Source organism: Hetaerina americana, unplaced genomic scaffold (genome assembly GCF_022747635.1).
Source record: "Hetaerina americana unplaced genomic scaffold, ioHetAmer1.1.p SCAF_3, whole genome shotgun sequence".
In the NCBI taxonomy this organism is placed as follows: Eukaryota; Metazoa; Arthropoda; class Insecta; order Odonata; family Calopterygidae; genus Hetaerina; species Hetaerina americana.
The window spans coordinates 102,757,564-102,829,652 of NW_027286874.1; the positions used below are offsets into that span (position 1 = coordinate 102,757,564).

General features: G+C 37.6%; 1 protein-coding gene across 2 annotated transcripts; it reads right to left on the reverse strand.

Annotated features, from left to right (window-relative positions):
- Nucleotides 1-2,713: 2,713 nt before the first annotated feature.
- Nucleotides 2,714-40,655, reverse strand: Usp15-31 (Ubiquitin specific protease 15/31). Of its 2 annotated transcripts, none has more exons than XM_071587134.1 (12): nt 39,689-40,655; nt 30,210-30,452; nt 28,968-29,106; nt 27,669-27,813; nt 26,684-26,804; nt 24,057-24,274; nt 22,030-22,135; nt 20,711-20,851; nt 18,889-19,210; nt 16,421-16,750; nt 10,984-11,138; nt 2,714-5,893 (listed from the first exon to the last, which is right to left on the reverse strand). In XM_071587134.1, exons 1-12 carry the CDS (start codon nt 40,559-40,561, stop codon nt 5,753-5,755), a joined length of 2,934 nt encoding a protein of 977 aa, XP_071443235.1. In that variant the 5' UTR covers nt 40,562-40,655; the 3' UTR covers nt 2,714-5,752. The 2 variants fall into 2 exon arrangements, with proteins under 2 accessions (XP_071443235.1, XP_071443234.1); XM_071587133.1 differs by having other exon boundaries at nt 16,349-16,750.
- Nucleotides 40,656-72,089: the final 31,434 nt, after the last annotated feature.

Below are 72,089 nucleotides of genomic sequence, written 5' to 3' on the forward strand. Positions count from 1 at the left end.
GTAAGGAGAAGAATTGCACATGGGAAAGAGAATTTGGAAACCCTAGTCATTTGGATAGGAATTAAAATGAGCATTAATTCTAAGAAGATTTAGGTAATTAGATTAAAAAAAAGAATGCCTAAGACAAACATTAAAAGCATGGGATATAAATTAAAACATTAATCCTTAGGCTTCCACGACGTCTATTTGATGAATTCATGCTGCTTCCAGGAATAACGGTCGCGTAGGTGTCTTACCTACATGACGGTAATTCCCAGAAGCAGCATGAATTCATAAACTAGAACAGTTAGTTCCTCAGTTCATGAAGTGTTTTGGATGAGCGGGCAGAGTATTTTGGACATTAATAGGAGAATTGCATTATCTAAAGAAAATTAAAGCTGGGGCATAGCCTTTTAAGACTCAGAAACATGAGGTAACGTAAGGGAAAAGGATAGGCATAAAATTGAAGCTTCCAAGTATTGGATGTGGAGAAGAACGGAAAAATTATACGGGCAGAAAGAAAAACCACGGGATGAAATACTACGAATGGTAGGGGGAGAGAGACAACTATCGGGAGATATCAGAGAAGGCTGGACCAGTGAATGCAGTAGATGCTGAGAGAAAATCAGATGCAGTTACATCTTAAAATCATCATGCGGTTTAACTTGTTCAAATGAATAGGAAACATGATCCTTTACTGATAATCACACTTATAACCCAATTGAAGAGATAATTTTTAAGTACACTATAATTCGGAGAATTAACAGTCATGGAGAATACTTTGTGATTGTTTTTAATCACAACTGTTGAGGAACTAAGTTATTCTGGATGCATTGATTGAACTACGGCTTTGAAAACATATCAAATGAATAAGGTGACATTTTCTTGGACCAGAACAAAGTTAACAGATACAGAAGTTGCAAATAATAGTTGGTAGGTAAGTTTACGACACTGCAGGAAATGACAAAATTATGCTTTGGATTTTGAATCCGGGACATGCTGTTTTTGTTTTAAATTTACTAAAAATAAAACATTTTTTGTCTTTCAGGGACATGGCTTCAGATTTATCATCTGAATGTTACATTTATTTGATAAGGGCAGTTAAATCTTTTCCAATCACCATTTGAACAGGGATATGAGACCCAAGATACACTTGAACAATAAAGAGGAACCTCCCATAGTGAGCATCTCACAGAATCAGTAAATTGCAAAACGAACAAAAGATTTTTAAAAAACTACCCGCTTGGTGAGCGGCGTGAAGTAGTGTCATGAGGAATTCCCAGAATTTTTTCATGCCTGAGATTCAATTTGTGTTTAACAATTGTTTCACTAGCATCTTAATGTCATCAGTGATCACATATTTTTCCAAACATGTGTTCAGACATATAATTTGTAATTCTTTGTGCAAAATTCAATAACATTGTGCTTAGTTTAGTTTTAAAAATGTGACTGGGAAAAAAATCAAAACCTTAAATAAAAGGAGTGAAATCATTGAAAAGATAGAATGAAACATGAGCGTGGCTGGATTTGGCATGCACAAACCAACAGTTGACATCAACAATTTGCACTATACTCAAGAATAAGGGTAAAATTAAGGAGATAGATGCTTCAAAGAAAGTGACAAGAATATCTATGCAACGTTTACGTATTCTCAATGATGTTGTAAGGTTGCTTCTCATATGGATGAACGAAAAGCAATGGCAAGGTGATACTATTAACAAGGTCATTATCTGTGAGGAGGCCCAAGTGATTTTTGCTGCCTTCATTAAGAATACACCAGGATCATCAATGGCCTAAGAGGAAATATTTGAGGGAAGCAGCACCTGGTTCACGAGGTTTAAGAGAATAACCGGCAACCACAGCATTGTGAAAAAGCGGGCTCAGGCTCTAAGGCAGCGTGGAGAACTTCACCGGTGACTTCAAGAATTACTGCTAATTATTTTCAGTCTCCTAAAATTCAAATTCACATTTAAGGCTGGTTCATTCTTTAATAGAAGATGAAGAAGATTCCTTTGCTATTGAATGGTAAATTGAGAAGTAAGCTCCCTCATAAGGCAGTGGCTAAACACACTAAATATTTCTTTAATAATAATGCTGTGCCGTATCTTAACAAAATTTTGAAGCATCTGAAAAATTAAATGTCTTGAGACATCTTTCTAGTAAAAGAGAGTGAGTAATGATTAATAAATAATATACTAATCATTTCAATTCTTTTTTTGTTCTCTACAAATCAAATTTGCATTCCAGGTTGGTCCATGTAACGATGGAGGAAAGATGAAGATGATTCACATCCCTACACAATGTACCTACAATTTTCTTCGAAAAAACCTAAAGTGTTATTTATTTTTTTGCCATGGAATGCACAATCTTATTTTGCATTGGTTTGTATCGGAAAATTTGTTTTGCTTTATGAGAAAGAATCTGGAACGAATTATACTTGTTATGTGAGGTTCGACTGCACTCAAAAGTCCTACATATTAAACCAATTTCAAATCTGCCACTCATGTGATTAGACAACATCGGCATGCCAGTCAATAATGAAAAATATATAAGATTGTTAAACAGCTCTTCTTGTTGAAATTCCACCTCAGATTTTCCCATGCTGAAAAGAGTTACCTTCACCTTGCTGTCTCCTTGCATTCAGGGGCTGGAATGGGAAAATTCTCCCTTTGTCAGGAGGTAGAATCACTGGCCACCTTCTCCCAATGACATTCCAATTAAACTCAATGCACACTTTTGTTTGTAACAATATATATTTAATGTCTCAATACAGTAGTACTGCAGGTGTAAATAATGAAAGTACAAGAACATCTTTATATATTCATCAGCCAACAATTGAGCTGACAAAGGTATGTACACCTTCCTAAAATTTGAAAACTGCAACAAGATTTTTATCACACCTCCTCCACTTAATTCCTCTGTAAAAACACGCACATTCACACACAAACATGCTGCCTCATTTACTGTGTCCCTGACTAAAAGAAAACATCAAATATAGAGCAAATCAAGTCATTATATAACTGATGCAGCCCACTTGAAGAATAAAGACTATGGACGATCAAATTAACAGAATTGAAATGGGTACACATTCATGAACTAATAAATGATTGCTAAAATAATATAACTGAGCAAATAAACTTTCACCTACTATTAAGAGGACAGCAAGACCTCAAAGATTGTTTCACATGGGAATTTCCATGGATTCACTGACACAAAATAATTCCCCAAGTTCAGTCACACTGGAAATGTTTCCATCCATCCATCCACCCACCCGAGTCTTATGCATTGTGAACAATAACCATCAACTGACACGAGAATGAATTTCCAATTTTCTTAACAATATACAAGTTTCCTTTACAGGTGGAATGAAGGATGATGAGTCAACAGAAATTGGCTTGGCTTATGGAAGAGAGGTGCTGGTCACCATGACAGATTCACGGGGATGCCTCATTCAACCATTGAGATGGACATCAGCTGTTTGCCTCTCTGTATGGCAGCCTACAACATACATCGCTCACTTCCCCACCAAAGAGGATGGAAAGACAGCCAACATACATGCCCCCTCTACCCCCCCCCCCCACAAATGAGCAGCCTCAACTCATACACACAGGCATGTACTCCCTTCTTGCTCACATCTAGCCTCCCACAAGAAGTGTCAAACACTGAAGCTTCAAAACTTTCATTCCCAACCGCAGACAACATTTCAAAGAGGCAAAGGCCACAAAGCTTTGCATGTTTGCTCATCCAAAAATTAGAAACATACATTTCTTGGAATAAATAAGGACACACAATAAAATACTCAATCACACAAAAGATGTTCTCAACAACAGTTAACAGAAGAAAGAAGTAAATTTCATTAAAATAAAATATTTGGCCATGAAATAATGGTAAATAAATTTGATAGTACATATACATACGTCAGGAGACTCCTGAACAAAGAATTTATCTCACTGAATATATTAGAAAACTGTACCTAATGCTGAAGTGACTTAATAAACAATTTCAAACAACAAATACCTTAAGTAACAATGACCACAAATGTTAGAGTAATCACCAAATCACAAGAATTCATTTGACAGGAAATGATAGGTCTTGTGTAAGCTGGCAAAAAAGAAAACCTTTAACATTGTTCTAGACAACATGAAAAGATGTGTATAAAAGTCTTTTTAAGGTGACAGAAAAATCACCTATTTTTATTGCTACATGTAACTGTCGTACACGTAAATAAAAAAAGGAGCTGTGGGCCACAGTCATTTTTCCAGAAACAATAGGACTGATCATTCAGAACAAACAAACAACTGTCCCCTTTCATTACACCAAATTTACAAACATGTAAAATTTTTGTAAGAGCAAAGATTCCTTCCTAATTATATTTCTTTTATCTTCAACCTTAGAAAATCTCCATTGCATTGGAATAAGTAAAAAAATATCCAACGCACAATTCACTAGATCATACTATTTCCTATGGACAACCCTATTAACAGTTTATATGAAAAAATTCTCAAGTAAATATTCATTAAAAACGGGGCCCCGACAGCCCCAGACTAGGATGCTTCAAATTACCTCAGTAAATATTTCATATCTTTTGAAAAGGTCTTTTCATAAAAGTTGCACTGATTGAATGTTGGATAGTTAACAGCATAAAAAGAGAATAAAATGGAAATACTCATGGTAATGTTACGAATAATATAAAATACAACATAAGGCAAACTCAAAAGGATTTGAACCCCAATCAACACCGTGTGCACACAGCCAATGTTAACATATGTAACAATGCTTACCCGAAAGGAGTGCAAAGGAGGCTCCATTTGGACTTTGTCAGAAAAAGAACATTCCCTAACCAAGATAACCCTCATGGTGAAAACCGACTGATTTCATAAAAAACACCCCACCTCATCATGCTGGATGGATGTGCTCCACGTTGAAAGGGCCTTCTCCAATCAAGTGACCAACCAACCATGGGGAGATGAGGGGGTGAATGGAGAAGCATGTTAAAACACACACACACACACCCTCCCTCCCCCTGTGAGAAATGACTGCATTGATGGGTAGCAATCCCACTTCTCCTCCACCACAAAGTTCCACCCCATCCCAATAAAATTTCAGAAAAATTCTTCGACACATGATGTACAGACACACACACACACACTCACGACTTCACTATCAGTCTTTTTACCTCAATGAGAAGATGAGTACACACCTGTACAGTACTCAACTCTACAGAAAGGCATTGCCCTCAAAAAAATATAAAGTTTTCCTTGAAAAAAATTTGATCATATAATCCAGTGCCGGGAAAGATCCACAAAAATCGAGATTACAATAAAAATGAAAAATGACAAAACAACTTGGAGCAGCAAAAACAACAGCAACAGCTGTGGCAATTAAGGCATCTTTGGAGGTCATCTCACTATTCAAACATTAGGGGTTGGCGAGAGAGAGAGAGAGAGAGGGCGGGGGCAGGGGGTTCCTTACTTCCTGGAATGCTGCTGGAGCCTCCAGTGTAGACACACAATGTGTTCCGGGCGGCTGCACTTCAATTGCCACAGGGGAATGACATTTTCATATCACAAGCCACTCTGATAAAAGGGCCAGTAAGATTGCTTTGGAATAGAGGAATTACAAGATATTTTACACACACACACACACATGTTGAACACTGGCCATGGATGTCTTCACCTATGAACACTTGCATCAATTTACAAAAGTGGTTGCACTAGCATTTACTGAGCAACTTACTCAAGGGTAAAATCTTTCCTTCTTCCGCCTGTCCCCACTATACACTCGACTCTGCAATCACGCCGGAAGATTCTTCATCCTCATCAGCTGCCCCCTCCCCCTGCCCCCTCTCGGGTGTGTCCCCCCCTGCCGCCCCTGCTGCTATGAGGGGGCTGGAGGCTGCCGACTGGAGGGCAGGCTGTCATTCAAAGACACAAAAACATCATGACATTTGTTTCCTATGAGTTGTCACTCATGGTTTGCAAATAAGTCAGTTTAGGGGAGGCACTGGAGAAGATGTGTGAACTTTGCTTAGAATGGAAAATTAAGACAAGATGGCGAAGGAGATCTGACAGGATCAACAATCTCCTTTCACCCCAACATCTACACAACCATTACACAAACAAGAACTTCAAGTAAGATTCTTGGAGATGTAACAACATTAGTTTAGAAATAATTACAGAAATAATATTAGTATGCTTTATCAATTCAAATCTTGCTATTTTGATCTCTCATGGTCAGAATTCAACACATTAAATTCTTCAAATAGTATCTTGCTATAAGCATACAATTTAGTTTATTTTTTAGTATGCAATAGTTGAAATACATATGTAAAATAAAATCCTAAGCCATGATGTGGGCCTATGACCCAAACACATACAGTGGAACCCCATTATCTGTCCCGTGATATTTCTCGCAAAGCGAAACACTCGTTCGGTGAAACATCTTTTTGCACATAAGTTAATGCGCAACATGATAATGTGAAAAAATAAATTGTGTACAAGGTTTATTCAAAGAATATTATTAGCATACCTTGTTAAGGATTGTGGTTCATGTTCACCTTTTCTTCTATTGTGGAATGAAGCAACCGGGAATGCGAACTCGATTTGTAAAAGCAAAAACCGATCGAAATAAATTGTTAATTACTTATGATAAGTGCTTAAATCCCTTTCACAAGAAAGCTGTCTCAAGACGTTTGTTTTGCTAATGCTTCAAAATTTGGTGAAATGCAACTCAGAATGATGATAAAATAATTTATGGCGAGGATTGGCACTGCATTATTAGGGCGATGCCTTGTACACGTGGTACCATGCAAAAGTTTTCTGTGACCTCCACATCACATTTAGGAAGCTGTTTTGGACTTAACACTTCTTGAAGGCTCGTGAAGTTTTGGAACGGTAAACTAACAGGGTTTTGATTTTAAAATCACCACTTGTATTCGTGTAAAATAGCAGCGTGAGATTGCCTTGTGGTCAGGCAATTCCTTCTATTCTACTGCGATGCGCAAAATATGGGTTTGCTTCGGAATCTTCTTCCTGAAGAAAACTGTCTCATCACAATTGAAAAATGTTTTGCCTGGTAATCCTCAGAATCCATGAGCTTCTTGAAGTTCCCTGCAGCCTTTGACTCAGAGCTAGCTGATTCACAATGCCGTGGATGACAGTTCTTCTTGTTAATTTCTCTAACCACGCATGGCTTCCTTTAAATGCAGGCTGGATCAGAACGAACTCCATGATTTGACAGGTGATTTCTAAAAAAAAATCAACCAAGATAATTAAAATGGTTTTCATTTCTGAAAACTACATCCAATGCCATTTTTAAAAATTATGTTTTGAAAATGTTTCATCCAGGTGATGACCTTGGTGAGCCATGCAAAAGTTGAGTTGTTCAAAAAAGTTTTCGAAAACTCTTCTCGGTATATCTGGCGTTATTCCAGCGATGACATCTGTAATTGTCTCCTTAAGAGCATCCAAAAGGTCCTTGGTCGAACTTTGTAAACCTCAGCTTAGAGATATCCCCAAAGAAAAAAATCACATGGGCTCAAATCTGGGGAGCGAGGGGACATGGAACATCCCCTCGTAAGGAGATCAGGCGGCCACGAAATTTTTCTTGCAGGATTTAGCATGAATGACAGGACGTATGAGTCGTGGCCCTCTCCTGTTGAAACCAAAAGGCTTCTGTGTCATATTTCTCACCATACTCTTCCATTTTGGGGAATAAAAAGTTCTCCTGCATCTCACAATGGCGCACAGAGTTCACAGTAACAGTTGAACCTCGAGATTCAATAAAGTAAGGCCCAATAATGCCTATGGAGAGCGCAGTGCACCAAACTGCCACTGTGGGGCTATGAACAGGTCTTGGGTGAGGTTCATGAGCGGTCAGTCCCTTAGTAACGAAAGTTTTGCTTATTTACTGAATTGGAGAGGCGAAAATGTGCTCCATCGCTAGACCACAATGCCCTCCACGTCACCACCACAATATTATTGTTGAGCATTTCTACGACAAAGCCTCGATGCTCACCAGACTGGTGCATGGTGACCAGACCACTAAAAATGGCATTGTTTCCCCACCAGCTAATGCCACTACTCCCACTCTGCTATTTTACCTGCACGCTCTTCAGTGATTTATTAAAACTAAGGAGTCAATACTGCCAAACCCTGTACTTACTCTGCCATTGATGAACCTGATATTTTATTAACAAGGTCAGCAAAAATCACTTTCCCCATCTCAAATATTATATATCCGTTAATGGTGTCGGATTGCAATTGCTTTTCATTTATGCATATGAGAAGCAACCTTTCAAAATCGTTGAGAATATGTAACTGTTGCAAAGACACTCTTTGTCACTCTATTTAAAGCACTTGTCTCCTTAGTTTCGTCGGTGTTCTTGATGTGGACCCATTGTTGATGTGTGTACTACGAGGGTCATCCGGAAAGTAGTACCCGTTAGTGCCGCATGAAGTGCTGACGACGCGAGTAGCCGCTGGACGAGGTCAGATAGCTTCAGTGGCTTGTCTGCCTTCTCTGAGCCAAGTTGCGTGACGCTAGCATTGCCTGTGTTGTTTCTGTGATTGCTTACAATGTTGAAAAAAATTGAGAACGCCGCCAGTTGTGAAGTGAGGGCAGTGATTAAATTCCTCAATGCAAGAAACGTTCGCCCATGTGATATTCATCGCCAATTAAAGGAGGTGTATGGAGCCAATGTAATGGACGAGTCGTCTGTTCGGCGGTGGTGTCGCAACTTCAACATGGGGAGGGGGAACACACACGACGATGAGCGTTCGGGGAGACCGTCTGTCATTACAGACCAACTGGTGAGCTCAGTTGACGAATTCGTGAGGAACGATCGGCGCGTCACAATTGATGACATCTGTGAGCATTTTCCCAATGTTTCTCGAACAATTGTTCATGAAATTGTTAAACACCATCTGCATTATGCAAAAATTTGTGCAAGATGGGTCCCTCGCGTATCTCAATGAGCTGGCGGCGAAGGACTATGCAGCAGGAATACAGAAACTTGTCACACGTTATGACAAATGCCTTAATTTGCTTGGAGATTATGTTGAGAAGTAGTTTAAAGTATCCTCTTTCAAATAAAATTTTTTATGTTTGTTAATATTTACTTTTGTGTCTTTATTTCACGAACGGGTACTACTTTCCGGATGACCCTCGTAGATCAGCCACGCTCACACCTTGTTCCTGATTTTCAATGATTTTACTTTCCATTTCGACTGTTGTTTTTAATTTTTATTGTCATCTTGGCTTTCTTTTTAAGGATTTCTCTTTGGTTTCAATTTTAAAACTGTGAACAAATTATTATTAAATTTTGTAAAAAAAATCACTAATAATAAGTATGAATGCAAGTTTTGAAAAATGTGTAATCATAAGCGATGCTATAATGTTATCGGAACGAGTGCTAGAGGCAAACTGCAGTAGCAGTTGTCCAATGTATCCCGGAATTACCCTCTCCTCATTACTCGCCATGCGAATTGCTTGCTGTGCTAGGTGCTCGTTAAGCAAGGTTCCACTGTAGTTTACTTAAGAGAGCTGACTACATATATAGTTAAATTAATGAGAAATATGAAGGTGATAAACTATGAGCAATGAGAAATTAGCAAATGTTATTACTACAAAGGCCATCCTTTACCAAGCATTATGTTATACATGTATTGTTAACAGAATTAATTTCTTTATGAAGTAAATGTTAAATTACTTCAATAAAACATTTCTTTTATCTCCATTGAATAGGGTGAAATGTAAAAAAAGTAAGTATCCAGCAATAAAATTGATCCACCATGAAATATCAAATGAACAACTTATTTCTGATTGCCCACAATCATTTAACATATTTTCAAGAATGATGTAAGTAGACCTCATTTCTTTATTCTACATTTTCCTGAAGCCTAGCAGATTTCTTTCTTCTGACATGCCCCTATGTTTCTAATTTTCTCCGTATGGCTTTGCCTGTGCCGACTTAATTTCCTCAAAGCCCTTTTCACAGCTTTTTGCTATACATTCCCAACCTCATCCAACAGTTTAACATTTGTAGCCCTCTTGTTTTTCACAATTAAACTATTATCAAATTTGAGTTCTTTGCCAAAAATCTCTAAACTCATCCCTAATTTTTCCATGCCCTTCAAAGTCTTATCAAGGATTCTTTTTTCAACTTCCCTTTGCTTCTATATAATTTTCACTGCCTCTCTGTCGTTCTGTGGTAACTACTCATGTTATCTGGCAGTGGGTCTTACTGATGTGTTAGCTTTTATCACAAGTTTGGTTGGTATTCTACATGCCTACAGGCATCCAATTGATTGCAGAATGCATACACTTATTGAATCAATAATTTACAGTCACACATACACATCATTATCAAGGTAATGACACTATTTGTTGACAGTAATGTATTAGAATTAGTTTTGGATGAAGTTCTCTCAGATTCCATCCAGCTCAGGGAATCAGCAGCCAATGTTTCGATGACTAATTCTGCCATAGAAATGTTGGCCGCTAATTGCCTGACCTGGATGGAAGCTCAAGAGAACGTCATCCATACCATTCACTGGGAAATCACCAATTTTTTAGAATTAGTTTGGTGAGTGGTGCTAACGTGGGACATATTGGACCTCATCTATCCTTAACTTAAAATAGTAATAATACAAATATCAATAAATCTTAATCGCCTGTAGATTGTTCGGTAACATATTATTAGATTGGACAGCATGTTTTAGAAATGATAAAATATGATTCAGGCTATCAGAATCATCACTTACTGATTCTGTGTCAGAGAGAAATGCTACAACCACCTTGATAATGAGGCAACATATCACAACCAAATGTGATGAAGTTGAAAACACAGTGTGAAACTTCAGAAACTTCTTTGTTCTACTATCATGGATACAAGAAACGTTAACACAGTGATGCATGATGATGTAGTCGTAAATTATAATCAGTAACTAACATTACAATGGCGCAGAAATCCTGATTAAGGAGAATACAACTAAAGGGACAAACCTTGGGTGAGTTGTGGGCCATTAAAGGCACTTCGTCATCCGAGTGGTGCTCTGTCTGGTAGCCCTCCTTGGCCTTCCTTTCATCGTGACGGCTGCCCGGCTGCAGAGTGGAATACCCAAGGCCATGGCGCTTGAATGGCTGCTGCAGTGCTTTCACTAGAGATACAAAAATGAATTATCATGAACAAACTCCAGTTTGGAAGCCTTTCATGAGCATGAGCATACAGAACATATTCTGAAACCTGAAAGGAGCAGCACTGTATCCACTAGAGTCAAGTCAAAAAATAAAATGGCCAGCAGCAATCAATGCATATTTAAAATGAATAGACTAAGGGTGCCCAAGTTGGCCACTCACATGTCTCCCTCCTTTTACCAATCCATAATTTCCGCAATGCAAACATCTTTGCCCAAGTGAAAATTTCAAAGACTGAGTGATTTACCACATAAATTGAGGCATGTGAGGCAGTTCAATTACAAAAATTTACAGTCCAAAATTCAATGGCTCTAAAATCCTTGTTTACTTCGATTCGAAGTTCAAGACAAGAAAATTAGCAAAGAAGAGTAAAATTTCATACTTCACTATGCGTTTCAAGAAGTTCTCTCGGGTTTCCCACCGGGTCAGGTTGCAGTACACTGACGTTTCGAAGGCTGACTCTGCCATCGTCTTCAGGGTGAAGTCATCGACTTCAGGGTGAAGTCGATGACTTCACCCTGAAGACGATGGCAGAGTCAGCCTTCGAAACGTCAGTGTACTGCAACCTGACCCGGTGGGAAACCCGAGAGAACTTCACTATGCGTGTAATCAATCAAATGGCATGGAAATTGAAGGAACAACTGATTCAAGAAAATAATCTAAAAGCTATGAGAATCAATTATCATTATTCGTGAGATGTACACAAAACTGACATTAACCAATTTGAATTGTAAATTATATCATTTAATTTCTTTCTGCTATCATTCACATCTCTCTGCCAATTTAATACATGCACATTGATTGATTTAAGTACAATTTAGCACACTATTGGCACTGCTCACTGGCACATTAAAACAAACACTGCTGCCACTGGAGAGTGGTCATTTTTCAAGAGTAGTTTAAGGAAGAACATATTAGCATGCAGTGTTTCACAACTTCACAAATAAGTAATTCATGCTCTTAAGTGCATGGGAGGGGTTAATATCACATTAACATATAGAGTTACATACATGAACTTTTTGTTCATTTGTAGAAAATTAGGCCTAAAATAATCTATGGATTCAGGCTTCACTTCATGGAAAAGTTTGATATCCATATTAAAAGATGTTGTGCTTTCCCAAAGACATTACTTTAAGATACAACGCATTTCACCAACTTGCGGCAGCATCAAGTATGAATTTCATTTACATGCAGCACTTAAATATGTACCCTTTGGACAAAGGAGAGGGGTGTGGCTACGGTTGGGGGGGATGAATAAGGGTGGGATATTGAAGTGGGGTTGGTGTCATTTGGGTATAATAATTTTTCAATGATGAAAGACATCATACAGAAGCAGTTGTGCCATGGCTATGACGTGGCATGGGAAGGGTGGGGGTGACGATCAGGGTTGGTTTTGTTTTTCCCTCAATATCGTCTCTTGGAACGGAGTGGGTAGGGCTAAGGGTTAGGGTACTCATTTTGAGGTCTGCCAAGGGTCTTTTTATCTCAATTTGCTGGAGATCATCCATTTTAAGGGGGCTTAGGCAGTATTCCAGGGAAATAATTGCTTTTGTGTTTGAATTCTATGAGGTGTTAGCAGTTAGTATCATGGACAGATTTCTTGCCATATCCAAAGAGACCATGCAGTTCCAAGATACCCAAAGCTAAAGGAGAAGATTGAACCCAAGAAAGTTTTCCAGTGGATAATTTTTTTCCGATTTATAAAAAAATGAATCTTTACAACTTTTTCCAATGGAATTTTTGAGAGTTGCAGTCTTCTAGGCCTCAGAATTTAAAATGACTTCATGTAATGAAAATTGAAAACTTCCCTCTTTGAATTTGACCTGGAGTTTTGGTTCAAAAATCTTTCTCTTTAAATAATTTACACTTGAAGGGGACATGATAGTCCATTGGGTGGTGTGCTGGGCTGATGACTTCAGGGCCCAGGTCAAATTCCCAGGGCCACCCACTTTTGGACACCCTCAGCTTCATCCAAGCTGTGTGATTTTCGCACACTGTTGGGCTAGGCTACTAGGCGAAGCTCTACCTTTACCTATCTAACAGATCTTTGGGCTTAAAATTGTGGCTTGGTTCTATATGTGAATGAAGGACAAATTGTTAGCACATGTAAAATACCCTCATTAACATCTCGTCAGATTCTGTGAAACAAAGAAACATCCTAATTGTATTAAATACTCATGACCTCTTTACAGCTATGGTGTCATGCATTCCTTCTTCCCTTCCTGAAACCAAATTGATCATCCCAGATGCATTCATTTGCCCTAATCTCCATCTTTGTATTGATGATCCCGAGAACCACTTTTGCTCCATGCGAAATCAAACTTATTCTTCTGTAGTCCTCACATACAGCTGCTTTCCCTTTTTTTGGGATAGGAACTAAAACTGATCTAATGAAGTAAGATATGGTGTTTTCCCGGTGTATTTGTTTGATGAAGTTTTCTCGGGTCTTCCACCGAGTCAGGGGTTCCATGTTGGCCGACGTTTCGATGCTTGGCTCGTGTATCATCCTCAGGGTTTATCCCCTTCATCAAACATAAACTTCATCAAACAAATACACCGGGAAAACACCATATCTTACTTCATTAGATCAGTTTTAGTTCCTATCCCAAAAAAAGGGAAAGCAGCTGTATGTGAGGACTACAGAAGAATAAGTTTGATTTCGCATGGAGCAAAAGTGGTTCTCGGGATCATCAATACAAAGATGGAGATTAGGGCAAATGAATGCGTCTGGGATGATCAATTTGGTTTCAGGAAGGGAAGAAGGAATGCATGACACCATAGCTGTAAAGAGGTCATGAGTATTTAATACAATTAGGATGTTTCTTTGTTTCACAGAATCTGACGAGATGTTAATGAGGGTATTTTACATGTGCTAACAATTTGTCCTTCATTCACATATAGAACCAAGCCACAATTTTAAGCCCAAAGATCTGTTAGATAGGTAAAGGTAAAACTGGATCTAATGAAACCTTCTGGCCAATTTACTTCCTCATAAATTCCATGAATTAGTCCAAAAAAACCCTTCTTCCCACTGTCTCCTTAACCTTTAAATAGTTTCATGGGAACAATGTTGAACCCCACGGCCCTATTCGATTTTAATTCCCTAAATACCATTTCTATCTCACCATTGAGTAAGCCTGGACCTAAGGTATCCTCATCTACATCACATTTTCTTTCAATGTCTAACCTTGCTAGCCTAATGCCTTCATCACAGTTCTTCTATATTCTCCGACCATCTCTCTTGGATCTTTCCTGACTCATCCAATATTTTTACAGCCGTATCTTTTGATTGCCACAGATTTTTTTCCTTCTTGCTTCCTGACAGTGTTTAAACCTTCTTGTATAGCGCACCAATTTCACTTTCATCTGTAAACTGTCCATATCCTAGCACTGCAACTTTCACTGTGCTTCTTTTGCTATATTTGTTACCCATCACAATTTATTATTTAACTCTTTGTACCTTCTTCTACCTAATTCTTCCATTTCCTCATCTTATCTATCTTTCTAATCATCTCATCCGTATTCCATGGTTTCCTTGTCCTTTACCCATTAATGGTTCCTATAGTTTCTTTTGTGGCTTTCGATATCCATTGTTTGATTTTATTTCATTTTTCCTCAACAGCACTCAGCTGTTCTCTCTCGCTCATAATTTTCCCCACAGCCTGCTGATACTCCTTCCTTGTTAACCCAGTATACTGCATAAGGCCCAACAGATTCTGGCAATATTCATAATTTTAGTTGGAAACTATTTACAAAGCTTCATCTTTTTTAGATCTGACTGAAATGCTCTACAGAAAATGAAATGTCCTATAATGAGGCACAAAAAATTACAAATGGGCAGGCTGAAACTTAGGGCAAAATGTCCACTAGGCCACAGGATGTGGATGTAACCTTAAAATTTCTATTTTCAACGTTGATTTTGAATCATAATATTCAGGGCACTAATGTGGTTGCAATGTGTTCACTTCAAAACTCCTGATCCATTTAATTGGAAAAACATACCGCAAAACACTGAGCATATGAAATTATTTTCTCTAATGAGCCTATGGAGACAGATATGCTGCTCCTGTTATATCTAGTCCTCACTGCATGCAACACATTTTGCCACTAAGAAAAGTATGAGACTATTAAAGATGTCCTAGTGAACTTTATAACAGAAACTAACACAGTTGGTAATGACCGACATGATTAAATTATATCATCAATGTACTACAGTTCTTCTCCACATCTATAAGCATTTATCTATGGTGGAAAACTATGACTACTCCCCAAAAGTCATGATGGAATTATAATGTGCTAGGCATCATGCATTAATAAATTACTTGGGTGTAAAAACATCAAGATGAGAAACGAAACATACTGATTAATTGTACTTTCACATAATTACAACAGCACCCTTATGTCACATATCACGCCATTTCCCTGCTCATAGGACCATAGAATCGACTTGCTTTAATGAGTGATTTTGCTTGTAGAAGAGCTCATTTAATTACATCTTCAGGTTGCAGGAGTGTGTTGAACAAAGCCCAGATATGCCTGCACCACACAGATTTTGTCAAACAATTCAGACCACTAAATTCATTATTCCCAGAGTCTCCATAAGAACTACATCCTCTTTCCTTCACTGACAATGAAATGCCTTTTCACATTCTTCATGTGCTCTTGCAGCAACAATGGCACTCTCAATAATGTCAAACCATGCAAGAAAATCCCCTGGCATGGGGAGAGTGTACCAACACACCTAAAGACAACAATATGTAACTCATTCATCTAGGTTTGCTATCAATTGTGTTTTTCATGCCAACTAATGCTATTACCATTCAAATTCTTCCTGGAAAGAACAGGACCTCATGTGCCTCAAATGATTAAAATTCTGCAATACCAAAATAGTGCTAAAGTGAGTGGAGTATTGAAGCAGTCACTGGACAAGAAGGGGGAAAAACACCTACGGTCACCCTTTGAATGCATCACAAGTGCAGCCACAGGAGTCATGCTGGTTGGCTCTCCATCAACTCCTTCTCTATGAAGTGCAATCCCGTGAAGCTTCCACAAAACCTACCATCTAACTATGCTACAAACGGCAAGGAGGAAGAGAGAAGAAGAAACATGCCTTTTTCCATGCAAAGGACCCTCCCTTCACCACCACGCATTGTCATTGCATGGCGTGCCATACCCTCATCAAGGAGAAGGAGACTGGGCTCGTGTGGTGGACCATGGCTCCCCAGCACCTCCTGGGACTTGCTACCTTTGGCCGAGGCAGGGCAGAATTCAAACGCCGGCATCCGGTACACCCAGTGATCTGTGGTGCCAGATGACGTTGACGCCGATGACTGCGAAGAGTGCTGGCTGCTGTTGCTGTTATTGTTGTTGTTATTGCTGACGGGAGTAGTGGGTCCCCCTCCCACTGAGTTGCCAGATGAGGAGGTCGTTGAGCTGCTGCTGCCGCCAGCAAGGCTGCGGTGCTGGTAGAAGAGGATGTAGGCCGAGGGAGTGACGAGCGATGCCTCGCTGATCCTCTCCACTCTTGTGTCATCAAAGGCATACCACTGTCCATCATATGGGTTGCGGCAGTACGCTGCAGGAGTATATCAAGGATTTGGTCAAAAGTTCTCGTGAGACATGCGAATTAACGACATGACAGATGGAAAGACATCCTTCAAGACACTATCTAACAATTTAATTGGGTCATAAATCTCACAAGTTAAATATTATTCACAGTCAATTGAGATGCAACGCACTCCTAAGGAAAAGATCTAATTTTAAATGCTAGTGCTTTTCATTTTTTTTAATGACACATAAAACCCCCAAGTATGAAGAAAGCTCATTAGCAATACTAATAATCGATGTACCTATTGGTCGCCTCCCATAATAACTACTACCACTTGATGTACCAAGCACAACTCTTTTTCCCAGACATCACCATCGAATAAGAGGATCTTACACAAGTTCAGGAGCCTTCCATATCTCTCTGGACTTAACAAAAGTCCTTTAGGGTATATGAAGAAACCCCTCTACCATCAGGAGTCTTAAGTGCAAAACAATGAGAACAGGAGCAGTGCTTTGGGTGTGTATGTGCATGCCATTTAAAACCATCTGACCTTGTAATAGCTTGCAATAAGACTATTTCATGAATATATCACATTTACTTTAATGATGTATGTTTTTCAGCGGGTAAATTTTAGAATAAGTTTTAAATTTGCTCTGCGGTCATTTGACTACAAGTGAATGGGTGTAAAAAAGTCAAACACTTTCATAGAAGGTGAAAAACTAAAATTAATCAAGAAATGGTAAATACACAGCAGGACAAAAGTATTTTGCATAAGGAAGTGCAGAAAGAACATGACTGCACTTCTCAGGACTAATTAGGACTCATAAGCCTTTAAGGACTATCAAGAGAAGATGTCCATTGCATTAGGCCACTTTTTTAGATCTTTCTAAATGGTCAAGAGAATACTTTTAAAAAGTGGGTGTTTTGGCCACTTGCTTTTCTGTTCGGACTAAAATGAGACAGAGCATGTCCATCACACAATGTCTACTAACTAGAGTCCCACGCCCTCTCCTCACCTAACTTCTATCCTTGCCTTCATGTGGTACATAACCTGGAGACCTAAGCAACCCCTCTGAAGACTGGGTGAACAATCCTAGTTAGGTTTAAAAGGTCTAGAAGTATCCGGACTAATGAGTCATGTGACTGATGCCCAAACTCAGGAAAAATTTGGATACTACATAACCTCATTTGAAGCCCTGGGAATGGATTGGAATGACAAACATGGACCAAGCAAATGGAAATGGACTTGACATTTGGTTCATGGAATACTTGAAATTGTACAAGAGATCAATAAAAAGTTCTTCTAGGAAAAAATAATCATGTGGCCATAATTGACTGAAATATGACTAAAATATCAGAAATGACCAGTGAGTCTTTTGTGACATTTGGCACATATTACCGTTGCATGCCAGAAGTAGGCATGAGTACATGAAGAATATTGAGTGTGTACACTATTTTGAAAATTGAATTGGTAATATCCTCTACATCTACATAATACCCCGCAAGCTGCCGCAAGGGCGTGTGGCGGGGGGTGTTAGGTCACCAACCGTATCTATTAATTAGGTCACCAATATCTTGTAATTGCAAGCTATTGAGCTTAGAGGAACATGAATTTCCCAGAAAATGAAATGTATTCTCAAAAAATAGTGATGTATTATTTCACAAAAATAGCACACATTAAAAGAATGTCCGCTGCGGCAAGAGCAGTATTAATTCAGTCACATTAAAAATGTGTTATTCTCATTGATTAACAAGGAGTCTGAAAATTACTCACAAGCACGAGAAATTTATTTCTAGACAATGAGGTCACTGAAAAATGACAGAGAATGTTTTGTTAACATAAATCCCAAATATGAAGGTAAAACCACAGGAAGAATAAATATACATAAAAAGTGTTCAGAAAAAAATATTTACAACCTTATTTTATGTAAAAAACATATGCACTGTGACATTTTATGCGATAAAAAATCGACATATTGAGTGCACTACTCAATAGTAATATTAGAATCGAGGAAGAGCATGTTTTTCAACATAGCACCACTGACAACAGTATTTAATATGACAGAAAAATTACAAGAATGTCCGAGTGCATCAAAGCTTTAATGGGATCTCCTTCCCTGCACAAAGACATGCCATGTGACTATATTACTCCAGCCTTTTCTTGCCTGTGTAATGCCCTCCCTGCAGGTCTTGCCCGTGGTGATTGCATATGGCATACAGGTCATACACATTGTCCTCCTCTCGACGCTGGGTGTGCCGGCTCCTTGGTCGTTTCCATGGCGACCAACCCAATCCGCCGAGTGGGCCTATACTCCCCACAGTGTGGTGGTCTCCATGGTGGCTGTTGTTGTTATTGTTAGTCTGGATGGTCATGCCGTTGGGTGTCTGGCGCGGGAGTCTCTCAGCGAGGTGGGGGCCCATGTCGAAGCCATGCAGTGGGAAGTCCACCAGCGTGGTCAGTTTGGTGGTTGACCGCTGTTTCGATGACTGAGGACGACAGAAAACTCAGACATGCTCTTTGCACTCGATATCAAGCACTCTGGGGATCACCATCCTACAAAATCATGTGGTGTGCATGCTTGCAGACCTTATTTACTAAACCTAAACGCCAGGATTTACACTCTCAAATAAATAAACCATCAAGTCCTTCGCAGTGCCTTTAACTGGGGAAATGCCATAATTTAAAGGGAAAATATGATGGTTTTTTCAGTTTAAATTAAATGGTTCACGGTAAGTAAATGGTACCGGAGAAAAGCACAAATGCCTCCTCTAACATAATACAATTATAATATCAGGTCTAGGCATTGACTGGATTGATTAATTTATAGGGTTACATTGCTGTTGGGTAATAAGATGGAAGGTAAAGACACAAAAAAATAATCATCTATGAACAATAAATTGAAAGGCACAAAGAAGATACGTACATTAGATGTCACACATATAAAAGAAGTAAATTTTCAAAACAAATAATTACCACAAAAAATTTAAATTTACAACATTGGATGAGATGGTTCCATATCAATGCATTTACTTACATCCTGTACAAGGGGGTCACCTAGACACTTGAAATATTAATCTTATTACATTTAATGTTTCCTTCCAAACAATTTTATGGTTTAGGGCATGGACCCAAAAAGTTCATCAGTCAGCTGGTTACACTCTTAGATTCCACCATGCATGAATTAAAAATTTGTAGTTTTTCTATTTCGTGACCTGCATTTTATATTCAAACTTATTTATCTTTAATGCAATCCATCAATGAGTGATTCCTAATTAGATTATTTCTAACCAAGTTAAAATAAATGGATTTCACCTGAAGGCCAATTGCTAAGTCATATTAGATATTTAAATAACCAATCATCAATCTCCCAGGAGCCATACAAATGTATGATGAGTACTTTTTCCTGATTTATACGTAATGGTAATCAGTGTAAACTGAAGGGTGGGTAGTTGAATTGAATGCAGATTTATGGCACCCTTTAATGGGTCTGGCTTTCACTCACCTTCTTCCAAACATGGAATAATTATTTGTAAATATGAAAAAGTTATTAGGAAGCTTGGAGCATGCAGCCATATTCTACTATGTGATTGCTTGAGGTTGAGTGTGATACTTTGTGTCTTTCACAGACAAAAATGCAGGCAATATGGGAATGTGATAAATCCTTTGTTATTATCATCACTATTAATGGTTCTTCGTGGTTTGCTTGATCACACAAGTAGGCTTAAACAAGAAAAACTTGTCTTAACATTTGTATGTACAAGGAAAACAGTATTGATAGATTGAATTCAGATCCCATTAAGAGAGAGACAACTCAAACACTATATGCAGATAAATTTTAAACTGCTTCAATAGGAAATAAATCAGGACCAAAAAAAACATGGTATTTGACAAAATATGTTCAACACTGAGACATCAATTCTGGAGTAGACAGCACTCTCACTTACTACATGAAGCCCTAACCAGTATTATTTTTATCATTTACTTACCTGGCGAAATCTTTTCAGATGAATGACAAGAATATCTGGAAGAGACCAGAGGCCAAGCTTCTTGACGACTTCTTGCTTACGGTTGCAGTACGGACAATGCCATGCATCCTCTGCCCCTAGAACTTCGGCACGAGTGTATAACTGAAAGGCAAAAACATGCAATTCTTGGAAGTTAATTGACATTTAAAAAATATTTTATTCTCAACAACTGCGGCAATACGTATCATATAATAATTTTTACACTATTTCTTACTGTTTTATTCTAATCTGAGGGTTGCTTTTTATGCTAGGTGGTGTTTATCTTTAATCAAGGTGCTTGGAAATTCCCGATTTACAGTTTTTAAGGGGTAAAATCACTTTACAGGTTCTAATCAGATGTGATAATTGATTACAGGATATGACAAGAATTTCAGTGCTTTAATTCCTTCGGTACAGTTAATTTCTCAGATTTACAAGTAAAATATATTGCTAAGAGTTAGGCCTATGTATGGCCCCCACAGTGGTCATACAGCATTATAAGTGGGTCTAACTTGCATAAACATGGAAATCGTAACAGTACATCTTATTTCATGGCATAACACCCATATTTTCAACCATTTCAGGATGCTCATTCGTACTTTTTTGGGCAAAAGTGCTTTTAATGGCTCGTTTATTTTCTGAGGGTATTTCAGTTAGTCCACGACTGGACTCACTTAAACAATTCCTTGTAATAATACACGCTCATCAATTCACCTTCAATAATAATAAAAACTGAATATAGCAATTTTTTGGGGGCCATGAGCTCTCATATACAGAGCTTCCACATTTAACTAGAAATTAGGATAAAGAGATGATAAAATAATGATCTGGGACTCTCTAGATTACCTATATATTTTCAAAATGGTTAGGACTGTGAATATTATTTTGTTTTCTGTTGACACTAAAATACTTTGTTTTTTCCCCAGGATTTCACTGCATAAAAATGGGGTGTGGTACATGAGCTTTATAATATTTATTTTTGCCATATATGGTGATTTAAAAATCCATCCAATCATCAGGATACCCCAAAACATTACCCTAAGACATGAAATTAACAAAAATAAACTCACCAATATAAGGTTAGCTATGAAATATATAACGGGGATGAATTACTGTTTGGTATCCAAAAAAAAAGAATAAAAATGAGGACAGTTGATGTTTTAAATTATGGATTTATTTAGTTATGAGAAAAGTCCCTTAGACTGTTGATGGTTGAAGATGGGAGTGGGGAAAGCAGAATTACGAAATTAGCTGACATAACCGTGGTCCTGCCCCACAACTGCAAGCACAGAGACACCCACCTCAAAGCACTCCTCCAAGGATACAGCCCCTGCTTCCCCAGGGCTGTTCTTCATTTGTTTCACACTCGCCAGCTCCTCAATCTGGTCTTCATCGTCAGCTATCGTACTGATCAAATCAACCAAATGAAAATGCATTAATTTGGAGGATAAATTATCAAAATATTACAAAGGAGAAACTATACTGACCATGGGTGATACCACATAAATCCATGAACAATGCACACCTTACTTCCCCAGATATAGCTACCAATGAATAGGGGTTCACATCTTGCATGAATTCAAGTCTCTCTGCCCTTCTCAATAGGATGCATACGTTACTACGTCGGTGTACAGGATGGGTTTGAGTTATCTGAATTTACTGTCCAATGAGAAGGATTAATGTATACTAAACTTGCCATTATTGATGCAGGCAAATAGTGAGCAAGTATGTTCAGTCATTTAGAAATATCTCTTCAAAACTTGAGGTGAGCCACTGATTTCTACCCTTTCAGAAAGTTTATTTCACTTTATGGCAATGCGTTAGATGGATCTATCACTACCCTTACCTTCTCAGGAGTCTTTGGGAGACAAGTCAACCCTTTTTTGGATTATGATCATGGTTACACTTTCTGGTATTAATTAGACCAGAGGAACCACAGGTGAAAATCTGCCATTTATCTCAATGCTGAACTACAGCTAGCCATTAAAGATAGGGAATTATTTGGCTTTGCAGTGTCAATGGAAATGGATTTGACTTCACACGTGCCAGATGGAAACAATGACCTTATCAATCAAAGGTCATTTTAATTAATGCTGACAAAATAATCAATACAATAATTTTCTCAGAATATTCAGCCTTTTATGAAAATAATAAAATAAACGCTTCTACTTACATAAAAAGTTATTTTTTCTGTCATTATTAGAATATATTTAAGATTTTTTTCATTCATTTAAAAGCTTAAAAACAGGGTGTGCATGGTACATGGGTTTACATGGTAACAGGAAAGTTACTTATGAAACTAAAAAGCTTTACAGTCAAAATGACAAGGAATTAATCTTGAAACTTTTCAGGTTGTCAAATTGTCAATTACCTTAGTCATAGGTAGGGAATGTGATATGAATGAAGATTGCACATTGCCATGGATACTAAGGAAAGGGGTCGAAAAAGTGCTACCGGAAATGAAGGCAAGCAGGAGTTGAAATAGTTAATATTCCTACTGTATAAAATGTAGCCTTGCTTTAAAATATATGATGGCATGGTATTCTACTAAATGTATTGCTTGAAAGGTTAAATTACCCCTGCAATCAGAACTCTAGGTGGGGTCTACTAAGCGGGATACATCATCCAAAGGAATCGATAAAAAAAAACAAAGTTTTTTATGGGAAATAAACTACCTCTGGAACACTATAAAAATAAATCTAATCTTAATACAATAGGTATGCACTGAATATTAAAATTTACAGTTTTTTAATCATTTAAAAATTTAAACCACTACTAAGATTACATAAAGGAATCAACAGCTTCAATGTAAGTTTTTCGAGAACTGACTTAACACACACTAAGAAATTTTAAATGCTAAATATGCCATTTATCATAATATTTCATTAATAGCAAAATGAGGCGTAGTATGATTACTTACATTTTAATGTACAATATGTAGGATTAAACAATATTTTGGTCATTCTGGTTGATCTCTTGAACGACCCAAGTATAAAATATGAAATTTGCAAGAGGCATAATCAGAGTTTAGGGTTGTATAAATGCGATTGTATTGGTTTTTGAAGCTTCCTTAGACGCTCTAGTTTCTTTACACTTAATAAAAATCTGAATATTATTCTTTCAAATCCTGCAAATGAGAATCAACCATGCTCCATTTTCAATACATAAATATTACATCAAGATTAATGGATATTTTTGAGTGGCACACGGTTGCAAAATTCCATTGCAGAAAGAATAATGTGAATTTAAAAATTAAATAAATTTCAATCATGATCACAAACAATCTGGGGGCAAAGGCATCACCCATCAAATTGAAATGAAAACTCACGCCTCCTTTGCCTGCAGGTCCCACTCAAGAATGAGCTTGAGGTGTGATGGACCACCCTCGCAGAGTGCCAGGGCCTGCTCCACGGCCTCCATGTACAAGGGGTGGTCCAGCGTAGGGTCCAAGTATGTGGGGCCACCCTCGTACTTGCCACCCCCCTCCTCCTCTCCGGCTGGGATAGGGCTGATTCCATCCAGCACGCGCATGCGAAACAGGGGGATCTACAACGCAGAGATGAGAGGGAACTGAAACATGCTCACTTGGACCTCACCAAACACTCCCACTCTTAGTCTCACCTGCTCATCGTACGTGCCCAGCAAACTTTTCAATAAATCACACACCATTTTGAACACAAAAATGTATGCAAAATATTAATTTCTGAGGTAATATGCATGCATCTGATGGTTTCTGGTTCTACTTTGAGGACTTTCTTGTTCATTAGATGAAGAACATGATGTATTTTTCCACTGTTCTTTACTTTGGTATTACCAGTTTCAACGCACACACGCCACCATCAGGTATAAATTAATCAAGTTGTGGTCCATTTGTATACCATTCTTGTGGGGGAAGGGGTGGGTGAGAGAGGGGGAGAAAGAGCATCCCTTCCCTTCACGGGAAGACCTTACTACCCCCCCGTGAACCCCATTAATTGCCTTGCCTGTCACTTAACGCTTCTCATATCCTTCCTATCAATGCCAATCAAAATCCCTACCCCCTCTCTCACCCACCCCTTCCCCCACAAAAATGGTATATAAATGGACTGTAACTTGAGTCATTTATACCTGATGATGACGCTTAAGCGTTGAAACTGGTAGTACCCAAATAAAGAACAGTGGAAAAATACATTGTTTTCTTCATTTAATGAATAACATGTGTAGTAAACGATTAGCTACTGCAACATCATGCAAAAATTCAATTCAAATTATCAAAGAAAATAATAATTTTTTTAAGGGAAAATACCTATGACTTAGAAAATTTATCCATACTAAAATCAGCAAAAAGTTTACACAAAATCTTAATTTGCCATTCATAAAATATCTAAATTTAAGGAATTCTCAAGTAAATCGTATAATACACAAATGAGGAGAACAGGAACATAAAAATGTAACAAGAGATGGGAGAAAATTGTGGAAACAAAACCAAATCTCCATAACGCCTCTCTCATAAATCCCATCCAATTATTCCATGCCTTGTTAGTCACCCATGACTGTAAAAGAGTTTTAAATCCTGAAGGGCATACACCTATGACGACATAAGGAAACCCTTAAAACACATCTTGCCTTGATTTGCAAGACTTAAAAAGCCTAGAAAAATGTGTAATTAGTTCAAATCTGAGCTGTGCATGTCAATTGCACTGTCATCAGACAAGGAGAGATTAAAATTATTTTCAACATATCAAGGGCTGTCACTAATTTTTTTCCCACTATGAAATTACTATTGTGTCTTAGTGTCACTTTTCATCCCAGTGGAAATATAACAGTATTCACCTAGTTTGCGATGAGACCTTATATTTGTTCAGGGGAAAACATGATACTGGGTCGCTAACTTGTTATAATGCTTGAAGTAAATGAGGCATTTTGAATTTCAGATAAAAGGGATTGGACTTGGTGCTACTACAGTGGATCCCATCCTATTGACCAAACTAACTGGGATAAATGGTGGCTTGAAAATAATCCTTTTTAGAAAATGAAACATTGTAAAGGAAAGTGCCAATGATATAATATACACTCGGACTCCAACTTAGTCTGTCTGTAATATTCATTTCAGTGCAATTTAAACGGCAAATAAGGCAGCATTTTTCTGCAAAACATTACATTGTATATTAATTGAATTGAGCTCTTACGGCTAGTAGTATTGAATAAATGAAAAACTCCAACAGCCCTTAACAGTTTACCTTTCAAAACAAATGAGATTAGTTGGCTAACACTTTAAGTCAAAGGATGGGGTAAAGGGTAAATAAGGAAAGGAATAAGAAAGGTGATGCCTTAATATTAAATCTTAATAAAATAAGGAAAGGGATAAGAAAGACATCTTTCTTATCCGTTTCCTTATTTACCCTTTACCCAATCCTTTGCCTTGTGGCGCTAGCCAACTTATCTCATTTGTACTTGGTTTTGAAAGGTTAACTGTTTACGGCTATTGGAGTTTTTCATTTATTCAACTGACACTGTACGTTCACATTCTCTACATTAACATCAGAATTTCAGACACATATTCACCAAGAGTAAAATTAATACAGCTCTTACATGTTACTTATTTATGAATGCTGTATAGCTGATTGAAATGTCAATAACTGATGTTCATAAAATCACTCTTCTCCTTTAACAGGATAATTGGATAATGTCATATATTAATGAAGCATTTGGATTCCAAATAATGATATTGGTTAAAGTGGGTCAACCTTGCAGCCATTTTCATTTAATGTGTGGGGTGCTTACACAGGGGTTAATAAGGGTGGACATTTATCCAGCATTGGTGTTAACCATCAGTTAATACAGGGCACCAAGTTTAGACACACTAAGGGATTCAGAGTCACGGATGGGTCCCCATGGGCAGATCTTGCCCACACTCCCCTGAGGGTGTTTCCTTATCTCAGAGTACCTCCCCAACTAATCAAATGAAGGACTCACATCTTGGGCATTGACCAGAACATCATCATGCAGGATTGTGTTCATCTCCTTGAGAATCAACTTCTGCAAGTCCTCGTATGATGTCTCCCTGCTCACCTGCATTGTATATGGGCTGCCAAACCTTAAAAAAAATCATACAAGGATTAAGAATGGATGAACCTACATTCATGGGCTTATGCTCGCTGCACCTGAAGAAGAGTGTATGTGCATGCAAAGATTTAAAGTTCATTTTATAACTTCCAATCTGCCGAAGCAACTGAATTACGCATGCCACAACTGTTTGATAGAATTTCCACATTAAAAAAATACATTTTCCATTCAATCTCAGAGACGAAAATACTGGCAAGAAGATACATAGATGAACTGTTATGAAATTTGAACTAGCTCCGAATTGCCTCCTCCATGAAGAGCTCTCTTTCATCATAACTGCAGTTATCCTTGCAGCACTTGAAGTGGCAACTATACTGATTATACATTGTTAAGACAGCATAGTTTAAAGGATGTTAATTAACAGAAAGATTTTAATGACTAATAGTGACAGACTTTTTAATGGACTGTGAAAAACATTTGTCATTGGGTCTCAGTACTATATACCAATTGAAATTAAATTTAAAATACTTCGCCTTTCCACATAAACCACTTTTATTACTACCTAGGTTTTGTTATGGTATAACACCATCAGGTAAAAATACAAGTCAAACACCTGATGGTGTTATACCATAACGAAACCTAGGTAGTAATAAAAGTGGTTTATGTGGAAAGGCGAAGTATTTTAAATTTAATTTCAATATGAAGAATTTCCACCAAGTGACGCCAGAAACTGTTTCATTTACTATATACCAAACTAAAATCCATATAACACTAATGTCATTAGTTTACTTACAAGAAATGCATTAAAAAAATCAAAATTTGAGCCAATCTGTTCACTGCAAGGAGCGTGAGAGAGAGAGAGAGAGGGAGGAAGGACATAGTGGTCTCCACTCACCGAGCCACATGGTCATCCAGCACAAGAACATTGACCCAAACAAGCAACAGATACGCTCCACTCTCCTCTGATGCATCACGCAACTGTGGAAGCTCTATGCAGTACAACGGGTCATTTTCAGCAACCATTGATATACTCTGTGAATCTGTGAAATCAAATCAAATATAATCGTAAATAAAAACACTTAAACACCATGTGTTGTGGAATCATCACTTTTAACACTATTTTAAAATGGCAAACATTAAGCACTCAAAGAGATACACACCTTCAAAACTATTAATGAAATTTCATGCATAAATACTACTTCTTTGTCTACAATTAAAAAGATAATAAACAATCATCTAAATTTTGGCAAAAGTAAATTGAATTGTAACTATTTGAGTAGTATACGGTACAAAAGTGGGCACTACTTGTGAGTAACCCTATGACCACCCACTACTGGCATCATAGCAGTTGATCTGATTTAAGGTTTAAGGCCAGTGATGACCAACGCTAAGCACTAATTGCCTTCAAAATAAAATAACTGTTCTCATACACACTTAAAACGGCACATCAGGCTCTGACATTACTCTAAGTACATGACTTGCTTTGGTGAATCTGGTGAAAATGAGTGAGTCCCTAAAATGCTCAAATTTCTATGACTTAGTCAAGTCACACCACGACAGGTGGCATAAAAGAAATCAAGCAAACAAAATAGAGCTGCAGAAGCCCTTGGAAGAAAGAGCACATGATTTATGAAAAAAACTGTATTGTATAAAGGTATTTAATATTATAACAAAATTCCTGATGTCATTGAAAATGTTAAGGATAAGCTGTAATCTACTTCGTACTTTTAAATTACCCCTCATATCATGAAACATTGCATGCAGTGTCTTTCAGTTCATCATAAGAATCCAAACAGACGAGCATCAAAATTCACTGTAAAATTATTACTGAGCATGTTCAATTAAAAAATGAAATTAGAACCTTGGATTTAGATAGAAAAATATAAACAGCCTTTAAAATAAAATTAATCAAAATTTTATTCATATGAAAAATCATGCAATCCTCTTTCATTAAGATACATTGCATTAACCTGAAACATTAAAACAACCATTTCTGAGGCTTAGGTTCCTGAAATAATCAATGATTTCTCAATATGAGTGGAGACAAAAAATATGATTATACTCTGTCAAATACAATAATCAATACATTCAATTTTCAACATCAATGCTACTGTTAGGCCCATTATCACATCTGACAAAGAAACATTCTATGTCCAAAGGGTATGGTTCACATTTACATTACAAAGGAAGTTACCAGAAAATGTTCTGTGGAAGCCAAGGTCATCAACCTCTGTAAGCAGCATGTGTGGGGGCTCAATGCCTGTGTCTGAAGATAAGGCATCCCTTAGTTCCCTGACTTCTGCTTGCATTGGGAGGGAAAGTCCAAGTTTCACCTTGAATACAAAAATGAAATACAGAATTTGAACAACAACATTTGCTTTTCAATAGTTACAAAGTAATTACAAGGTACTTTAATAACATCAAGGTATGATATTAAATTAGTTTGCAGACAGTTTTGTTTCGATAGACTTAGAAAAACTCTTAAAACTATCATGGGTCTCTCTGTAACTAACCACTTTTAAACTTTTAGGCCCTTCTTAACATAAGCCTGAATACCCTGCATTATAACAAATCACTTTCCAGATAGAAAACTTTCTAGCAACCCTAATGCCAAGCAAAATGTCTATTCTTATCTTCTCTTTGCCTCACCTACCTGCACTGTTCTCTCTATCACAGTTAATTTGCTTTTCAATTTTTGCTTCTTCAATACTTTCTTTTTTCTTTGTATTTCTTCAGTCTTTTCTCCTCCACTACTATCACAACTAACACTTCTGTTCTTGAATTGCAATTTGTTCATGTTATTTTTTTCTTTCTTCTCCATACTTGCATCAGAAAAACGTCCTAATCAACACTTATCCTCCCCCCTCAGGTTTAACAACAATACAATTCCTTCTTTACACCCCTTATCCAAGTATTCTGTAATAGTTTCTTTGCCTTTTTAACGAAACTCTGTACTTCACATTGAAAAACATCATTCACCTACAACAGAACTTCAACTTGAATCCTTAAATTTTACGTTAATAGCTTTCCCTAGTGAAGCTCTCAAATCCTCTTACATAAGCAATGTCTAAGGACTTTAACTGGAGAACTTATCCTGTTGAATTACCATACACACACCAAAATTAAATCATAATTGTGATCACAGCACTACAGTCAATGTAATGAATTGTGATAGAGAGAGAAAAAGTGAATTGCAAAAAAAATTAAAAATACCTTTTATTTACTAAAATTAACTATCATACATGGAGAAATCCATGACTTCATGATATTTTGTGGCGATATATCCACATAAAACATCAATTTTGGAGCTAATTACTTTCTGGCTTCCTATGAACAATACTTGTTGGGCATTTCCAGTTTCCATATTTGCTTAAATCGCTGTATTTATGCTGTTTTCACGATTTTTACAGCCATTTTGCAATGAAAATGCATCTACCTGTCGAGGCTGCTGTGAGAGGTAGAGCACGGTGGCAAACAGCATCCGCCTTTGGGTCTGCGGAACAGGCACCGAGGCACACAGGAATGGGTCGAACGTGTTGCTCTCCCGGAGGCATTTGGGGCAGGTCAACGATGAGCGGAACTGTGCTTGGAAGAGGTCATGCACAAAGCTGTTGTTGCAGCGCTTGTGGTTGGCCAGGGTCTCCTCAGCAACAGCCTCATCTGGCCGACCAAAGGAATTCTGAGGGATATAATAATAAATGGACTGTCACCACATGTAGAAACACATAACCATGCATTAACCAACATTCATGATCAGTCACACAGCAGTGAAATACGAAAGTAAACAATCAATTTGCTAATGAGCCTTTCTGTTCTCTGAATGGAAGGGAAGTCAGCACCTTTCAATAGTTGGAACATGGGAACACGATATGAGGCAAGGCTGATTCATTTACAGCATAATTTTCCCCTGTAAATCCAACCTCCATCACACACGTTATACTCTTGATAGAGTCATTGTAATCACTGATGAAGATACTGGAAAAGTACCTTCGGAGAGGACCATGATATAAAAACTATGGTTTGTGAAAACAGAACAAAATCAAAGACAGGATTTTGCAATTCTGTTTATAACCAATTAATAGTGAAAAGATAGAATGAAAGCCACTTCCTTAGCAGGTTCTGGTTCCAGTTTAAGAACTTTGATCATCTCAAACTGGTTTATGAAGATTTTTATTGAAAGGAAGGGTTCAAACTTTTATTTGTTTATAAGTTTGATATTGTTTCTAAAAAAATTACAATTTCACCGGCTCTTATTATGTAACCTCAATATTATTTTCTCATTCAAAGCATTAATAAATTGAAACCCTATCTACATAATAATTCAGGCATGGTAAGTGGCTAGAGAAGGATGTTTGCATTGATTTTTTGGGAAACAAAGATTGGAAAAGCTATCTGTGTGCAAATTAAATAGTGATATTACTGGCTACATAATTATGAAATGCCATTTTACATTCAACAGAAATAAGGAAAACCATTTAGAAGAGTAGCCAAGTAGATATACTGTGATTGAAACTCAATTTGAAAGGCTGAATTTTCAAATGGTCGAGGAAGAAAAATCAAAGAAATCATTTTGCCATGAGAACCATTTAAAGACTATGTTGAAATGATAAAAAAAGAGCTAAAAATAATTCACAACACAAGCCGTCCATAGAGGAAGCCAGCAGGAAGCTATGGATTAAAGAAGTAATGTCAGAATATGAGGAGAGGAGAAAGTACACAAACGACAGAGAAGGTGGACACCTGTGTTATAGAAAGGTGAAAAAATTACCTGAAGTGCAAGGAAAGCCTGAGAAATTTCAAAAGTACATGAGATAGAAACGGCATCAATGGGAATTTCAATCAAAGGGAGGAAATGAAAAGTTTAACTAAAGGTGGTGATAAAATGAATAGATGAAAATATTTGGAGAATTTTGCAAGGAATAGACCACAGCGCAAAAATGATCAAAATCAGCACACATCGATGACGGCAAAGAAAGATGACAGAGTTAATCGCAGATGATGTCATTTCAAATGATGATAGTTCAAACTGGGAAAGAGTCCAAAATATGTTACAATGAGTGTGACAGGTACAAATTTGACTGGGTTTGCATTATCATTCAAAAGACTCTGAGATATATTTATGTGATAATGGTTTGTTTACCCATTAAATAGGTATCATCTAGCTATAAATATCTACAATTAATCCTAGGTGAAATTTTAAAAAGGAAACAACATAAGGACAGTGTAACAAAGATAATGCCATGAACTCTAACCCATTTTTACTTCATTCAATTACATGTATTTTGAAGTGCCTTAAGTTAATATATGTATATCAACTTAATTTCTTCCAGACTAAGTTATGGGATATACTGCAGGGGTGGAGGCTATCTTAGGCTAATTAAATCTGTCATGTTTCTACAAAAAAGAATTGTTTTGAAAGCTCCATTGCTCTTTTTTTGTCTAGGGTTATTTCCAATGAGACATTCATTTATTCATAAAGTTCTCCAACCTTTCTATAAAAGAAAGGGTAATGAAGGGTTATGGCTTTTATAGGGCTTCTACTTTAGCCAATGTCCAAGCTTGCCGTTAATTAAAACGTTTCCTGCACATCACACCTAAGGTGCACTATTCATTACTACAATATTGCCTCAATACAGAATCCATGAAAATAATAATTAAAAATGTACAAACATTGTGCTTTACTAAGGGAAGTCTAGAAAATCTACTCCAGCTGTGTCAAAATTTTAATTTTTACTTATTGAAATAATGAAAAACAATGACTTGACTGTTAATTACTGAAATTTGTAAAGCCTTTCACACACAATGCATAACCGAAAATAATTTGGTGGTGTCTTTCATACACGTATACCTACAAGGCTACCTAAATGGATACCATAACTGTTGAATCTCTATGAATGTATGGAAAAAAAACATAAACGACAGAGAATTTTGTACGTCGATCAAATATTTGATGAAAGGCCAATTAGCTCCGGAAACTGAAGAGAAAAACCTTGATTATAGTGGAGAGATCACCTTGCTTGAGAGTAATATATTGGAGTTTCTGACCTTTTTAAGCATCTAGTAGAATGTTAACCATCTCATAACAACTTATTGCATTTCTTAATGTACCACCCAATAAATGACATTCGTGAATAAACAGTATGTTCGCATCAATATAGACCAAGGAGAAGTAGAATTGATCGCAAAAAGCCTGAATGTTGATTTTTGCAAATGAAATCTTGGACACTGATTAAGTTAAAAGAACAGCAGACCTCACCTTGACCATTAATTAATATAAATATAACATGAAGGCATCTAAAAAATAACACATATGCATGAGACATACATCATGAATCAGACAGTGTATGAATGCAAACATTAATAAGTAAACAATGTATCAATTACAAAATATAAACTACATAGAGAAATACATATTGAACAGAAACATTTGGATAAAAAATGCTTTCCAAGGAAATGGATAAGACCACATTACTCAAACAGGTGTATATTATTTCAAAGCTTATTATTTATATAGAGCCTAACATATTTGAGACCTGCTCAAACTTTCTTAATATGAACTAATGGGATTTTGAGATCAAGTTGGTGTCTGTCCTATCACTCACTTTAAACTGGTTAGTAGGAAAATGAAATTGTGCATGGATGCCATTTGAATAAATATGGGAATGGCTGCTGACTCTTTTAAGCCACGAGGTTAAAATCCCTAGCTGGGGAGAACCGTTAATGAGAGTACATAGGAGTTTTGATAAATTGGAAGGACCAATACAGTTAGGGACATCATTAGGGCCTTCAAAAAATATAATAGTTTATGCTAATAATCTCAATAAATGTACGTTCCTTATATTAAAGGTTGAAATAAATAGACTGGCTGGTATACAAATTCCCATTAGATAAGAAGCTAATGCCATTTTTGTATTGAAAGATCGAATATCAAAATGCATGGTATCACCTCATCCCTTAGAAAATACTTAATAAAGATATAAATATAAGAGAAGTGTGTGTTGTGAGATTATTGGCCTGCTTGCGTGTCTCTGCAAATATTTTCATTTCCTTCCTTTCTTCAATTATAAAGAGCACATGAATCAACCCAAGGGTTGGTTTCATTGGTGAAGCTTGAATTCAACTCATACTAAGCCATAATTGATCAGTGTAAAATTTCCAAAATGGAGCAAGGGGAGCTTGTTCCTTTCCCAATGCCAACTGTGGTTTTCCTAGACCATCTAGCCCCAGAAAAATTACATACCTTGTGTGACACTGAGGGTGCCCACAGGCATCACCCACATCCTCTGGCCAGAAGCCCAGTGCTCTGCCCACTGGAATACCATGCCTCCCTATCTTCAAGTATACTGTATTGAAATTTGGAATTGTTTGTAGAGGTCTGAATGTGTTACTTCAGGGATCCTAAGGCATATTAAATATTTTAAGGCCATCCAAGCTTTCTCTCTAGCCATTCCAATAGACCTGAGAGTTACTTATTATGAAATTAAATCACACTAGCAATATTTAAGTAATGATAATCTCTTTATAAACAAAGTTGAGAGGCAAATTCAAATCACTGACCTAGGAAAGTTTAAAAAACATTGTACACAGAATTTTCAATAGAAAAATAAGACTGACTCATATAAATAAATTAATTTAGAATTTAAGCTTGAATCATACATTGTACCACATGGAATATACATTGTTTTTGTCATGGTTCAAGATTCATTTAGTTACTTCAATATCAAAAGTAAAAGATGACATGACTAGCATCAAAATACTTGAACTGCACCTTAGAATATTCCAGGTGATCCTTCCAGATCCACTATCTCAAATTAACTTTTTGCTACAATACAAAATTCCTAATCCATTTTAGCAAATGCTTTTTCCCTTAACTCTTTTACTGAGTTCAAATTTGGTCAATGTACAATTTGTCCTGAGTTACCTTGGTGGAAATATGATTTATATTGATATGTTGTATTCGCATACTATCAGTTGGGACCTTTAAAATATTAAATCTCCCAAAAATAATTTACTTTGTTTATTTGGCATTAATTCAAAAACAGAACTTTGACCTTTACATCAAACTTTTGAAAATGATATCTAACAATAGAAACAATTACTAACACCCAAGCCCTAGATGGATAAAAACCCACCTATATGGGTATCAAACCTGCAAAATATGGTTTAACAGGTGCGTACATTTCTCAACCGCCACTGAATTGGCAATAAATAGATGTATTTGATTATTTAAATTTAATTGAACTTTATGGGGAACAAACAGAGGTGAAAAAGGGAAAGAAATTAGCACCCCTACCCTGAATGTGTGACTCCATTATGCCGGAAGACAAAGATTTACCTCCACCATCAAAACCAAACATCGGGCAGATTACTTACGCTAAAATGACAGAGTAATTTTATCTCAGGCTTAATCTTTGGCATCAAATTACGATTCAATTCACAAAACAATTCATAAGAGCAATCTACCTCCCAAAGCCTGCTCATGACTCCTTGTCATTGTAATGGCCAAGAAAAGAGTGTCATATGAACAGGCTGTTGGGAAAAATGAGCTAGAATGACTAAAACAAAATGCAAATTAATAGCCAAAGATGCATTCTGATTTAATTAAAAATATTTTGTGGATCAAGCCCATTTAATTTACATTATAAATGAGCAGCAATCAATTTCGTCAGAATGGTCATTGTGTGAACAGAAAAGTTTCTTCATAATCGAAAAATAGTGAGTTTCAAACGGCTAACTACGGAAACGATGAAATAAACTGCAAATTAGCTAAATTAACATTAGAGAAGTTTGGAAAAATGTACTTCAATACATGACCCAGTAATGAAATTTAAGGTATTTCCAAGACATCACTGTTACTTCACACCTAAACCATGAGGAGAAATGGGAAAACATGTATTGAAACAATATAACACTGTTTCTAGTAATACATATATTCCTTGTAATTAAAATATTTTGATGACATATATCTATGCAAGCCACATTGCTGTACAATTGAAACAAATGCTGAAGGTGAATATTAATATAATTGATAAGCAAATCCTACAATAAAAGGCACCTAAAATACATTCTGTTTACAACTTTAATCAACATTCCTAAATTTGTAAATATTGCCATCACATTTTCCTTCATCCCAGTATTTCTGCTCCTACTCCAATAAATCACCTCAAAAAGTTACAGTTCTCATATGGATAGATCACATGATGTATTGCAGCTCAATGGCGATTGGTCAATATAAGCAGCCATCAGCAACACACACAGGGAAAATATAACTGGAGCCATAATCAAAATCCCACATGATGGCCACCACAATTCCACACAAGTGAGCACGAATAGAAGCTAGTCGGGCTCACGGAAGGAATCAATTCGGAAATATACGCTGTGCCAATGGGTCATTATTTACCAGAAAGTGGCAAACACATACGAAGTATTTTCTTTGGATTGAGAGCTAGAATTTGTGAGATTTGGTGAGCATATATTTATTCTAATTTGGATCCAAGTAAATATTTCACATTGATAAAAATGTATCTAAATACATTATTAGCTGTCTGGATGAAAGGGAATATTTATTTAAATTAATGTATTCAAAATTGTTAATATTTTACAAAAATAACCATTGGACTCAATTCTTCTATGCATTCTAATTAGAGGAGTTTAGCTATGAAAAAAAGAACATGCTACTGTCAAATAAATAAAAGTTTGCATTTAATGAATGGTTTAATTGGCTGCAAAGGCCAATACACGATTCATTAGCATCAAACAGCAAATAGCAGGAAAATTAAGTAATCTCATTTTTAAGAGCCAACAGTAGTGCTAATAAAAATTTGTTTCAATAAATGTTTAAGCCATTAAGTATTCACTGGATCGACGAATCAGACACCTAGCATACGTTGTCAGGCAGAGAATGCTTCGAGAAGTGAACTATTCCAATAGTAACAATTTCAGAGTGGAACTCCTTGATAGCTTAACTTTTGACCGGACATTGAGGGATCCAGATTTGAATACCGGTCAAGGAAAATGAATTTTAAACTCCAAAATTGTTGCATTGAAATGCATATTAGCGTAGTGTATTGTAGAAAGCTACTGTTGCAGCATCACCCACAGTTTCTTGGATTTTATTCCAAGAGTGTTTATCATTGGTGGAGGGAATAGGTGGCATGGGATCTAGAGTAATGGCAATTAAGGGCACTAGACTTAGTATTCGGTGGGGCAACACAACTTCTTTTTTTCAAAAGCAAAACTCCTTTAAAAAAGGAAGTTATGTTGCCGCACCCTGTATTAGGTGAGCTCTAAATGAAAGTATCAAAGGAACCTTTGAAATGATAACAGCATCAGTAATTCGGTTAAGGAAATTTTATAGTGAATAGTTTTATATCGATAAAAAACTCAGACCAAAAAGAATGCGGACTGATGCAGAATGGGGGGTAAACAGAAAATAGCATGTCACAGGTCACTACTCAAGGCCATGATAGGCGGTTTGATGAGAGAGAAGGAAGAGGAACATAAGGACACAGCGGATGCCACAAAGAGTTTAGGCAGGAGGACATTATGAAACTGAAGAAGGAAGAACATTGAGAGTAAATTTTGTATGAGCTATATACAAGTCACTGAGTGGCACACAGCAGTACATTTTGAGGTCAGTCACCATCTGTAATCTATTTGCCATTGCTAGACTACGTGTATCATTCACCATAATTGAATTTGTGTGCGTTATGTCTAAACTTCCAATAAACAGGTAGCTTTCTGAATTGGAGTAGTATCTATTTAAACCCTAATGTTGAGTGTTGCTAAACAGAAAATTTCCCCAGAACATATCTCGAGTAAGTTACATGAACTTCACTCTTTACAAAACATTTTTTATCTAGTTAAACGTTATACTGTGCCGTGAATCATACGCTTCTTTGGCCGCCCAATCAAAGACAGATGTCTTTCTCGAATCACTCCCTGTAATTTTCGGATCTGCCTTTGGCAGTGAGGAGGTGCAAATCGTCCAGGTTCGCTCTTGGCAGTGCTTGGAGGAGGGCGGGGGGGGGGGGGGTATTACGACCAAATGAAAACCGACGCAAGCGAGCTAGCTAGCCAGCAAAGGAATGCCGCGGCGACGAACATGCACCGTTCTGATGCTGGTCTCTAGCAGGGAGGGGCGTTCCCACTTAACGGGTGGACAGCCGAACATCGGATGTTCCGGAGGTGATCTCGTCCATGGAGACGCGCGTAAGCGCACACGCAAATGGAAGCGAGGCAATAAACGATGAAGCAAACGAGGGTTTAAAGGTCGAGTCCTTCGGCTGGCGATTTCTTGGAATTTGATCTGGGATCTGCTATATCAGCGGATCGCCGCTGATCCCGTACAGGCCCTTGGAAGAGCGAGATTTCCTGCGACTAATTTGGGCGGGGGGGCCGTGGAGAATTTTCGGTTGGTCTTCCCAAATTTTATTTCACGCGGAACACGTAGGTTTGTGTTTGGTAAATAAAACCTATGCTTAGTTTTATCGAATCTTATAAAAAGGAACCCCAAAATCGCAAACAATAAAGTTCGAAAGTAGAGAAAAATGGAGAAGCGTCTATTTTTAATTTTTGTTCTTTCGGCATTAATCAACTAGCTAGTTATCATCACACCTATTTAATCATGCTACCCAGCAAAAAAAACTGAAGTAATATCTAACAGTGCGTCGTCCTTGCTGGTTAAAAACCTTTCGCACCCAGATGCAATCAATTGACGGGGAGGGTATACAGGTAATTTGCACGGTCGGTATCAGGGATGAGGATGGATCCTTGGGAGAACCCAAAAAAATTATGCCATTCGTTTTGCTAACTAACAGACTCCACAATGTCTTGCTCCTCTTTTGTGTTTCCTAGTGCTCAGGACGCCCGTTGGGGAGACGGGATCACCCGAGCGGGAGAACGCAACGCCGCAGGGGCGTGCCGCCAGCTAAGAGGACACGTCACTCCCCACGCGCGCTCCGTCAACGTCAGGTGATCCCCGAATGGAGAGTCGAACGAATAACAGTCCCCCGTATACTACGTGCCTAATAATTATGTCGGCCTTGAATGTTTATAAACGGAGAGGGGAGGAAGGAGAGACGGATTGGAAATCTTTGGTCTTAGACAATATATACAAGTTGCAGTTCAGTAGGTTGGTTTTCTTGACAGACACGTTGCTATCACTATTGAAGAAATAGAGGGGAACATATAATATAAAAAACTGACTTCACTGTAAACGATAGAATGCTTTGCGCCCTTATTAAACAACACAATTATCGATTATCAAATCAATAACCACTAGGCGGAGAAAATATTTTCCCGGTAGAACCGTCGTTAGCATTAGTATACTACCGTACGGCTAGTTATCCGTAGTGCATGAATTCGGCATTATATTCGTAAACCGCCTACATTAAGTAGTATTATCTAAGGAGTTGACAATTCTGCCGAACAGCATGAGACATACAATTTATCAGTGGGAAAATTCCTAATCAATTTTTCAATAGGCACAAATAGAAAAACCCGACACATTTCAAAATAAAAATTTGGAGAAAATATTGCAGCAGAGGCCATTCAATGGTTGTTTATATAGGCCACCAGGACAAATTAAGGGAAACCATCGTCGTTTTAGCCCATTTTAAAACAATGGAGATCGAAACATGATAGAACTCCGCCACATGAATGCCGCCGGCAGTGACCTCAAAAGTCTTTTGAGCTCACTTAAATGGTTTCAGGCTCAACCTTGTGGAGTCGCATAATGAGGATCGAGCAAAAAACTTAGTAAACTTGGCTGCTTTTGGGATGTATACGAAGTTTTTTACTCCATCGTAGAATACACGTATTGAAGGAGTTACAACAACGGTTATACACGTATTAATACCAGATTTCATGAAAGTAGAATAACTGTAAATACATAAAAATGTTCACTTTTCTTACCTTGATTATTTTATATTTCTTTTTGGTGGCAGTATTCAAATCTTCATGCACTTTATCCAATAGCCACAAAAGGAATTCCTGAGCGTCATGCTGATTACCACCCCTATACTGACTACCATACTTGTCAACTACATTCTTAAATTGATTGGATATTTCCGGGTCATATTGACATGACCATATTGATTTTAAAAGCATTGCTAGCTGCTCCGTGACTTCTCCTTTGGTCCCGTATTTCTTTGAATTTAGCTTATTCCTACGGGAAAGATCAACTTTGTATTGATCGAGTACAAAATACTCTGCTAAAATGTCAGTATGACTCAAACACTGAAGTACAGCATTTATAAAGCACGTATTTCCATGGTTTCTCAAACCAATCACTCCAGGAACTTTGTCACTAAAGTTAATATTATTAGGTCTTGTAGGAGGCACCCTTATGTCCGACGACGAAAGGGATATTTCCGATCTTCTCTTGTCAATGTTACGGATGTTCCTATTATTTGGTACACTAACAGATGACACATGCTGAAACATTTTGTTCAAAAACTTCTTCCATGAAGGTCTTCGAAAGAGTTTTTTGTTAGTTTTCGGATCACCGTTAACTTCAGAAATAGTCTGAATGCTCGATCCTTTACCCACAGTTTCCGTACCTTCTTTATGCTTCGCTTTTCTTTTACTCATTCTCGAAGACACGAATGGATTGCGAGGCAAGGTGAAAGTACGTTTTAGTTTAGATTCGGCATAACGGTTGCTATTGAGCCTCTGATCAAAGCACTCACAATCTGCGTTATTACTGATTAACCTCGTCTCATCTCGCTCCAAGAGCTCACCTTCAGACGAGGACTTCATGATGCCAGTGGAAGTCCTCTCTGACATAATGCCACTTAAAACAAAAACTATTCATTCGAAGACATTTGGTAAAAATCACAAAGTTCTAACACCACAAAAACTTGCATAACACTACACCTGCTGGCAGCCATTATCGCACTGACTTCTGGGATTGAGCGTTCTCCAATTGAAAGTATCAATTTAATATGCTAACATTGATGTATTTAAGTAAAAAAATTATTATTTTGAATAAAATTAACTTAATCAAACGCAATATATATTAAAAATTTGTTTATATCACAGTTAGTTTGCCATCTTCTGATGGTGCTGCTCTCTTTTGAGAAATGATAAAACTAGCAGCCAAAGCGATCACGGCGTCACAGTCATATTAATACCCACTAGAGGTCATACACGTAGCTATTTACTTCCTTTTACGAGTTCCTCGTCGACAATGTAAGTACTGGAGGAATGTTTAAAATCTGAGGGGCATACATCATGCGTAGAATATAAATTATGCATTGAGGCAACAGTTTCCACTTGAAAAATCTTCCGGTCATGGTAAACACTGATATAATGGAATCGATTAAGTAGCGCACTTCAAATTATTTCGATGCGAGATATATATTTCTGGTAAAAACATCTGCAGGGTAAAAACAGTTATCAACCCGAAGGTCGGATTGGTTGGTGATGGTAGAGTTCACCCTGTACTAAGCCCGACGGCGTGTAAAATTCACACATCAGGGTAGGGGGGCCAGCTCCTTTTCCTGTGTCGGTTCCAATAAGATCTGGTACCCGAAATATCACATAGTTTGGGTGGAGCTGCAGGTGCCTAGAGAGACTTACCCGGGAAACGAACCCGGGACCGTCTGGTCAGCAGTCCAACGCTCAACCCCATGGACTACCGCAACCCACATCAGGGTAATTTCTTTCAATTTATGAAACAAATGGCAATTTCTTTTAAGGACGAAATGATAAATCAAAGATATATGGATTATAATAAGATCATTTCAAATAATCCACAACATTGGCCCATCGGAGGGAGATATGATTTATGAATTATTGAAGGTATAAATGGGACGAAGAATTTAATGTAAAATATTCTTATTTTTCAATAAAACCTATGAATTAGTGGCAAACCTCACACAGAGTAGAAAACTACAGCGGGGCCCTTTAAAAAACCCTCAAGTTTCACGCATAAATGCAATGAAAAATACTAGCTACTGAAAAATGAAAACACAACATGGAATTCTCAGAGAATTTTAATGCCCAAATCTCGGTTTCAAATCTTTTGAATTCAATGCCCTTTCAATGTACAGTTGTATTCATATTTTCAGAAAATACATCGAAGGATACATAATTTTTGCAGAATAATCTTCTACTTATTGTGAATTTTTGAAGAAAATGTTTCGTTTCATTTTCCAAGAACGCAAGGAGGTGATCGAAGAGCTGTTTTAATTGCCGCATGTGCACGTGCATGCTAACCGGAACTCCACTGCTAAGGTGTGTGGCAGGGGGCGTTAACACCTCTGAGTGCTTTTGACGCAAAACACTTCCCCCTAACGCGGTCGGAAAATGTTACTCTGGTCCCTTATCGTTTCGTGGGAAAATTGACATTTTAAATCAATTTGCTCTAACCATCATCTCTCAAATTTTATTTACACGATCTCTCCTACCGCAGTACAATAGGGATAATAATACATTTTGAACATCATCGCTAAAGATTAATCCCTCCAATTTATGCAAGACATTTAGTCTGTAATTTAACCTTCGCTCTGTTAATTACTCCCAAACTAGCTCTTCGAATAATTTTGCTACTCAGTTTACAATGACAACTTTTTACAATTCTAGCTCCCCTCACCGGCAGTCAGTATCGCCGAAGAAGGGAGGTGGATTCCTTTGTTAGTTGTAATGATATTATTCGGAAATCAATCCAACTTCGTGAGGATTCGATGTACTAGCAGCATATTCCAAATGGGACCTAACTGGCGAAAGATAACATTACTCTTAAACTCTTTCATCACATTTCCCCAATTTCTAATTCCCTTTATATGTTTCACCCAGGAGAAGTCGTGAGTGAGGGTAACGCCTAAGTATTTAATCGAGTCTACACATTCTATCCAATAATTCTATTTATACTCTTTCTAATAATTCTATTATAATATTTTTGATTATTCTATTTCTATTCCACAGGTTTAATTTGAATTAACCTGTTAAATGCTGATGCGGAGGAGGTGATGCCATGTTTTCTCGACATTTCGGTAATTAATATCTTTCTTAAAATCAGCAAATGAACTCGGTAACACGCATGTTAAGCCATTATTGTCACCATTTTTAAAGAAGTAAATTATTCTTTTGGACTTCTTATTTCGGACCCCATGCATGGAAAATTTGATCACCATTTCATTCATTAGATTCTGTTAAGACTTTTTTGGGCATGTTCATAGCTAGAAAATCAAGAATATTATCGTTTCTAGCTGGTGAGGTGACGAGTCGATGCACGAGGTTCAGCGTAAAGGAATGTAATAGCGACTCGCAAGCATCTTTGTCTTCAACCTCCGTTTTAAAACTATATGAGTCCCAATCAATAGGTGAAACATTGCAATCTCCCCAAATTATAAAGTCGCAATTGTTGTTTTGGTATGAGAAATCCCTTATAATGTAAGACCGCCATTGATAATTGTTGATAATATTAAAAAAATATTATATGAAGAGTTCCGTTATCACTCAATGGTGGTTGGGTCACTTCTCCACACATACATAGACGGAACAATAATCCTCTTCCCTATAAACATTAGATGGTCGTTTGGCTATTTGGAATTTGATGATTATAATATTGTTCAATTATTTCCAAATCGCTCTTTTATACTCCTAATTTTCTTTAGTGTCCCATATTTGATCTCATTCCCAGGGTTTCGCGGGATGAAATCCATGCAATCAGTTGTTCTCGACATTTAAGGGAACTTTACGAATGCTTAGTGTTGTCTTTTCATTTTTCATTCAAAACTTTCATAAATGAAAGATAGAATCCATTTCCTTATTAAACCCAGATAAAATGATACTTTAATTTTTAATGGCCTTTACAAATCCAGTCTATCTGCGCAGTCCGCGATCTGATTCGGCAATTGATCCAACTCCGTGAACACCCCACATACAAGAAGCATGTCTCCAATACTCTAATAAATCCTAATTTTTTGTTAGCCTGTCCACATATTCCCTGTATATGTTTCACCCAGGAGAGTGCTTGAGTGAGGGTAATGACCAAGTACAAGACTTTAATCGGTTCTACACTTTCTATTTCGGCGTTCCTGATGCAGTAGGCCTTCGTTAGGGAATTTGTCTTTCGAAAAATTTATCACTACGCACTTTTTGAAGTTTTATTCTAATTGCCAAGTGTCACACAAGCGTTGTATAACATTTAGATCACCTGATAACGCTGCTGAATCCTCAGGTTAACGTATATCACGGTAAAACACTGCGTCGTCGCTAATTAAGCGTATCTTACTTGTGACTACGGCGTCAATGCCGTTAACGTAAAGGAGGAATAAAAGAGGCCCGATAGTACTTCCTTGGGGAGCACCTGAAGTAACTTCTACTGCATTTGAGCTAACTCCATCTGTGACCACTCTTTGTATCCGACTATACTAAAAGTCTTTAATCCAACCCCAGATATTTTTATCTATGCCATGCTTCTAGCTTTGTGAGTAGTTTACGATGGGGTATTATGTTAAAGGCTTTCTAAAAATCTAGAAAAACCGCGTCCATTGGAACATCGCTCTCCTCCGAAATAGGAATATCATGAACAAAAAGCGCAAGTTGTCTCTCGAAGGATCTACCCTTTCTAACACCGTGCTGGTTTTCCATCAATTATGAGGTGAGATGACTATTGAGGAGTCTCACTATCGAAATAGCAATTATATGTTCCATGACCTTGCATGATATGGATGAGAGGACAATAGGTATAATTTAAGGCGAGGGAAGTAGGTGCAGAATCTGTAATTGCTCAGTCCTATTGTTCAAAAATACTTCTGGATTCTAATTTAAATTTGTACTTCATATTTTTCTATTGCATTCACCTAACACCTTCGGAAATTTATAAATAAGATTTCTAAAAATGTAATGGGTTAAATTTAGTCATTTCTGTCAATTTGCTTCAAAGATGCAATTTAAAAATGGTCAAATATAATGCACTGAGAATGAATGAAACGGATTAGGTATTTTCATTTCATTTACTTCGTTTATTTCATACTCACGACAGCATACAAAGGCATCTCACAAGAATGTTTTAAATTAGTATTCTACCAGTTAAGGTAGTTTTTACATGTATACAGACTATGCAATCGAGAAACTAGACCTTTCCTTGCTTATCCTAACAAAACAATATAACACCCGGCACTGCAATAAACTCTCGCATGTTTTTCTTTCCGTCCACTTCACCTTTTCCATCCTTCTCCACACCCACATTTCAAAATCCTCCTCCAATATATGCATATCATTCTACTTCAACGACCATGTTTCCAAGCCGCACAAAACCAAGCTCCATATCACATTTTTAACAAGCCTTTTCTTAGCACCCTGACTCAAAGTCCCCGTCATCAATTCCCTTCTCCTTGCGAAAGATTTTAGCATGACACAATTCTTTTTTTTATATCTCTAATACTTTGACCATCTTCATCCAAAACACTTCCGAGGTACGTAGGTCAACTGTTTCATTTACTCTAGTCTATGATCATCTATTTAAATATTTAACTTAGGTTTTCTATTTCTCAAAATCTGCAAAACCTTGGCCATGTTTACATTTATTCTCATGCCATACCTATCGCACTAACTTTTCACTGCGCGCGGCAATGCTTACAACCGTTTGGCTAACCAGTACACTAAAGCTTGTTCATCCGCAACCCTGATTGATTTTATGAATTCTCCATCGACTTTCATTCCTATCTCCGGCTCTTCCCATGTCTCTTTAACCATTTCCTCCACATACATATTGAAGAGCACAGTTGATTAAAGACACCCCTGGCTCACCCCACTTGCTAAAACAATCCGTCTTAACTCTCCGTTCATTAGTCACACTGGAGCAGTCAGGGGCATGTACAGTTCGCGGAAACAGTACGTAAGTCTCTTACTCCTCCGATACACTCCTTATTTCTGCAATATATTATTTAATTCTACCAAATTCACTTAATCGAACGAATTCTTGAAATCTAAGGGACAAAATATCAACCCGATTTTATTCTTTTTTCCTCTCCATTACTGCTATGGTATCACGCATGGCTCTCCACATGAGCACTCCAAACTGAACATATCTTAAATAGTAATCATTTGATCTCCAACCTCTTATTTGATGATCCAGCAGCTATTTCCACTTAAGCTGTACGGGTAATCAAACTTATTGTTCTATAGTCCTCAAAGTAGAGCTGCCAGTCTCTTTTTCTGCGTGAAAACCAAAACTGATGAACGAAATCTTCCTGATTTGCTCCTCCTTCATAAATGCTAGGAATTAACCCATCTTCAAGTTTTCCCAAACTCTAATTAGGTCTGCGGATACTTGATTTCAATTCCCTTTCCATCTCGCTGTCAAGTATGCCTAGGCAACAGAAACTTACATTACTGGGCATACCATACGCACAGATCGACGATCCGCCAAGCACAGACGGCTCATTGGGTCTCAGGCAACTAGCGCCACTAGTGGGTGGGGCTATATAGTCCGCGTCATGGCCGTCAGATTGCACCAGTTCGCGTATTTAATGCACATACCACGTATAAGGTTGCCGGCGTAATTTCTTTACCATAAATGATTTGTATAAAACGTAACGGGAAAATTTTCGGAAAAATACATTTATTTCAGATGTTGCTGCAATGCCTCAAAATTCTTCAAAGTAAATCTTGAGCGTTGGCAAACTTTTGCCAGAGGCTTTACCACAACTAGAAGGCTCCCTGGTAGGCGTATTTCGGAAGGACCTTAATGGCGTGCGTGCTAGCTTCTTTGAAGGCTCTAATGCTCCCATGATGGGGTCCTTTGAGGGAGGATTTCATTTTTGAGAATAGGAAATGGTCTGCTGGTGCCATGTCAGGACTGTAAGGGGATTGGGGAATCATGGAAATGCCGCTGCAGTAGGTCTTCGCAAGCGGACACTCGACTCTGCTGTTGGTCGTTTGTCAAGGCCTTCGGGACGAGTTTAGCGCAGATCTTTCGCATCACCAAATTTCAGTGATAATGGTGTACACTGCCATCTTATCATTGCCAATATGATTTGCGAGCATGTTCACACTTAACTGACGGTCTGAATTCAGTACTTCACGCACAGGAAAAAATCGCTACCGACACTTTTTCTATAAACCTTGTATAATTTCTCTTTAAATTCTTCAAAACTCTCAAGAATATTTCCTAGTTCGATTATTGAATTCACTGATATATTAGTTGTTCTTCCTTCTTACTTCCTAACAGTGCTCTCACACCTTCCTACTTTGCTCACCCATTTCACACTTCCTTCATAAACTTTCCACATCCTCCCACTTCGTCTTTCAGCACGGTTCTTTTGTCGTATTAATTTTCCACCTCAGTTTTTTATTCAGCTCTTTGTTCTTTCTTCAATATAATCCTGTTTTTCATTATTTCATTTTATTCTCCCTTCTATCTTTGTCATTATCTCGTCTGTTAGCCATGACTGCCTGATCTTTTCCTATTTAATTTACCTATCGTCTTCTTGGTGGCTTTCGAAGTCCCATTTTTGATATGTTCTCATTTTTTCCATTGTCCTCTATTCCCTACTTGTGCCTCACTCATAATTTTCTCAAGAGCCTGCCGCTCCTCCTTTCGTATCGTCCTGGTAAATGCCTTTAAATTTCATTTCCACGAACTTCTTCCCTGATTTATCTTCCTGATTCAGAAAATGTTTTTCATCAACAACAAATTATAATCTGAATCTTATTCCGTTCTCGGGAAACTGTGTGAATTGATCTAACTGTTCCTAAATCCGTACTTGACCATAATATAATCTATCTGATACCTTTCTGAGTCACCTGGCATTTTAAATGTATGCCTACGCCTTTTTTGGTGTATAAACCAAGTGTTGGTGATAACTAACCCCTATCTCCTGCAGAATTCAATTGCTTTCTCTCCGCGGTCATTCCTTGTACCTAAACCGTAGTCTTCCACTCCATCACCACCTCTTCCTTCACCTACCGTAGCATTCCAATCCTCCATCGCTATCAAATTTTTCCTACAAGGAGCAAATGCAATTATTTCTTCTAATTGATATTATACCCTGCCCACTTCTTTCTCCCTAGTCCCTATGATTGCTTGGAGGTATGTACGTATACCTTTGCATACCTACACAATAACCAAGTTATTTGGTTCCGCTTTTCTTTCTACTAGTATGATTCTATCAGTCGCTATCTCTATGTTTACTACACTTCTCCCTGCATTTTTATTTCATGTTTTTACAACCCCTCGTTGGATCTCGTCACCTACGCTGTACATTACTCTATAGCTATCTCTTCAGCGATTCCCGCTATCCTTAAATCTCACGCCGTACAATCCTAAAACATCTATATTTCCTCTTTCCATCTCTTGCTTTATATTCTTTCATTTTTCTGTCTTCAACATCATCCTACAATTTCCAAGTCCCCATTACAATTGGCTTGGTCCTTTTTCGCAGTGTCTTCTGAGCTACTTCTGATGGTTTCGCTTTGCGAAAAATTCTTGATACGACAACTGGGAAGCCCTAATTCCCGCTGTTGAGCACGACGCATGGTCCAGGGGGCCGAAGCCCAAATTTGCCTGGAGTCTCTTAGGATCTCTCTCTCTCTTCATGATTGCTGCATGCGATAATTAATTGATATAGTTTCTCATTGTCTTTTTCCATTGTGGTTTTAATGAGACGGCATCACGCAAAGGCCGCCCCAGTTGGGTGAGACACATTTGCAGCCGCCTCACTGAGGAACAGAAGCTGAGCAGATTACCTTTCGTCTGGCTCCTATCCTTCGACCTATGGGTGACCCTATCAAGAGCAATTGCGATCGCTCCAGCCAGCACAGCTCTAGGGGTTATCAGGACGCAAATGCCCTGCCACCATGCCATGGTTTTATGTGTACCACGGGTACAGGTTAATTCATTATGATATACAGATATTGTGTATATAAATCTTATTAGTTAAATCCCTAAAGCGAAGAAAGCTTCCCGTACTGACATTTTTTGGCTATTTATATGAAAATTTTATAGCAAATTATAGTTACCATGAGCGGAACCCCTTGTTGACCGACGCTGTGATGTCCCCTTGCGTTCGCATTGACGAGATTTGAACGTACTTTGAAGGTATTGACCGATGTAATAGCCTAAATCACGCTAAACCTCTTATGGGATAGTAATAATGTGAAATATTTGGTAGGGTAGGAACTGAACTTTCTGATATCGAGGCGACACGCAGAAGCCTGTTGAAAGACAAGTTCATGATAGTACGTTGTCATATTTTTGTTTTTTCTTTACTGGTGCAAGAAAAAAACACATCCAAGTCGAACGGAAGTAAACGTTAACATCGCTGCTGCCAAGGTGGGATGAGATGGTCTGATGTTTTTATACGGGTGGTGACCTAACACCCCCCGCCACACGCCCTTACGGGGTATTATGTAGATATAGATGGTCGGATAACGTTAGCAGTACTCTAAAATGTATTAGAAATTTCAAGGGGTGCCACCTACACGTTGTAAACAGAAAAATTGATCGTAAGACCATGTTTGCGCAGTTGGGGTCCACAACTACCTATACCTAAACAAATGTACGATCGTGTTAAGGTTTCATTGGAGCTGAGATTAATGTTTCATGGAGAGGAGTTTTTTTTAAGTTTATAATTATACACAAAACTCGGCTACATCATTGTGATCTTGAGAACAAACAGTAAAGCCCAACGTTTAAGTTTTCGGCCTCACCAACACCAAAAAAAGTCGAAGTGGCTGCTTCGGGGAAAGTTATTGTCATATCATCTTTCGATATTCAGAGAATTGCGTATCAGCATTAAGTACTAGCGCATATAATTGCAAATTGAGCATACTATCAGAAGAAACTGAAAATCTTCAAGACCATTCCAATCTCACAAGGCAATCGATCAAAGCAACTGCCTGGATGCTGCCCCATGACAATTCAAAGCCGCAAATCTCCAATGTTGCTGCTTAAGAACTTGCAAAAATAATTATGAAAATGAGTTTCTCATCCTCAATAGTCATGAATTGGTCAACGCTGGTGCGACACTTGGCAATTAGAATTAATCTTTAAAAAGTGGGTAGTGATAAACTTTTGGAAAAAGAGCAATTCCCTCCAGAACGCCTACTGCATTGGGAACATCGAAATGGAATGTGTAGACTCAATTAAATACCTAGGCGTTACCTTCACTCACGATCTCTCCTGGGTGAAACACATACGGGGAATATGTGGACAAGCTAACAAAAAATTAGGATTTATTACAAGAGTACTTGGTGAATGTGATAAAAAGGCCAAAGAGAAATGTTATCTGTCGTTGGTTAGGCCTAATTTAGAATATACTGCAAGTATATGACATCATTACGAAGTTGGATTAATTGCCGAATTTGACCGCGTGCAGCGTAGCGGAGCTAGATTTGTAAAACGTTGTTATGATGAACTTAGTAGCGTATCCAAAATATTAAAGCAGCTAGGCTGGGAATCACTCAATGGAGCGAAGGTTAAATTACAGATTAAATCTCTTGCATAAATTTGAAGGAGGTCTCTTTAGCAGTGATGTTAAAAAATAATTATAGCCCCCATCTTCCTACGGTAGGAGAGATCATGTTAATAAAGTTAGAGATATTAAGTGTAGAACAGATAGATTTAAGATGTCATTTTTTCCACAAACGACAGGGGATCATAATAACATTGTCCGACCTGGGTAGGGTCATGCTCGGGTAAAATTGTTCTGGTTTATATTCACCCCCCTTGTCACACACCCTAGCGGCGGCTTTCAGGGTACATAAATAAATCAATATAGCATTTTTTCCTGTTCCTAATGTAAGAGATTGCCATCGTAGAAATGGTTTTTCATAATCAGAAGCGGGCATTAATGAACTGAAAATGTTTCACCTTACAGCGTCTGCCACATACGCAGTACTGGGGTCAAATCAATGAGACTGTACCACATGGGTACACACTACACATCAATCTAACAATATAACATTAATTAAATGTTTGATCAATAAATTTTGCGGATAAAACATCCATGCGCACTTTTTTTGAACAGCCTTATTGCCAAAATAGCATGTCCCCATTGTTGGATATTGTGTTTTGATGTAAGGGCAAGATTTGATATTAATGTGCAGTACGTAGTATTCGAAGTTCAATAAGATGGAACAAGGCCCACCGTTACCTCATAGTCCAACGACCACGCTTTCTCAGTCATATTTTGAAAACGCCCAAGACAGAGGGGCGTGTTCGACACTTGCCACCCTGGGAGCGCTCGCATTTCATCTTCGCATTGCGGGTGAGGGGGCGCTAGGGTGGATTTCCGGATGTCGGATTCGACAAGAGACATCCCCACCCTCAACTCGGGCCCCGACTCATGTTCCGTACATTCCTCCCGCGGGCCGCGGCGAGAGGCCTGGAACGGGAGGAAGGGAGGGGAGAGGGAAGGGTGAGATAGAGGGGGGCGAGGCCAATCGCCGCTTTGTGCCGAGTTTGCATTAGTGGCCGTCTGTCTACGCATTTCTCTCCATAAATTCTCTGTGGTTTGTCAGTCGGGCCGCGTGCTATTCCTCTGCTAACCAGCCTTTGGTATGTCGATTCAAAATAATCATCTAAACAATGTTACATTGGATGCCAATCGACGTAATACCAAAGTACTGTTACTAGTACTTGAGTTGTTCGCTCATAGTTTACGCTGACTAATACAGGAATGGAAGAGAGGAACGGTGGATGAAGGAGGATGGAGATGAAAGGAATATCTCCAGCCCATAGATAAAATTGGAACAGACAGAAAAACGGCTGTGAAGAGAAATACTAAAAACCTGATAAAATGCCAAATGGTAAAAAAAAACAAATGATGATGACGCAGAAAGGAATATTTTGTTTACTATCGCAACGTACCTACTCGATCTATACTTAGTTTACGATACGAATACGATACTTCATTTAAAATATCGAAGTGGGCCTGCAATGCACGATTCACAGAAGGAATTTATTTGTCCATTGTAAGTTTCGACACCGTGGCTCTTCAATGAATCGTGGCTTGGCAATCTTCGCCTCAAGGCTAAGTTTTATTGATCGTGCATTTGCTCAGTTTGTTGAACAAGGAGCCATTAAGATCTCATTTTTTCAGAAGGAAAGTAGTTAACCGAGGAAATGTAAATTGTCGCTGGACTTATAAAAACATTGCGGAAGGTTAAATTTTATACCAGATCCTCAACGTTTAATTTGAAAGAAAACTAAGATATTGACCTGGATAATAATATGTGTCTCCATCATTCATAGTTGAGAGGTAAGGATAGTACTAAAAATATTTTTTATTATTGTTTCATGCTTTGAAAAAGTCCTGTTAGTTCAATATTAACGTAGAATAATGGGTTTGGTATTAGATAGATAGATAGAGGTCTTTAATTGGGTGAAATTGAGACCTAATGGCTCCTTCTTTCATTTAACCCATCGTCGTATACATATTATATTTGGCATTAAACTTATAGTTATATTCATTCGTACACATAAATACATATAGACAGATATAAATTCATTTAGCATAGATTTGCACATCGAAAAGAAAAAAGTATATGTGGTATATATATGCATACATAAACATACATATACACATAGCCATATGTACCTACATACACAAATACATACACACACACACATTATATATACACCCACATACATCCAAACATATTTACATATATACATACAAAATTACGCACATATGCACCCATATATACACACATATACAAGTATAAATTAAGGATGCACCAACACATACACACAAACTCAAAGTAAATGACAGTGAAGAAAGATAACAATAAAATAAGAAAAGTCTAAGCAAAGAATGAGGTTTGTAGGAAAAGCTAGGAAGAGCGTCGGTATTACAGTGTGAACAATATAAATACGCAAATACATGCATTAATATAGCATGTTATTAGCATGCATTTGACCATAAATCCGCCGGTGACCGCCCATAATAGCTCCCGGAGTGAGATGTGCCCCGTTAATGGAGGATTTGCGCCTATTGCCTTGAAAGATAACCGTCGAATTACGCCATGTGAATTCATTGGCCCGTCATCACCTTGGCTGATCAGGGTCTCGCCCGTCGCCCTAACACCACATAAAGACACACATATATCGTGTGTAGGAACGAATTCCGCCACATTGATCAGTTTTCAAATAGACCCTGCAATTATGCGGGAGAAACATAAAACCGAATCCTCGATGAAATAAGCCCGAAGGAAAAGGCTCATATTTGAAATGTTTAGCAATGTGACAAGTATTTTCTACCGAATTTAGCGCTAATTCCGAGGATTCCAAGCGCCATAGTGGTCCACCCTGAGGGCGTAATTCATGTTAATCAGCATATCAAAGAACGTGAGGAGTGACTCAAAGGCATGAACTTTTTATTTTTCAAGAACTTCGTCGTTCAGGCCTATTTGGGTGTTAAATGGAAATTCTTTTATCACTTTAAAAGACAATATTTAGAACTGTACCGGTTAAAGGTGTGTCTTGCCATAGAAATTACTTCATAATGCATAATTATGTAGCGCTTGGGTGCATTAATGCCGACCTCTACTTGCATGTGAGCCCAATTTATCTAGTTAATCGTTAGAACTACGGTCGATACATTTCCCAGTATATATTAGTATTTGAAAAGACATGACTATTATAAACTTCCATACGCGTTTTATGAAGTAAATTGAAGGTTATGAAGCAAAGGAATAAAACGAAACAGTATAATGGTAATACGGAATTCAAAGATTACCTTCCTTATTCCATTTCATCCTTTCTAAGTTCGTCTTTTACCTGATATGAATGGCTCTTTCACCTCGTTCGCTCAATGTCTATACAGTTAACACACTCAAATCGTTACTTTCCATTATTCCGCTTTCCTGAATTCAGACTTCGATTTCTGCAGCTGTCGCCAAGTTTTATGAAAAAGTGAACATACGAGTATATGCAATAGCCTCCATGAGCAGTTGGCAGTATTTTTATTACTTTATCGTTTGATAATTTGAACTGCATTAATATGGTAATCGGCACTATATATTAAACCTATTATACCTTTGGGAGTGAGGTCGATTGTCTATCTTCCGTCAAAAACTGAAATTCGGATACGTAGGGCAATTTATGCTTTTAAATAATCCAGTGGCAGGCTTAAAGCGTGCAGTAGCATGTGAAATAGCGTTCGCGTAGCACAAATAATAAATAAAGGAAATTGAATGGACCCTTCTTCATACGTTATGGAGGAAAGCTATATTTTTCCATTAAAATCACCTGTTGATGATTAAGAGAAAACCAAAAATACCACTGAAAGAATAGCCAAAGAGTTCCAAAATCGGGGGCAGCTGCCCCACAGTACTGTGATTTTTCGGCTACACTGCCGATTGAAAAAAAAAATTTAGGAATTTTAATATGGCATTTGCAACAGATATGCATGAATTTTCATATCTTTAATATTATTAATTGGCTGCCTCTTCACAGGTGGCTACTATGGTTGCTATTAATTTTTTCGGGATGAATAAATAGTTTTTTCAGTCTAAAGTGAAATTGAAGGCCAAGCTAACGGTTCACGGAATATATTCTCGTGCATTTAATAAATATATATCTGCAGTCATATCTAGGATTTATATAAAATACTCATGCTACTAGTAAAAAATACTAGCAAAGGAAAAATGGGTTTGAATTAATTAAAAAAATAAAAATTTAGCGTATATTAATAAAAAGTTTATTCTTCTCTAAGTATTTACCTGAGTGATAAATAATTTAGGCGTCCTTTGAAATTTTCGTGTCTAGAAACTGAATTGCATTTTAAAAACGCCTATGGATACAATAAAATTAATTATTTATATTTTTAGCATTAAAAGGTACTTAGGTTAAGATTGAAATATAGGATTAAAACGAATTCAAGCAATTACTACATATGTAACCAATTAAAGTAACTTTAACTCTTGGTGATTTTTTGGCTGGGTAGAGACCCCTCCCAGGTCAAGAGGTCCTATATATTCGATTTTAATGATAAAATCAGCACCTTAAATTATAAAGCATAATGTTACCCTGTCCGAAGGCTTCTATACTTGTAAGTTCTTTCGACCTGCTTCCTTATCCCTGCCTGCGTCTTTGCAATACATTTATAACTTTTCTCATGCCCGACTTCCTTCTTCTATCTTTCTCCCTCATGGTTGAAGACTTTCTTCTACATTTTTTCTGATTATTGGCTTCAAAGCTAAACATAGTTTTCCATTCCTCCGTGGGGTAGCCTCCGATAGTTTTTCGTGCGATTTCAGCATCTAAAGAGAGCGTTTACTTCGAGGCCAAGATGAGGCATGCGGTCGTGAGGGGATGCCGTCTCGCCCTACGCTAGGTACAAAGGAATATTCGAGCAGCATCAATCACCCCACACGACGAGTCAAACATAAGTTTTCCCTGGAATCAACAGCGGTCGGATAAATCGATAAGAAATCCATTTTTCCCCAGAAAAGCAAATAATTTGGAAAGTAAAAACAGCCATTCTTTTCAATTTTACACTCAAGTTAAGAACTTTAATTGATCACAATTAAGTAGCAACAGAAGTCTAAGAAGCTAAAAAATATTTTGGGTATGGTTGAATATGACATACTGAAGGAAAAAAATTCTGAAATGTTCACGAATTCGGGGACAATATTAATTGAATAGTACTAGAGCCAATAAAAATCGATTTAGTATCCTTCAACGCTAATAGAGTGCACATTTTTGTCGAAGTAGCCTCCAATAAGAGATTGTGGGCAATTAATTAATTAATCTTGACAGCCAATGACCTATATAAATGTTTTTACCTTTTCTAATGAGTGCATCTAATTACGGGTGCGTCCAATAATTGAGGGGAGGGGAGCCAAAGGAGAGGGGACAGTCGGAGAAAGAGTGAAATTGAAATGTTAGCGCGATTCTACATTCAACTGAATCCATGCCTTTGGGAGCTTTTTCAATCATATTCCAATTAAAATTCAGCTAACCTTCTTGCTATTAATGTGGAATATATGACTTTCGTTGAAATAGTTCTTAATAAGAAATATTATTAGTAATGATTCAGAATAAAACGTATACTACCTTGATCAAAAAGTTCCCGGAATAACCACCGTGTGGCGCTCCCATCGTTCCGATTTGAGTTCTGTTTTTTTTGTTAAATTGGTACATCTGTTGTTGATATTCCCTTTAAATCTTAGTGTCATAACTTGACATTTGCAAAAGTTACGTAGCCAAGAGTACATCTATCTCTGTGTGTGTTGGCGATTTTTTACAATTGCAGAAATGGATTTAAATTTGCAACAACGAACCTGTATTAAATTTTGCGTAAAAAACGGATTTAGTGGCGCACGGACGTTGGAAATGTTGGAAAAGTGTTTCGGCAACGATTCTCTAAAAAAAACGGTCGTTTACCAGTGGCACGAGCGGTTCAGAAGTGGTCGTGAGTCAATCGAAGATGATGAACGCAGTGGCAGACCATCGACATCGAAAGTCGGTGAAAAAATTGATAAAGTAAAAGAAATGTTGGTCAATAACCGCAAATTAACCATCAGAGAAATAGCGGAGGACTTGAACATTGCCTATGGATCCGCCCAAGACATTGTGGTTAATGATTTGGGTTTCCGTCGTGTAGCAGCAAAAGACCTCAATTTCATGCAAAAAAGAGACCGTGTTGACGTCGCAAAAGACATGATTTGCGAGGCTGAATCCGATCCCACATTCATCAAAAGGATCATTACTGGAGACGAGACGTGGGTTTATGAGTACGACACGCAATCCAGACATCAGGCAAGTGAATGGCGTTCACCAAATGAGCCGAGACCAAAAAAACCACGTCGTTTTCAGTCAAAAAAGAAGGCAATGCTGACGGTTTTCATGGATTACAACGGTGTAGTGCATCATGAATTTTTGCCAGAAGGCCAGACAGTAAACAAAGAGTATTATTTGGGCGTTATGAGACGTTTGCGTGAAGCAATTCGCCGAAAGAGACCAGAAATGTGGGCAGAAAACTCGTGGATTTTGCACCATGATAACGCACCGTCGCACAGTGCTATCATTATTCGTAATTTTTTGACGAAAAATGCAACAAATACCATCCAACAGCCACCGAATTCACCTGATTTGGCTCCCTGTGACTTCTTTCTGTTCAATCGAGTTAAAAAACCATTACGGGGAACGCGTTTTAGCAGCCGAGAGGAAGTAATGGAAAAATCGCAGGAAGCACTGATGGACATACCGAAAACCGAATATAAAAAATGTTTCGAGGATTGGATCAAGCGCTGGCATAAGTGTGTTGCAGTCGATGGGGATTACTTTGAAGGGGACAATATAGATTTAGATGAATAAACTTGTATTTTTAATTTTCTGAATAAATTCCGGGAAATTTTTGATCAAGGTAGTAAATATATAAAAATGCCATAACTTAATAAATCCTTCATTGTTTTTGTAATTCGTGATGCATCATTTCTTTTGATCAATAGTTGAGTATCATCATTATCATCTTCACGCAAATACTTTTCTTGCCGTGATACCTTCCTTTCTTTCTTTTTGGAAGATTATCTACTATGAAAAAAGTGAATAACTCGAGTAAAACATAATTTTTTCCAAAATATCCGGAAAACATAGATTCTCAAGTTCTCTCTACGTTGAATTGCCTGTGAATTTACCGTCTTTCATACTATCCGGCAAATCATCAATAGGCTTAGAATTTAAGGAGCAGAATGCTCCTTGAAATTTTTATTGATTTACCCATACGGATTAATAAAATATTCCACTCCATGTCTCACATTTATAAGAGCGCTGTCGTTTCCAGCTCAAAACCTTTTTCAGAATTTCATTTCTCATGATGCAACTCTAAATGTGTAGAATAATAGTGAAACATGTAAAATGCAAAGAGACTGCAACGACCGAGCGGAGGGGAGCGCGTGAGGAGACTTCAACGCCCGTCATGGACGAGGGATTCCCCCCCCCTCCCCGGGACTTTGATCATGAGACTTACCGCATCCGCCAGTACTAGGGGTCTCTCCTATATACTTCCGACGTTAGAATCCCTACATCGCCCTCGACGCTCCCTCCCCGAGAGAATTCATTCGGAGCAAGTGGACACACACACACACACGTGAGGGGAGAGCCCTCTAATGATTTTCAATCGATTAATACTTTCAAAGCCTCATTCACCTTATATAGTCAATTATTTTGCTTGTGGACAATACTGCTTCTTTTCTCACTGAAAGAATTTAATTATCTCTGCGGTAAATACTTTTAAATGAAGACGCATGTCCTTGTGGCGGTTGTGTAGGCGATTGGCCTATTTGAATTCTATCTAATGAGGTCACTTATTCCCAGAATTATTGCTTAAAACAATGAATTGACTTTTCACTCGTAGCATTTGGAATAACAATGCTGTCCGAGGAAAGCTGTGTTCAGTAATAAGGCTCCAACACGGCCAATCATGCGATGTTTTTAATAATCGTGTCTTCTATTTTCCTCATAGCACCGACAGAAGACTTCCCAAAGTACGAAACAAAAACGCAACGCAAACCAATTACGAGTTTTGTTTTTCTTGGACCATATTTTTGGACATTTCAATTTGCTCTCGTTTGTATATTGGGTGACCTCAGAGCATTTGGCAAGAACAAAGTTAAAAGAATTGAACTTAAAGGCAATTACAGATATGTATTTTGAAGGATTTTTAAAGAGGTTGTGATGAGTAAGGTATGTCAAAGTTTTTGCCTATGAAACGGAAGCATGCCAATTAAGACAATTTTATTGAATTGAAGAATCGATAGAAAAAATATTGGCGATTATTCTAAAGAAATATTTCATATGGGTAAAATAATCCCTTTCCTTGAATGCAATTCTAAGCTCGCTTTTCTGTGGCGGTATGCTTCAACTTTTGATAATTTCAATAATCTCTTTGGGTTGAATTATTACTCTGTTCGAACTAACGGAGATACTATATACAATGCACTGGCGTATCAGACAAAATAATTACCAACTCGCTCTACGGAAGTATATTTCAATATTTCAAAGTGTTAATTATTTCTTGGAGACCATTAATTGTTACGAATTAAGACAAATAATCATTCTAAAAAATTTTGTCCACTATCATTTTCAGGGTACGGAACATAACTTCCTTTTTTCAATTCAAGTTTGAAACCTCAGCAGATACATCATATTAAAATAATGATACACCTTAAACTCATGGGGTTGTGTTACCCTCTTTGTAGCCTTTACTATGTTGTTATTTTTCACCCCAAAGAGGAGTTTCCTAAAACGGGGTTTCCGTATTATTTTTATCATGTTTCCGTTACATTTTATGCTCGTTCCTTGTACGCTATTGCTTTACAGAAATAAAAACCCTTCAAAACGTAAACGGGATAGTGTTAAATCACCCCCCTCAGTAATAGTGACAATATATAGTATACAACAGATTCAGGCGAGATGTAGTGGAAGTTCGTCATTATGAGGAACAAATTCGCACTTGTCCACAGATTTAAATCTTGTTGGCAATGGTTGCCAAACCTCGAGGAACTTAAAAAGCTCGCTAACGATAAAATAATGAAATGAAAAATATTGTAGAAAATATTTTTAATGATTGTATCGCTAAAAACTCAGCTTACTATAAAATGTCCAAATTTCAGATCATCAAGGAAACAATTCTACACTATTACTTTTGTGGTTTTTTATTCTAGGCTTTACTGAAAAGTTTTGAAACTGAGCGGCTGAAAAATGTCATCGTTCCCAATGTTCACATAACAAGCGTTTTATACGCAAATAAATAATATATTTGTGAGAAGTGAGGTGATATTGTTCAGCCATTTGTATGCTGTTATCCTAAAACACTTTACAATGAGCTTGAAAGTACTGAAAGGAATTTAAAATATTCCATAAATCGATTAAGGGCACATTTAGATGGCATTCATTTATGCACAAATGTAAAAAAAACTGGAGGATTACATGGAGGATATATGCCGAAACATCACAGTCTGACAGATAAATTGAAAAAAAAAACTTTCGGTTGGCAGTTTTTTTATAATTTAAATTCAAAGAGATTAAGTTTTAATGTGGTAATTAATCTAACTACCTCCGGTCAAAATGGCCTTCAACCGTTGGCAAAATATTCGGCGAGTCAAAAGTGAATGTTACCAAGGACTGCATTAATTATGTTTTTCCAACTAACCACCAGTCCTCTGAATGTGTTGGATGTGTACACGCGAAGTTAATCAGGCCTAGTACAGAGGAGCACTTATTGGAAACGAGAAGAAAGCAAAGGAATTTCTCGACGTGGTATTTTCTGACTTAGGGAACGGTTCGCCTCGAGGAAACTACATTGGTGAGGCTAAATATCCCAGCGAAACTATTCAAGCCGGCGAGGAAGGACACACGGAAACAGATGATTGTCGGAAATTCCACAGCGAAAAATTCTCATGACGAAGGCGGAGAGCCAAAAACGTGCCGTGCATACTTCTAAGGAATTATTAAATAAATATTGAAGCTATCCAATCCCAATTCGGTATCATTACCATGACATACGAGGGTAATTTGAAAAGTTCTCGAAATGGAATAGAGATAAATGACTTAACTCAGTGACACTTTTTTGATTTTTCAATGTAGTCTCCCTGTACACCAATGCACTTGGTCCAGCGATGTTCCAATGCCTTGATCCCATCTCAAAAACTAGATCCCCTCAAGCCCGCAAAATGCCCACCTACTTCGGCTGCTAGTTCTATGTTTGAAGAGAATTTCAGTCCACTAAGGAAAATTTTAAGCTTCGGGAAGAGATGGAAATCTGACGGAGCCAAATCAGGCGAAGAAGGCGGTTTTGGCAACAATTCGTATCTTAGTTCACGTATGTTTGTCATAGCAACGGCAGCTGTGTGTGGGCTTGATGAAAGATGGCTTTCTTCCTTGCCAGATCTGGCCTTTTTGCGGGTATATTTTGCTGTAGTTGGTCCAGGAGGTAAGCGTAGTATTCAGTAGCGTCTAGTAAATGTTTGACCAGTGCCTGTTATATATTTTGCCTGTAATTATTAAGAATCTGTTTCTATTTTTACTTTTGGGAAATCCTTGATTAAGTTAGAGTAAAAACAATACTTAGCTTTACCAAAGGCTTGTGCAATCCTGTGGAAGCCCCGTAAGTAATAAATAAGTTTATATGTGGGAACGCGAAGTATTGCCTTTACTCCAGCATTCAAATCGTTTTTGGCACTAATGTAAATATTTTCTTTCGGAAAAATTGATGTTTTATATCACAAATATTGTACCACATACAATTATATCAAATATAATGGTTTACGGGACTTACTTAATCAATCAATAAGAGAGACAGAGAACTCCTGTGCTGTTTAACTCCTGCTAATATATACTAATAAATATAATATTGATTATCACAACTCATTTCATTGGAATTTTTTGCTGATTTTGTTGACTCAAAAATACGAATCCTGAAACATAGGTAGATTAGTCATTCAAAGATGAAAACCTAATCCATGCATACTGAAGGAAATATGCTACTGCAAAAAAAGGTTAGGAAATGAAAAGAAATTTAATTGGACTCTTGTAAAGGAAAGAAGATGCGATCCAATACTCTCGTGGATGAATCAGCTTTTTATGAATTTCATCAATAAATCGAAAAATACCACCGTTTGTAACATTACACGAATTAAATTGAAATCGAAGTATTTTGAATCATTATTTTATTTTAGTGGATCGGTAGAGAGTTCATGTAAAACAGGAAAGGAGTAAATAGGTGCCCCATGAAGGTGTATTGACATTCAAACAATGCGAGGATGAGGGAACGTAAATTCAATTTCATAAATAACATAGAAGCGCAATTTTAGCATGTCTCGAATACTTCTTGATAGAAAAAGTTTGAAAATTGTAATTTTAATTTTACAGGAAATTGTAGTTTTAACATTACAATTGTTATAATGCTTATGAAGAGACTTTGTTTGGGGCAGCCATAGTCATGCACCAATAAATTGGTAAGAAATAGGACATTTCTATTGCTTTTTTTTTTCAATTAATCGCCTCTTGTTGCATTTAATTTTTCATCATACCTCTTTAATTTGATCGCAAAACCGCTGGATTATAGTTATAATTTTACTTTCTCCACGCTTACCTTATTTTTAGTTAAAACTCCTGATCTGACTAGCGTTAGCCTTCGATTTGTCCGCGACCGGAAATAAATGGAACGATTGTATTTTTCGTAAGAATAAGACAGGATCAGCGCATACTGCAAAAATGGGTCTTGAAGTCTCTATTATTGTATTATGTATTTTATTTTAATGATACGAATCAATTTAAATCATGTAAGAATATTTTGAATATTGTAATAAAAATGAAATATTCACCGATTTTATTTATAGAAGATTTCGTCGAATGCCATCATAAAACCTACCCATAAATCAATTTTATTTTGCCTGTAGTTAATGAAATACAAAATTTGATTTCTATATTTCAGCTGTGATCGTTTTTATTAATGAGCTTTATAAAACCTCAGACCTTTTTCATAACTTCAATGATTTTCCAAGGTTCACGTAACTGGGTCTTTATGGGATTACTGGGTCTACCTTGGTAACTGGAATTCTTTGACACTTTCAGTAAACTCTTAGTACTGCCTCATTAAATTTCGCGATTTTTGCGAAACAATGATTCAGGAGGGCACAAGAAAATTTCACTTGGGAAATACATTAAGAAAATCCGACAAAATAGCGGAATTGAGTTACCCCGACAAATTCGAACAAACTGCGGGAGATACCACGACAGTGACTGTTAGCGGAGTAATCCGCTAATACAAATTACAATGTAACAATTGTAAATTGTAAAAACCATTCGCATTGACGGGAATCCGAACCCGTATCCCTCGATGTTCGGCCGTGTACTTTAGAAAGTTAAGCTACCCAGTTCTTACACTTCGAAATATTGGGGACTTTGAAGGAGCAAGATATTTTATGGCGAAATACCGTACACACTACTCTGTCCAATAAATACGCGAACTGAGGCAATAAAAACTTTATATTGCAAAATTTAGTCTACATCGATTTTTTCCCCCGTTCAAAGTACTCTCCATTCGTTGCTATGCACTTATTCCATCTCCTTTTCCATTTTTTAAAGCGCCCTTGGAAGTCCTCGTCAGTGGGGTTTTTTAGTTGTCTCGTCATTTCTAGCTTTATTGTGTCCACATCTTCCCAGTGATGTCCCCTCATCACATTCTTGCATTTTGGGATTAGGGAAAAGTGGCAGCGGGCAAGATGTGGCTAATAAGGAGGATGATCAAGGATCAAGGTGATTGAATTTTTTGGCAGAAACTGGCGAACAATCAATGCTGAATGTGCAGGTGCATTGTCATGGTGAAGGATCCATCCATCATGATGGGTCAAAATAGTATGAACTGTTAAATTTCCTAAATTCAGTTCATCAGATATCATTCGGACAGTTTTGCGACAATCGGTAATGACAAGGGACCGCACACGATCAATGTTGTCATCTACATAGGTTGTTGAAGGTCGTCCCGGACTTTCATCATCCGTGGCGTCTTGTCGGCCATCTTTAAAATGCTTAATCTACTTGAAAACGGATGTTTTCTTCAGAGCGTTATCACCGTAAACAGCTGTCAACATTCCAGTAACTTCTTCATAACTTTTGACTGGACTATACCAAAACACTTGATGTTGATTCAATGGTCCGTGATTTCGTCAATTTCCATTTCCGACAAACAGTAAAAACAAGGACAAAAGAAACTGACATAGCTGGCACCGTACGCACAGCTCAACGATCTGCCAAGGAAAGACAACTTCATTGGGTGTCAGTTAACTAGCGCCGCTATTGGGCGGGGCTATAGTCATGGTAGCATCATGGCCCGCAGATTGCACCATTTCGCGCATTTATTGCACAGACGGCGTACAGTGTCAAAGGTACTCGTATTTGTAGCCATGTGCGTTGCACTAGATCACAAAGTTTAAGCCAATTTGTAAACACTTGAGTATTTACCTTTTATCATGCTTCAAGAGGACACCTTGGTAGCCTTTACTCGGTAAAACACTCGGCCGGATATCAAGTGATCCGGCTTCGGATCCCGGTCCTGGTGAATGATGTTTTACACTTTGAAACTGTTGCATTATAATTCAGTTACCCTGTTTCCCAAAACTCCTTGTATCGCTTAATCCTTGGTTCAAATTTATTTTCCTCATTCTTGTGAAGACAATTTTACCAGTGAAAGACAAAACAGAAGACACACGAAAATTACTATTTTTCTATCACAACAATAAATCGGTTTTAGATGCTTTAGAGAGTTTGCATTTGCATGCATTGCCCGTGATATATTTATATAATATTTTCCATTACCTACTCTTCTCAAGTCCCTGATTCTGCATTGACAGTCTCCATAACCGTATTAACCCGTTATTTTCACACTTCTGTGAAACATGTCTATTACCAGTTTCCTCGGTCTCTCTTGACACTCTCATGTCTCACACATCTCTTCCAATCTTAAACACAGTCACTCCTCAAAGAATTCCATCCCCATCGCAATGAATGGAACATTTATGCTCGTACCGGCACTCCCAAGTTTCATTCTCAAACCATACATAATGAATTTGAATATGCAAAAGTTGCATTGGTTTGCAACGATGTTTGCAAAAGTACACTTTACTGCTTCCTTAGAGAAGCATTTATTTTTTGGTATATATATAACGATTGTACGGAAAAACTCACACGAGCGGCACAATAATGGGCTGACACAATATAACACAAATAGAAAAGAATAGACACATTTAAAAGAACACTCACACGGTAAATTGTTCGAGCTTTCGGCCCTCTCAGAGGCCTTCTTCAAGAGAGTCTCTCTTGAAGAAGGCCTCTGAGAGGGCCGAAAGCTCGAACAATTTACCGTGTGAGTGTTCTTTTAAATGTGTCTATTCTTTTCTATTTGTGTTATATTGTGTCAGCCCATTATATATATATATATATATATATATATATATATATATATATATATATATATGAGAAAATTACGACTCAGTTATGATTCCAGTAAGAGAAGAGACGAAGACAAAGTACATTTCCACATACACGGCGCCTTAACCCGATCATACTATATTTCAATACTTTCGGATCACTTTTTTGTTGAAGCTGCGTTCACTCCTTCCTAAGGATTAATTCTCACGAGTAAATCCTGAAAGATTAAGACTGTAACAATATCCTACAAAGAGAAACCTTACAAATGTAAAAATATACTCACCTCACGACGGAGTTAAAACCCTGAGATTCAAAGCTTGTGCTAAGAGTTGGGTGTTCGTGAAGGAACGGTTTGTGGTTGAATGAAAGAAAATGCCAAATTACGATCATTTGTGAATGAAGTGGATGAAAAACTTGGTCTTATTAGAAAAAGGTCGTATTAAGAGATCCTAGTGAGAGGGTAGAAGGGCAAGCGCAATTAAAGTGTTACATTATCTGGAAATAAAACAAACAGGAAATTGGTTAAATAGTTGGTGGTGCTGGTAAGGGATAGCACATCATTCAACAGGGAAGGGGAATCTCTTTTTGATGATAATGACGCCGGGAGAGAGTTTAGTGAGAGTTTAGGCGGGATGATTGACGAGGGTTGAATGAACCGAAGAGTAATTATATAACTGTGATGCAACAGCCCTATCCCGCAGAATGTTTCCAACAAAGTCACTCAATTTTACGAAGCCGGCAAAAAACATCTGGTATGAAAATCAGTAAAGGGTGACCCTATTACCCAGTACTGACAATCAGGAAATCACCTATCAAAGTTATTCTTAAATTGGTATCACTTTACTAATACGACATGTCTGTTAATTATGAAAAAAAGAAAAAATACCTATATGATCCGTCATGTTTTCATATCATGATGCTTCAATGAAAATTTTGCAGCACTGGAAAAAAGCGAAGATAAAAATATTGGTAAAGAAAAGAGAAAATCCACCACTACCTGATGGATAGCCAAAGTTCTTTTCCGAGATTTCAAAGACGGGAAACTGTATAATCGTAGCGATATTTTAACAAAAATTACCACTGCCCTCATTAAGCTCTTCAACCAAGACATTTTCAGAGTCTTTAAAGCATAATGCCGGCGGGAATTACTTACTGCTGTCATAACCACAGAACTGCATGCATATTAATCACTCAAAAGTTACTCCGAAAAATATGGAGTAACAATATTGGATTGATAGGGAAGAATATATGTTAATATAAAAATAAAATTGTTGATCGAAGTACATAGCTGTAGCGGGTATTAGAATGGAAGGTGAAGACGAGTTTTTTGGGTTTCACGGAAAAAGACAATTGTCAGGCTTAAAATGTTTTTTCTGAGAGCCCACACGTAAATAATCACGCGGCATGGGCGCATGAGGACGAAGAAACTCTTGCATTTATGCCTATGAGTGTGATGAAGAAATTTTGGTTGCAGTCCGGAGCTGCAGAGGAACTATTATTATTCATGAAAGGAAAATGAGAATAAAAATGAAGAAGGAGATGACGACTGTGATCGTGAGACTTATAAAATAGGAAATTTATTTACAAAATCAGTGAAGTGATGTATAGTTTGAGTAACAGATTAATTGTGGCCATCTTCTTACTTTTAAATTTGCCAAAAATTATTGACACGTAAGTGACATAGAAAGGTTGTCAACCACAGAGCATTTGATGCAACGAAGTATTTTAGGGCCGCGTTTAAGGAGGGCATTCATTCAAATCGTAAAAATTTTACTTCGTATTGTTTACCGCGAATGAATTAGTTATAATAATTAGTTTCACGATTTTTTACCACGGAGTTTCTCGTATTTATTATATAGGATCGCTGATAACACGCTGATTCCGTTACATATAAATGAATTCTGCAGCCGTAATTCCTAAGGACATGAAACAGCCTTCCTAGTAGATAATTAAGTATCTTATGACGGAAGTGAAGGGAAATTAGTGACAACATTTTTAAGATTAGATTTTTTAGGAAGATATTTATGTTTAAATTATTCTGGGCTTAGAAAAGAAACTAAGCGGGTACACTTTGGGAGTTCATATAGCTCAGATAAAATAAAGATCGCCTCTCATTACACCGAGTACAAAAACAATTTAAAATTGTTTGGTATTCAGTAGTCATAATTGAGGGGCATTCGTGAGTAATTTGAGGCAACTACTTTACCATTTCCAATTTATTTATTTATACAGTATAAGTCCGAAAACAGCACATTTTGGCCTTTACATCGAACTATTAACAACGATAACAATGGTCACATTTACAAAAACCCAAGCCCTAGATGGAGCGAAACTCACCCAGGCGGGAATCGAACCCGCGACCCTTGGAATGGCAGACGAGGACGTTACCCCGCCGCCACCGTGGCCGTCATCCATTAGTAAACGCTCATAAATGGTCAATGAATTCCGGCAACCACGGCAGTCGGACGGGGCCAGCGGGACGGGTGTTGGGACGATCTTAAGGACAGGGAGTTTAAAAGCTAACTGTGGAGAAATGGAGGAAGGACGTATGTGTGTCTATGCATACCTGAATGTGAGGGGGTGAATTTTATTGGTAGATATTAAAACATATCCGACCAAACAAATAGCACTTCAAGTGTACCTTGCGTGAAGTAGCCAGCAGGAGGAACATAAGTGCACAGCTTATATGATTAATTTGAAGGAATAATTATGAACGTTTCTGAAGAGAAACACCTAATAGTTTCGGGGGATTGGCACGCTGTGTTAGGTGTAGGGATAGGCCAAGTAAGGAAGGTAGGAGAGAAAGGTTTAGAAATTGTGACTGATAGCCGAGAGAAGGCAGTCGAGTTTTACTGGAGAAAGAGTATGGAAATTAATAACACCTGGATGCCTATTCCGTAACTCGGGCGGGATACGTAACTCTCGCCTGCTAGATCTCGGCCGCTTCTAGTAGCCCCCAGCTAATCCCTTCCCCCTAGTCGGGTCGGCAGCATTCATGGTTGGTAACTAAAATTATGAACTTTCTGATCAATCCACCAGGAGTTCCCTTAGCCAATGAGGAGGCAGATGTATTTCAGAGTGAGGCAGCGCAAAGCTGAGATAGTATGATGAACGAAATAGTGTGAATTTTTAAATACAAATGAATTTCGAAATATATCGCTCATTAATTCACTCATACAAGCAATGGAAATGACTGTCTCTCATATATATATATATATATATATATATATATATATATATATATATATATATATATATATATATATAATATAGAAATATATATATATATATATATATATATATATATATATATATATATATATATATATATACACACACACATACACACGAACACACGATAGGTGAGATGTCAATCATATCATACTACCTTGATCAAAAATTTCCCGGAATTTATTCAGAAAATTAAAAATACAAGTTTATTCATCTAAATCTATATTGTCCCCTTCAAAGTAATCCCCATCGACTGCAACACACTTATGCCAGCGCTTGATCCAATCCTCGAAACATTTTTTATATTCGGTTTTCGGTATGTCCATCAGTGCTTCCTGCGATTTTTCCATTACTTCCTCTCGGCTGCTAAAACGCGTTCCCCGTAATGGTTTTTTAACTCGATTGAACAGAAAGAAGTCACAGGGAGCCAAATCAGGTGAATTCGGTGGCTGTTGGATGGTATTTGTTGCATTTTTCGTCAAAAAATTACGAATAATGATAGCACTGTGCGACGGTGCGTTATCATGGTGCAAAATCCACGAGTTTTCTGCCCACATTTCTGGTCTCTTTCGGCGAATTGCTTCACGCAAACGTCTCACAACGCCCAAATAATACTCTTTGTTTACTGTCTGGCCTTCTGGCAAAAATTCATGATGCACTACACCGTTGTAATCCATGAAAACCGTCAGCATTGCCTTCTTTTTTGACTGAAAACGACGTGGTTTTTTTGGTCTCGGCTCATTTGGTGAACGCCATTCACTTGCCTGATGTCTGGATTGCGTGTCGTACTCATAAACCCACGTCTCGTCTCCAGTAATGATCCTTTTGATGAATGTGGGATCGGATTCAGCCTCGCAAATCATGTCTTTTGCGACGTCAACACGGTCTCTTTTTTGCATGAAATTGAGGTCTTTTGGCACCAACTTTGCTGCTACACGACGGAAACCCAAATCATTAACCACAATGTCTTGGGCGGATCCATAGGCAATGTTCAAGTCCTCCGCTATTTCTCTGATGGTTAATTTGCGGTTATTGACCAACATTTCTTTTACTTTATCAATTTTTTCACCGACTTTCGATGTCGATGGTCTGCCACTGCGTTCATCATCTTCGATTGACTCACGACCACTTCTGAACCGCTCGTGCCACTGGTAAACGACCGTTTTTTTTAGAGAATCGTTGCCGAAACACTTTTCCAACACACTTTTCCAACATTTCCTACGTCCGTGCGCCACTAAATCCGTTTTTTACGCAAAATTTAATACAAGTTCGTTGTTGCAAATTTAAATCCATTTCTGCAATTGTAAAAAATCGCCAACACACACAGAGATAGATGTACTCTTGGCTACGTAACTTTTGCAAATGTCAAGTTATGACACTAAGATTTAAAGGGAATATCAACAACAGATGTACCAATTTAAAAAAAAAACAGAACTCAAATCGGAACGATGGGAGCGCCACACGGTGGTTATTCCGGGAACTTTTTGATCAAGGTAGTATGCACTAATTTGGTGAGGCACGTCAATAAGCTGGGTAGAGTGGAAGAAATTCTACTAAGTTTGACCCATGTTATGGTGGGAGAAAAATGTTGTTGCTGAAATTCAAGAAAAAAGAAAGGAGAAAAGGTGTATGAAGGGAATCATAAAATTTACCCAGATAGGAAAGTCCGTGATGAAAGAGAAATTGTGTGGATGAGAGGGAATTAAGAAGGACGAGAATAGTCCTTTTGGTTGGAGTAAAGACTGTTAGAAAGTACGAAGGACCTAAGAAGGACATATGTAGGACAAAAGTTCACCAGCAATAGCTGCTTGGATCGCCCAACATATGTTACCAAATAATTCGTAAATCTCTCACGATTATGATGGCAATAAACAAAATGATTTTTACACTTCCTAATTGAAGCGAATAAGCTCCGTAGTTTACGCAAAACATAAAAAAACACAGTATTATTTTCGATTCTAATCAGTTTAATAGTATTATTGCACCTTATTAGAAGAGGGTATTAATATTGAGAAAAAAAAGTTCCTCTGTTGCTAAAAATTTTCAAAGTACGTAATATATATTCATACATGTATATTATATACATACATATATATATATATATACATATATACATGAGTCTTACTTGAAGAAGGCCTCGGAGAAGGCCGAAAGCTCAAACATTTTACCGAGTGAGTGTCCTTTTAAATGTGACTATTTTATTTGTGTTATATGGTGCCGTTCCATTATTATGTGTGTGTATATATATATATATATATATATATATATATATATGTATATGTATATACATATATATACAGGTATATACACACACACACACACAAACTCATTACACTACATCATGGCTTGTTGCAGCATATTTAAAAAGTGTAAGTGTAAATTTAACAAATATAGTGAGTAATTACTTAAAATTACACTTAAAATTCTTATACAGGATAAGATGAAAATTAAAAAAATCAATGTTAGCAGATACGAATAAGAAATGTAGTTACGTCAGTTTAGAAACCTAATCCAGATGCTCACCTTCATCTCAGAGCTGATTCCAGTCTTAATAGCAAGAGTGCGTGACAATATTCTTATTTACCCTGATATAACTCACAAAACTCTTCAAAACCTCTCGTACATGAGAAGTGTCGCTCTCTTCTCATTCCGGTTCTGATACTCCATTTCCGCTTGAAAAACTAGCATCATTCGAGAGAGAGAAACGAACGGCGAATCATTTTCTCATCCCAAACCCTCCTTGCGAAGCTGTGAGATCTGCTTGGTGGGTCCTGACTCGCCCCCTACGGTGAGAAAATGAAATGTGGAGCAACTAGCGAAGGGAGAGGACTTGCCTTCGACACCGGCTCGCCCGAACCTGAGTTATCACCGAGAAAATCAAGCGACAGGAGAGACCTCCGGGTTCGAGCAACACTACGGGCGCAGATAAACACGGAAAGAGACAAGATAAAACGACAGGTACCAGCCAGATTACATAATAGTTGAACAAACTCGTAATAACGTCATAGTTGAACATAGATTTAAGAACAGCGTCATCAGCTGGCACAGATTCACGGGGTTGGGGCGAATGTGGGTCCTGGCTAGAGTTTTACAGCGATGAAATGCATTTATAAACTAATGAGAGTTATGGGGAGCAGAAAAAAGCGAAAGTATAATGTCAAAGCATTAATAGGAGCAATAAGTTTAAATTTTCAAGAAAACAATAAAAGTCAAAGTGAGGATAAAGGGATGAGAGCTGTATAGGAGAGCTCAGCGGATCTTAAAAAAAGGAATAGAAAGAGTCCCAAAGGAACCAATAGGAATTGTAAACGCTTCCCAAGAATTTAGAATTAAGGATCTCTCGTATGAATGACAGGCGGAATGGGGCAGACGAGATAATCAAGATATTGGGTGAGAGAAAGAAATGGCCAAAGGTTATTACAGAGGAGAAGAACGTGCAGCGACCTAAACAATAAACTTATTCGGAAGACCAGAATGGCCAAGAAAACGCTGTGGAAAGAGGTGAGATAGGATACAGGGAAAAGTTGAAGAAAGTAAGAGAATGATCAGGAATAGCAAAGGAAAATCAATACAGTCCATAAAATAATATAGAAAAGTTATAAATGGAGCCATAGACATCCAGGGAACACAAAGTGGGTAATCAGCGTGGAATAAATTTATGCCGAAGAGGTTAGGCCAGCCATCCAACAGAGCAGAGACATGATAGATAAAAAATACAATTGGAAATTAGATTGAACAAGTAGTTATTTATTCATACAGAACAAGTATTATTTATAAATCCCTTAACTAATATACTTAACCAATATAATCCCTGTACATACTGTATATGAATTAAGGGAAAAATGGAAGGAAGGGATTTTTTGGAATTTTACTTTTACGTGCCATTTACAAAAAATTTACATTTTATTTACAAAAAATACGAATTCACATTAAAGGACAATATTAATAAGTTTATAATAAAAATTATCATAAAAATCGAGGTAGAAGAAAATTTGAGGTAACTGTACCTCTAGTAGTAGTATTAAGGGGAGGCTACCGACAGCTTAGGTCATTTGCGCCATTAGGGATGGGCAGGAAAGGTTGAAGGGTGGAGAGAAACCCGGCATCGACATTAGCCTACTCTTAACGAAAGGCGCCAAGGGGACCACAGCTTAACGTCCCATCCGACGGACGGCGTACTCACTAAAATTG

Excerpts from the sequence above, each read along its gene's own strand:
- Usp15-31 (XM_071587133.1), bottom strand. The coding sequence starts at position 40,561 with ATGTCAGAGAGGACTTCCACTGGCATCATGAAGTCCTCGTCTGAAGGT. Across the intron at positions 26,805-27,668 it reads CTGGATGACCATGTGGCTCG|GTTTGGCAGCCCATATACAA; the intron begins GTGAGTGGAGAC and ends ATTTTTTTTAAG. Across the intron at positions 20,852-22,029 it reads CCTTGGAGGAGTGCTTTGAG|TTATACACTCGTGCCGAAGT; the intron begins GTGGGTGTCTCT and ends TTTGCCTTTCAG.